Source organism: Puma concolor, chromosome D4, assembly GCF_028749965.1.
Source record: "Puma concolor isolate L17-30 chromosome D4, mPumCon1.1.hap2, whole genome shotgun sequence".
In the NCBI taxonomy this organism is placed as follows: Eukaryota; Metazoa; Chordata; class Mammalia; order Carnivora; family Felidae; genus Puma; species Puma concolor.
Genome location: NC_141679.1, coordinates 78,971,299 through 79,043,387, shown reverse-complemented (window position 1 = coordinate 79,043,387; position 72,089 = coordinate 78,971,299).

Sequence of the window (72,089 nt, the reverse complement as noted above, 5' to 3'; positions counted from 1 at the left end):
ATATTATAAAGTGATAACTCTAGAAATCAGATACCCTTTCCTTGAGTTTTCTGTTTTTCTTTTTCTTTCTTTTTTTTTTAACTGTGAAAGGTTATAACAATCCATTATTTAGTAACTTTTCCAAACTATTTTTACAAAGACTGTATTCCTTTTCATGTGTTGTCACATGACAGAGGTCTCCGTTCCTTCAGCTCATGTTCAGTGAATAATTTGACAGATTTCCTTGAAAGCCAAGAATTTAAAATAAAAAACAAAAGAAGCGCAACAAATAAATAAGTAAACAAACAAACAAACAAACAAGATCAAATACCTCTTCCAGTCCTTGCTGATTAACTCTGCTGGGCATTCTAACACTTAGCCAGTGGCTTCCGCTTAGCCTAGGAATCAGTCTGAGTTGACATCTTAGGGTTTGCTCAGGTCTTTGAGTGTACATGTTTCCCTTAGTATGCATGTGGCTTCCTAAATTCCTCCATATAGATAGGCATTATTGAATGTACCAATTTTCCAAAGAATCTCTTCTAGCTTTCCTTTCTGGGCCTTAGGCAGTCAATCATATGTTTCTACTATAATATTTTGCCCCAGACACCTGTGGATTGTTAGTTCACCTTACAGCGTTCCTCAGTTGCAAGTTAGACAAAATACGGATGAACATCTTAGTGTTGGTCCTTCAGTTGCCCCCAGATATTTTATTTTAACCCAGTTCCTATTTCTATTAATGGTCAGATCTTTTTGAATGTTGTACTGTATGTTACACAAATGTTTCACCAGAGCATGGATTGGGGAATGAGATAACTCTGTTATTAAACTGAAGGCAGTATTGAGTTTGTCACTTGGTCATATAATAGTTTTGTAGGCTGAGCTCATCACTTGCAGTACAAGAAAATTCTAGAAGTCGGTATTTACAAAAAGTATCCTTGGGAAATTATTTCCTCTCATAACATGACCAACTAATGTTGAGAGCAATGCATACCTTTATCCCATATTGAAAACTTGTACATTCTGAGAATTCCTACAGTAGATATGTAATTACATGTAGCATTTGATAAATGCATTTACTTACCAAATTTTACCACTTCCTTCCCACACCTCAGGGAATATTCATTTAGAATTTCTTGCAATAAAACATGGCTAATTCAGTAATGATGCAATCCCAAAAATCTTATACAGAGGTCAAAAGGAAAGAACTAAGATGATGGTCTTCTAGCTCCTACTCAGCAAAAAGAAAAGTTTAATAACTCACATGCACTATTTCCCATTGCTTGTCTAGGTCTTTCTCAAAGCTGGGTTTTATGGTTTGACCAAGAAGGAAGTTTTATTATAGCTACTGAGCACAAATACTGACATCTGGTGGTTTCATACTCTAAGTAGCAAGCTTGACCCAACTAAGCTCCAGATAAGATATGTTGGTCATGAAGCTATGCTTGTGATAAAATGGGGTTACCTAGAGCCTGGGATTATCACATGCATTCTCCTCATCCTTTTCACATGCAGGCTGTGGATGCAATAGCAGAAGAGCCATTATTTACATTCTCTATCCTCACCTGGTGGCTCACTCTGTGATCTCATCCTTGTCACCCATGGGATAAATTATCCAGACTAACTAATTTCACAGCCAGTAAATTACAGACATAGCCAACGAATCTCCGTCTCATTAGGGAAGGCTAATTTAAGTAGACGACAAAAGAGAGGACACAAAATTTGGCTTGAATAGAAGATTTCTCTACATATACAGTACACAATGAGTTCACAACCACAACATCTGCCATTGCCAGAGAAAACGGTCAGTAGTAGTAGTAGGGAAGAGGAAGAGGAAGAGTAGGAGTAGGAGGAAGTACAAGAAGGAGGAGGAAGGGAAGAGGGAAGGAAATAGAAGAAGGAAGAAGAGGAGAAAAGGAAATTGACTCATTGCAATTTCCCCTGATGAATGGTGAATTTACAATTAATTTTAATTACTCAAGCCACTCTCTCTCAGCTATCTTCAAGATAACAATAAAACTAAACAGCAAGTTTTCATACTGGTTCTGAGAAGGAAACATGGTCCCTGATTTTGAAGGAGTCACTCAAGTTTGGTCTATCTCCCTCCTCATAAACTACCTTAGCAAGTGTTCAGTGAAAGCTTTCATCATTATATTAACTTGCTGATAGCACTAATTTGCATACATGTTCCAGGAAACACAATCTTCCCTCTTCCTTACCATATGCTATTGGGCAACACTTTACAAACATTTGAGACTACAGCTAATCATATAATATAATAAAAAAAGTAGGTATTGTGGATTGAATGTTTTCTGGTCAACTTCCATGGAGGGACCCAAAACATCTTTAGTTTTTTTCTGTATTTCAGAGCATTGATTCTTCAATATGTAAAAACATTCAAATGTATTTTATTTCTTCTTACTGCCTTTACATGTCAGAAATTTTTTTAAAAAACAGATGATGTTCTGGGGTGCCTGGGTGGTTCAGTCAGTTAGGCATCCAACATCAGCTCAGGTCATGATCTCACAGTCTGTGAGTTCAAGCCCCACGTCAGGCTCTGTGCTGACAGTTCAGAGCCTGAAGCCTGCTTCAGATTCTGTGTCTCCCTCTCTCTCTGCCCCTCTCCTGCTCATGCTCAGTCTCTCTCTGTCTCAAAAATAAATAAAAACATTTAAAAAATGTTTAAACGAAGGTAGGGGCATGTCAGTGGCTCAGTCAGTTAAGCATCCAACTTTGGCTCAAGTCATGATCTCATGGTTGGTGAGTTCAAGGCCCACACCCAGCTCCGTGCTGACAGCTCAGAGCCTGAAGCCTGCTTAGGATTCTGTGTCTCCCTCTCTCTGCCCCTCCCCCACTTATGCCTCTGTCTCTCTCTTTCTCTGAAAAGTAAACAAACATTAAAAAAAATTTTAAAGATGTTATACTCATTCTCTGAAGACTTTTTTAAACAAGGTCCATGCACATTCATAGGACTAACTGTAGTTCTGTACAACTGGATCCCACCCACTTGTTCACCTCTATAAAGCATTCAGTGTGAGACTGTATGGAGAAAAGGAAGTATCCAAATCACTGGACTGTAAAACATCACTATATTCTGTGCTGGTCATATCACAAATGAAGACTTGTGTTCAGTTCATTATTTCATTTGAGTTAACAGGGGGAAGGTATCCAGGTTTATAAAGGTTTAGAAATTCTGACTCCTGAGGAAGAAAGATTTCAGAATGTTTAGCTTGGACAAGGGGAAAGGATTGAGAAGGGGAAAAGCAGGGATAATAGTTGAGTTTAATAATACAGGCATATATTTTAGCATGGGAAAAATACAGAGAGGAGAAGTTTGGCTTAAATCCCATACTATTAGAACTACCAAGTCTGGATGACAATATACAGAAAAATCTGCATGATTTTTAGCCAGGGAAGTCATATAGAGTATTTCAACACTGGACAGGAGGTTGGAGTAGAGTGTCCCTGACATTTTTTTCCTCTCTAAAATATTGTGATTTCTAATTACAGTGCAATTAAAAATGATGATGCAAATCTATATTTATTGACATGGAAAGATGCCCATGACATATTGCTGAGTGAAAAATAAAACAGGTTTTAGAACAGTATGTTCGATATTATTCCATTTATATAAAAACTTGTGCCTATTTCCATATATATCCATAGAGAAATGTCTAATGAAATGCTCACCCAAACATTAACTGGTTATATCTGGATGGTGGATTTCAAATGATGTTAATTTCTTTTTCTTTATATTTAAGTGGTTTGACAACTTATAATAACCATATATTACTTATTTAAAACAATAAAGTTATTTAAAAAATTAAGAAACATGGTGCATAGGTGGCTCAGTCGGTTAAGCATCTGACTCTTGATTTCAGCTGAGATCATGATCTCACAGTTTGTGAGATTGAGACTCACATTGGGCTCTGTACTGACAGTGTGGAGCCTGCTTGGGATTCTCTCTCTCCTCTCTCTCTGCCTCTCCCCATGCTGACGCTCTCCCTCTCTCAAAACAAATACATATACGTTTTTTAAAATTAAAAAAAAAAAAAAACATGTATTAGACAATTTCAAGTTCTTGACAACATTTCAAGATAGAACAAGCTGTCAGTGACAGAAATTGACCTGGAATCAGGATAATCTGTTTGCCCAGCCTTTTACCCACTGTGTGGCTTTTAGAGAATAATTTCACCTAAGTTTCGGTCTTTCCCTCCATAAAATGAAGATTAAACACTACCACATAGCATTATTGTGAAGACTGATTAAAGTAAGATATAAAGTGACCTCATTAGTCTGAGTGCAAACAAGTTCTTAACAAATGTGAGGTGCCTAGTAATTGATAAATGCTCAATTGCTTTATAAATGTTAGCTATCATCTTTGTCGTTAATAATGATATTATTTTCTAATTCATTCAAAACTATTTACTAAGCATCTGAGAGGGCTTGGTGTTTGCAGTAATGAAAAACCTGTTTTGGGTTCTATGGGAGAGTTTTTGTTTTCAGTTGCTAGGAGTCTCCTTTTAACATATCCCTGCAAACTAAGTGTTTGGTTCATCAGACCACTGATGGTTTTGGTTTTCTTTCCTCAAAGCCCCAAACTAAAATACCCCATTTTGCATCTCCTACATGCAAATTTTCAACAGGTACATAGAGGCAGAGTCTGAGGCATAATTACTTCCCTTGCATTTCCTTCTAAGCCTCAGACTAGGGCCTCTGTCACCTGCAGGTTTGTGTGTGCAAGTGACAAACAAAACATTAACCATGATGAAGCGACATCCTGAAGGCATAAACTGCAACTGGAGAAATATGGGGCCTGCCAAGTCTTTGCATCAAATCTCAGGAGTAGTCTCCCATCTCTCATTGTCCTGAACTTGGTGTCCTTTCTTCTACTCTACTCTTAAATTCGATCATCACTTCTGCTCATGGTAAGAATTTGGTAGGATTTATCAATAGCTAGCAAGGGGAAACCTTTACTTCTACTGTCCTAACAGGGCTGGGGCATAGTAGGTTTTATTACACCATAAATTAGAGCAGGAAAAGCTAATGTACTCTATACATTTGTCAAAAACAAAAACAAAAACAAAACAAAAAACGCTAACAGCTCTTTACAGTGAAGTTCCCTATAGCAAATCTGTCACCTCAGTGACTGGGTTTTGAAATACCAGAAGTATTTACTGTCAGATGCAACCCTGGGAAAGAACAGGCAAGTGCAGTGCCCCTTGGACTCTCTCAGCACAGACTATTCTCAAAGCAGAGAGCACTAGACTTCTCATAACGCCACCCTATGGTGCAGAAGGGAAATTTCCAAAAGTTCTGAAGTGGGGTGGAGAGGAGGATCAGAGTCAATTTACCTTACAGTGTTTTAATGTTTCCTAATTCCTGGGAGAGAGCAATGTCCCTCCCCTCCAAGGAAGATCTTGAAGTCTAGACTCAACAATTTCGGGGGGACTCTACTTGCAGACCAGACAACATTAGGACACAGGTTATTTTTCATGCCCAGGCTTAGGGTTCAAGGTAAACTTCCCTGATTTAGATAGATATAGATAGATATAGATATAGATATATATACAGATATGTAGATATAGATATAGATACAGATATATAGACATAGATAGATCACGTGAATTTTGAGTTCTTCCATTTATATAGCAATATGCCCTTCCTGAGAATCTGTGTTCTTAAAAGTGACTCAGGCCTGTTAATTCAGATACAAAGAGACGAAATCCCTGCCCTCAGCAAACTCACATCCTTGTGGAGGATACAGGTCCTCCACCATAGTGCAATATATCGATCCTAGTGCCAGTCTTGGGTAGAATGAAATAGGAGACTAGGTATATGCAATCTTAACTCCATTTACGGAAACTGAAGAAACAAGCTTACAGAAAAATAAATTCCTTAAGCTGAAATTTGAAGGAGGTACAGAAATTTTCCTGATGTATAAAGAGAGGGCATTCCATAGAGAAGAAACAGTAAATGCAAAGGACCAGAGATGGCATAAGATTTGGAAAGCCACATAGTTGGTTCAGCATCATTATGACACAAAAACTAAAGTAACCCAGATGGAAATGTAGAGCAAAAGTGTCTCCTCACACCAATCAATCTGTGTTTCTTAAAATGGGCTCTGAGAGATAAATAGATTTGAATGAAGATTCAGTTTCACAAAGACAGGTGGTGGAATAAAGCACTACTTTGTTTAAATCATAGGTCCGCTTTTCTGTGACAATGGATGAGCCATGTAACCTCTTTAAATCTCGGTTTCCTACTATGAAGTAGGGATAATAATACCAACTTCAAAGAGATTTTTGTGAGGATTAATGTGATAACATGTCGACATATCTAGCACAATTCCAGACTCAAGCAGCCACTCAGCATACATCTGCTAAATCTATATCTTGAACACAAGCTCTGTCCTTAACTTTAGCTCTCAGCAAACTCTACCTTCTCGGCTCTCTGTCCCTTTTTTGACAAAGGGCATAAAAATAAATCAAGACCAAAGAAGAACCTTTTAAAATTCCCTACACAGTAAAAAATGCCAACAAATAATACACACATCCTGAGGGTTTTAGAATAAGGGGAGAAAGATAAATCAAGCCCTTTACCTACCTCTTCTCATTGACTCTTTGTAACCCTGTGCAATAGGTGCTACTAATTTCATTCTTCGAGTTGTTCAGACCAAAAACATGGCAGTTATCCTTGACTCTTCTCTTTTTCTCTAATTCACAACAAATTGATCAGCAAATCCTTTTGAGGTAGTCTTCAGGATTACCCAGAATCCACCTGCTTCTCACCACCTGCACTCTAGCCAACCTGGCCCAAGTCACCACCACCTCTTTAAGAAACTAAACGGTGTCTCTGTTCCACACTTGCCTTTATTCAGTCTATTTTCAGTAAAATGGCTGGCATGATCCTGTGAAAATATAAATCAGTCTTGTCACTTCTGTGCTCATCTCACTCAGAGTAAAAATCAGAATGTTTACCATAACCTCCAAGACTACAAGAGCATACTTCCCCCCCCCCCTTCCTTTCTGATTTCATGTTCTTCTGTCTTTCTCTTCACTTGGTTCTAACCACAATGGCTCTCTTGCTGTCCTCAAAGAGAGTGGGAAAGTTCCTGCCTCAGACCCTTTGCCTGATTCCTCATATGGGAGTGTTTGATTGCTCACAGACATACACATGCATTGTTTCTTTACATCTTTGTATTTTTTACTCAAACTATACTCTGAAGAATTGATTCTGTCCCTAGTCACCTAATGAAAATTGTTGTTCTTGTCCCCAAAATTCCTATTCCTTTTCATTGATTATTTTCTTTTGACATTTCATGCTATATAACATACATGTTTTATTTTGTTAGTATGTTTATTGCTTTCTTGTTCTAACTCCCACGAGAATTTTGGGTTTTTTTGCTCCTGGGTTTTGGCACCAAAAATTAAAATGAACGAAAACAAAACAAATAGAATTTTAGTTTCATGAGGACAAGGATTTTTGCCTGTCTTAATTATTGTTTATCTTTATCACCTACAACAGTATCTGGCACCCAAAAGGAAATTTACAACTGATTATTAATGGAAAAAATTTTCCAATGAAGAAAACAAGTCTTCAAGAACAGAAGTATAGTTTCTTGAGGTTATAAAGCTAGTGTCAGAAGTGGTATAGAAATCCAGGTTTGCTATTTCCAAAACCCATTGTCATTCAATTATATTCAGGATGACAATATAACTTAATGTCTAAACTGTGAAACTTTTGAAAAACAAAGAAGAATTAAAATAATTAAAATTATTTGAAGTTCTCAACAAAATACAGCCAAATAAAATGCAATAGTATGTAAGAATTATACACCATGATTAGCTGGATTTTTCCAGGTATGCAAGGGTACTTCAGCATTCAATGAACAATGGAATATATCACATCAACAGACTAAAGAAAAAAATTGCATGATCATATCAATTGATGCAGAAAAAGCAATTAACATAACCTAACACTCATGCATGATTTAAAACTCTCAGAAAACTATGAACAGAAGGGTGCTTCCTCATCATGATATAGAACATGACAAAAAAAAACCTTACTACTGACATCATACTTCATGGTGAGACACTTGAAACTTTCCCACAACAAACAGAAACAAGGTACTCTCACTCCTTTTATCACTGTTTTTCATCAGCACACTGGAAGTCCTAGATATTGCAACAGGACAAGAAAGAGGAATAAAAGGTATACACATTAAAAAGGAATAATTAAATGTGTCCTCTTTCCCAGATAACATGGTTGTCCATGTAGAAAATCCAAAAGACATGATCAAAAAACTCTTGGAACTAATAAGAAATTATAGCAAGGTTAAAGAATACTAGGTTAATATATAAAAGTCAATCCTTTTGCTATAGACTAGCAATGAGTGGAATTTAAAATTAAAAACACATTATCATTCCCATTTAAATTGCACCAAAAAGAGTAAATTAGAAATAAACTTAACCAAGGTGGTGAAAGACTTGTATTCTGAAAACTACAAAACACTGATGAAAGAAATTGAAGATGAAACAAACAAATGAAAAAATTTTCCACGCTCATGGATTGGAAGAACCAATATTGTTGAAATGTCCCTACTACCCAAAGCAATCTAGAGATTTAATGCAATCCCTATCAAAATATTAACACTTTTCACAGAACTAGAACAAATAATCCTAAAATTTGTATGGAACCACAAAACATCCCCAATAAAGCCCAATCTTGAAAAAGGAGAGGCACCTGAGTGGCTCAGTTGGTTAAATATCTGACTCTTGGTTTCAGCTCAGGTCATAATTTCACAGTTCATGGGTCTGAACACTGCGTCAAGCTCTGTGCTAATGGCACAGAGCCTGCTTGGGATCCTCTCTCACTCTCTCTCTCTCTCTGCCCCTCCCCGCCCTCACCCTTCTCTCTCTCTCTCAAAATAAATAAATAAAATTTAAAAATAAGAAAATAAATGGAGACAAAGCTAGAGGTATCACAATTCCAGATTTCAAGATCTACTCTTCAATAAAAGGTGTGGGAATATCTGGATGGCTACATGTAAAAGAATGAAACTGGACCACTTTTTTACACTATACGCAAAAATAAACTCAAAATGGATTAAAGATCTAAATGTGAGACCTGAAACTATAGGCAGTAATTTCTTTAATATTGGCCATAGAAACATTTTTCTGGATATGTCTCCTCTCTAACAAGGAAAACAAAAACAAAAAATAAAATTGGGACCACACCAAAATAAAGATTTGCACAGTGAAGGAAACCATCAGAAAAACAAAAAGGCAACCTACTGAATGGGAGAAGATATTTTCAAATGATATATCCTATAAGTGGTTAATATCCAAAATATATAAAGAACTTATACAACTCAAAATAAAACAAAACAAAATCAGATAATCCAAATTAAAAATGGGCAGTGGACCCAAATACATATTTTTCCAAAGAAGACATACAGATGGCTAGCTGATATACAAAAAGATGCTCAATATTACTAATCATCAGGAAAATACAAATTACAATCACAATGAGATATCACTTTACACTTGCCAGGTAGACTAAAATTAGAACACAAGAAATAACAAGCGTTGGTGAGGATGTGGAGAAAAAGGAACACTCCTGTCCTGTTGATGGGAATGTAAATATGGTCAGCCACTATGAAAAACAGTATGGAGTTTCACAAAAAAATTAAAACTAGAAATACCATATGACTCGGTAATTCCACTACTGGGTATTTATCTAAAGAAAACAAAAACACTAATTTGAAGAGACATATGTACCCCTATGTTTATTGAAGCATTATTTATAATAGCCAAGATATGGAAGCATCCCAAGTATCTATCCATGGATAGATAAAGATGTAGTCTGTATTTATACATATAAATATATATTTATATATAAATAAATATATACGTATACATGTGTATATATATACACATATGTATATATACACATGTATATATATGTGTGTATGTATGTATATACACATGTGTATATATATAATGGTATATTATATATGTATATGTGTATATATATGTGTATATGTATATATATATATATGTATATATATGTATATATATACACGTATATATATAATGGTATATTACTCAGCCATAAAAAGAAATCTTTCCATTTGCAACATGAATGGACCTAGAGGGTATAATGCTAATTGAAATAAGTCAGTCAGACAAAGACAAATAATATATTATTTCACTCATATGTGGAATTTAAGAAACAAAACAACTAAACGAAGGGGAAAAAAAAAGAGAGAAACCAAAAAATAGACTCTTAACTATAGAAAATAAACTGATGTTTGTCAGAGGGGAGGTGGGTAGGGGGGATGAATGAATAGGTAAAGAGGATTAAGATGAGCACTGAGAAATGTATAGAATTGTTGAATCATGATATTATAAACCTGAAACAAATATAACACTGTATGCTAATTATACTTGAATTAAAAAAAATAGGGTAGATCTCATGTTAAGTGTTTTTACTACAGTAAAATAAACTAAAACTCAAGGGAAAAAAACACATGGACATTTATATTAAATGTAAAATTAAATCAAAATTAAATACTTAGGTATAAATCTAGCAAAATATGTACAAGATCTGTATGAGGAAAACTACAAACATCTTTTTAAAGTTATCAAAGAGCAACTGTATAAATAAAGAGATATTGTCAGTTCATGCATATAAAGACTCAATATTGTCAAGATATAAAATCTTCCCAACTTGATCTATAGATTTAACACAATCTCAATCAAAATCCCAGCAAATTATTTTGTGGATATTAACAAACCTATTCTAAAATTTATATGAAGAGGTAAAAGACCCAGAATAACCAATTCAGGGTTAAAGGAGAAGAACAAGGTTGTATGAATGACCCTACCTAATATTAAGACTTACTATACAGCTAGGGCACCTGGGTGGCTCAGTCAGCTAAGTATCCAACCCTTGATTTCAGCTTAGGTCGTGGTCCCAGGATTGAGCCCCAAGTCATGTTCCATGCTTAGGATTCTCTTTCTCTCTCTCTATGCCTCTGTCTTCTCTCCCCTGCTCACACACTTTCTCTTTCTCTAAAAAAAAAAAAAATGCATTGCCTGGGCAGCTCAGCCCGTTGAGCGTCCAACTTTGGCTCAGGTCATGATTTCACAGTTCATGAGTTCAAGCCCCGCATTGGGCTCTGTGCTGACAGCTCAGAGCTGGAGCCTGCTTCAAATTCTGTCTTCCTCTCTTTCTGTCCCTCCCCTGGTTATGCTCTGTTTATCTGTCTCTCTCTCTCTCAAAAATAAATAAACATTAAAAAAATTTTTAATACTATAAAGCTACAGTAATCAAGACAGTGTGATATTTATGAAAAAATACACAAATCAATGGAATAAAGAGTCCAGAAATAGATATACATATAGTCAAGGGATCTCTGACAAAGGAAGACATTTGACAATGAAACACAGTCTTTTCCACAAATGATAAGAGAACTGTATATCCACATGCAAAAAAATGAATCTAGACACAAACCTTACACCCTTCACAAAATTAATTCAAAATTGGTCATAGATTGAAAACAACTATAAAAACTCTTAACAAATAACATAGGAGAAAGCATGGATGCCTTTGGGTATAGATACAACACCAGAGGCACAACTGATGGAAGAAAAACATGATAAGCTAGACATCATCAAAACTAAAAATTCTGCAAAAGACAACGCCAAGAGAATGAGAAGATAAGCTGCAGACTGGGAACAAATATGTGCAAACAACATACTTTATAAAGAACTGTTATCTGACAAACACAACGAGCTCTTAAAACTCAATAATTAGAGGGGCGCCTGGGTGGCTCAGTCGGTTGAGCATCCGACTTCGGCTCAGGTCATGATCTCCCAGACTGTGGGTTCGAGCCCCGCGTCGGGCTCTGTGCTGACAACTCAGAGCCTGGAGCCTGTTTCGGATTCTGTGTGTCCCTCTTTCTCTGACCCTCCCCTGTTCATGCTCTCTCGCTCTCTGTCTCAAAAATAAATAAATGTTAAAAAAAAAAAAAAAACTCAATAATTAGAAAATGAACAACTTACATAAAAAAATATGCATAAGACCTGGGGTACCAGTGGCTCAGTCTGTTAAGCGTTCCACTCTTGGTTTTGGGTCAGGTCATGATCTCAAGGTTCCTGAATTTGAGCTTTACATTGGGTTCTGCACTGATAGCATGGAGCATGCTTAGGATTCTCTCTCTCTCTCTCTCTCTCTCTCTCTCTCTCTCTCTCTCTCTCCTCTGTCTGACCCTCTCCTACTCACTTGCATGTGCACTCTCTCTCTCTCTCTCTCTCAAAATAAATAAATATGTACAAGACCTAAACAAATACCTTATCAAAAAATGTAAAGTTAGCAAGTAAACATATAAAATTTTTTTCCAGGGGCGCCTGGGTGGCTCAGTTAGTTCAGCATTCAACTTCAGCTCAGCTCATGATCTCATGGTTTGTGGGTTTGAGCCCCGCATCAGGCTCTGTACTGACAGCTCAGAGCCTGGGGCCTGCTTCAGATTCTGTGTCTCCCTCTGTCTCTGTCTCTCCCTTGCTTGTTCGTTCTCTCTCTCTCTCTCTCTCAATAAATAAATAAATAAATAAATAAACAAACAAACATTAAGAAAATTTTAATTTTTTTCCTCATCTTAAGTCATCAGGGAAATAAAAATTTAAACAACAATGAGATGCCACTACATACCTATTAAAATGGACAAAATCCAAAACACTGACAATCCTGAATGCTGATGAGTATGTTGAGCAAAAAGAACTCTCACTCATTACTGGCAGGAAGGCAACATGATATAACCCCACTTTGGAAGACAATTTGGCCGTTTCCTACAAAACTAAACATAATCTTTCATGTAATCCAGCAACCTTGGTCATATATATGTATACATATATATATATATATATACAGATATGTGTGTGTATATATATATATATATATATATATATATATATATGTGAATGAACTGAAAACTAATGTCCACACAATAACATGCATACACATTTATAACAACTTTATTCATAATTGCCAAATGCTAGAAGCAACCAAGATGCCCTTCAATATGCGAGTAGACTAACTGTACATAGACGATGGAATATTAGTGCTAAAAAGAAATGAGCTATCAAGCCATAGAAAGTGGAGGACACTCAAGTGCATATTACCAAAATAAGCAATATGTGGAAACAGCCTATCTGAAAACGCTACATACCATATGATTCCAACTACCTGACATTACAGAAAAGGCAGCACTGTGAAGACAGTGAAAGGATCAATGGCTACTAGGGTTGTAGGGATGGGGAAAGAGTAGCAGAACACAGAGGATTTTTAGGACAGTGAAATTATTCTGTATACTGCAGTTATGGACATGTTAGTATACATTCATCCAAACCCATAAAATGTATGTCGCAAAGAGTGCACTCTCACGTAGACTATGGAGTTGAGGTGATGATGTGTCAATGTAGACCTTCATTTATAACAAATTTACCACTCTGGTGTGGGATGCTGATGGTTAGGGAGCTCCCTGTGTGCAGACAGGGTTGGTGATGAGAACTCTCTGTACTTTCCACTCAATTTTGCTATGAACTTACTCTAAAAAATAGTTTATTAATTTAAAAAATCAAATGGAGTTTAAAAACTAATGTGTTTATTGCCTGATCAGTTTTATTATATTAGTGTACACATAATTTAATTCTATTTAAAACTATTTCAAAATCACAGCATAGTTTATAAATAAAATATCATATATCCATATATATTAAAGCAAAATATTAAAAACTATTTTTATATTTGATTATCTGAACATTAAAACTGAATAAGCAGAATAATTATTCTTGGCACTTATGTACTTCAGATCAGTTTCTAGCTAAGAAACTGCATCTCTTTCTAATACTGTGTTGCTGTTCTTTGAGGTTTGCCCACCCACCTGCTGAAGAATGTACTCTTTTCATCACAGTCTTAGTAATTTTTCATCAAATTATTTGCAATCTTTTTCAAGTTTCATGTTATGCTTAACATATTTCAAGTTTTTGACATCATCTATGGACTCTGATCTGTATACTTTATGATTTTAGCTGAGAAAATATTTTCCCTGTGGATGGGAGATAACTCTAAGCTAAGGGCAAATTCTGCTAAATGGAGTATATTCTTATATTTTGTGTATTAAAATGAATAAATATTTCAGACCAAATGTTTTCGCAGCTACGGTCTCTTTCCTTCCGTTAAGAGAATCTTACTGTGATAAGTACTTTCACAAGACAAAACTTGTCAAAGATATTGCTCCAGGCATGATTCGTTTTAATTTTCACTAAATCAAGTTGCTGCAAAATCAAGGGCCTTCTCCATGTCACTGCATTTCTGTACAGAATATATATGCAATTTTTTAAAATCTGTAGATTTTTTGGCACTCATATCATTGAATACATTGTTACAGATTTTGAACAACATGCAGCCAAAATTTAGAGGACTTATTTGAAAAATGAAAATTTGGGGCGCCTGGGTGGCGCAGTCGGTTGAGCGTCCGGCTTCAGCCAGGTCACGATCTCGCGGTCCGTGAGTTCGAGCCCCGCGTCGGGCTCTGGGCTGATGGCTCAGAGCCTGGAGCCTGTTTCCGATTCTGTGTCTCCCTCTCTCTCTGCCCCTCCCCCGTTCATGCTCTGTCTCTCTCTGTCCCAAAAATAAATAAACGTTGAAAAAACAAATTTTTAAAAAAAAAAAGAAAAATGAAAATTTGAAATCATTCACTATCGTTTTAAAAACCTCAGATTGATTTACAAAACAGTTCTTCCAAAGCTCAAATATTTCTAGAATATGATTTGCTAAGGGCAGCAAGAAGACAGTGAGCATTGCTATCCTAATGAATGTCTTAAACTGCTTGGCTGGACATAATAATTGATTAGAAAGGGCACCCACAACAATTCTATGCACATTCTCCTCTATGGGTTTAGTGAAAACACAGGTTACCATGATGTGCTCTACCAAAATCTGCATTCGTATTATCACTACAAAAACAACTAATTTTACTTTCTTTGATTTTTGTAACATTATTTATTTTTGAGAGAGAGAGAGAGAGAGAGTGAGTGAGTGTGAGTTGGGGAGGGGCAGAGAAAGAGGGAGACAGCATCAGAAGCAGGCTCCAGGCTCTGAGCTGTCAGCACAGAGCCTGAAGCAGGGCTTGAACCCATGAACTGTAAGATCATGACCTGAGCTGAAATCAGATGCTTAACCGACTGAGCCACCCAGGCACCTCCAACTAATTTCATTTTCAACGTCATACGTTCACCTGAATTTATAATACCATTCCCCAAAATGTCAGATGTTTCATATTTGACTAAATGAACTTCCAAAAGCTTTACTGTTATCTTAAGAAGTTTTTTTTAAATCAAATAATTATTAAAATTAATTAATTTTCTATTTATAGCATCTGGTTATACCAATACAGAACTTGCTTAATTTACCTGTCTGTGCAGTTTTCTTATATTAATGGAACCAACATGTTAATAGCTATCACTTCACTTTTTCTATTTTCAGGGTAAAACTTCAAATGAAAATGAGAAAAAAACAGAACAAGCATTTGATCTACATAAATGAAAAGTCATGTTTTGCAGACAGATAGGGAAATATCTTCTGCTGTAGTCTCCTGGGCTAATTAGTTGTTTGGGGGAATGATCTTCATAAATTAACTGCTAACTTGAGGCAAATCTGATTACTCCGGAGCTTTCTGTTTCTGCTTAGTCAGTGATATTTCCACAGTCTTCGTGCTGGGTGGTAAATGTTGACAAATATGTTTTGGGGATAACTTTCATCATCAACTTTCTTTAGCAATTGGAATTCAGTACTAATTTTTACTTAAGTATACACTTCTTAAAGTTCATGGCATCCAAAAGGATTTATTTTAAAAGAAACAAACAGATCACCAGCTATTAACCCATAAATACTTGAAAATAATCACCGTAGTGATTGTGGTCAGGCAAATAGTTGCTTAGTCAGTATTTCCTGACCATCTTTCATGTCGTTCCAAGCTGTCCTTTCCCAGATTGCTCTCTGACCCTGGCGTCAGAGCCTGGGGCACTTTCAGGGACCTTGCTGTGGTGATACCCTGCGGCGTGTGGCACAAGCGGTTAATACACCGAATGGCCAGTAGGGGCAGCAGTGACTACTTCTACCATGCCTAACACTAAAACCTAAGTCCATTTGCTTCAAGTTCTTGAAAAGAGGTTTGTAGTCTAACACCTGGAAATGATCCGACAAAGGGGGTAGGACATGCTTGGCATTCTCCAAGTATAGACATTTGTTAATGTGAAAATGCAGTCCATTGTACATGCATCTCAAATGCTAACAGATGAGACGGTGACAGAAAGTGTAAGGACAAATTAGATGCTCCCCAAACCCACACTGGTTTGTTTTAATGCAAAAATGAGTAATATTTTGTTATAAATTAAAGGGAAATCCAGAAAAAAATTCTAAATCTGATGGGAAAAAAAGGCAACAGGCATAAACTAGAACTATCCCATGTAAAGAGGAAGATTTTTTAACCACACTCCAGTGGATAGTAGGGGATATAGAAAATGAAAGCTGTTGTGTGGCATAAAAGAGAATAAAAAAAATATTTTACAGAAGAAACGTCTGGGTGGATCAGTTGGTTGAGCGTCCAACTCTTGGCTTCAGCTCAGGTCACAATCCCAGTGATCAAGCCCTGCATCAGGCTGAGTGTGGAGCCTGCTTAAGATTCTCTCTCTCTCTCCCTCTGCCCCTTCCCCTGCTAGCTCTATCTCTTTCTCTCTCTCTCTCTCTCTGTCTCATAAATAAATAAATAAATAAATAAATTTAAATTTAAATTTGAATTTAAATTTAAATTTAAAAAATATATTTCATGGGAGATCCCTCTACAGAGATCAGTCCTCAAAAGATAAAGAGTGCTGTGGGGTGCCTGGGTGGCTCAGTCTGTTAAGCGTCCAACTTCAGCTCAGGTCATGATCTCATGGTTCGTGGGTTCAAGCCCCGCATCAGGCTCTGTGCTAACAGCTCAGAGCCTGGAGACTGTTCTCTCTGCCCCTCCCACACTCATTGTGTGTGTGTGTGTGTGTGTGTGTGTGTGTGTGTGTGTGTGTAAAAATAAATAAAACATTAAAAAATATATAAAAAAATAATGAGTTCCTGTTTTAGGATACTTTCAATGTGAAAGAACAGAAATGGATAAAATAACAATGAAAATAAGTTTGGCAATATACTGATTGGTTGCAAAAATGCCTACAAATTGTTATTTTATATCTGTGCCCTTTGTTAGGACTCGTCCTCAGACCCTGTGACTTGCTTTGGGCAATATGACATTGACCTATGTGTCACAAGCAAAGACTTATACAGTGCTTTCATCTTGGAGCCTGCCTTCTGGTTGCTCTTGGGAGCCCTGTGACTACTAAGATGCTTACCTAAGCCAGCTTGATAAATGATGAATGACATGTGGTCAATTGATCGCCATCACATCAGTGACTCCAAGCCAACTACTAGACACATGAGTGAGGTTTCCCCTGAGCCAACATTGACTGAGCCAGCCCAAGCTGAGCCAGTCCAGATCAAAAAAGCCACCCAGTAAGTGCACAAAATCAGGAAAAGACTGAATGTTTCTTGTTTTAAATGGTTTAGTTTGGTGGTGGTTTGTTACCCAGCAGTAGGTAAATGGATACATAACATGCTTTTTGTAAAGGGTGAAACAATACAGTACAAAGATGTATAAAGACCAATACTGACTCCCTCCTACCCAGCTCTACTCTTCAGCACCATCAACCTCACCTTTGCCACCCTCAGGAAGTGTGATATCTGTCTTTATAGACCTTTCTTCTTTAAATACACGCATTTAAAATATATACGAAACTTTGTTCACACATAGAATGTGATTATGTGTGTTAGTCGACAATTTTATTTTTTTCCACTTGATTATCCATTACAAATGTACAAATCAGTCGATGTAAATTTGTACTTTCTGTGTCTTATTTTTCTTTTTGGTAATGACCTTAAATCTTTTTTTTTTTTAATGTTTATTTTTGAAAGAGAAAGAGAGACAGAGTGTGAGTGGGGGAGGAGGAGGAGAGGGAGAGAGGGAGAGAGAGAGAGAGAGAGAGAGAGAGAGAGAGAGAGAGAGAGAGAATCTGAACCAGGCTCCAGGCTCTGAGCTGTCAGCACAGAGCCTGACATGGGGCTTGAACTCTCAAACTGAGAGATCATGACCAGAGCTGAAGTCAGAGGCTTAACCGACTGAGCCACCCAGTTGCCCCCCTTTTTTTTATTTATTTGTTTATTTGTTTTTGAGAGAGAGAGAGAGAGAGAGAGAGACAGAGCATGAGTGGGGGAGGAGCAGAGAGCAAGAGAGAGAGAGAATCTGAAGCATGTAATGACTTTATGTATACACACATAGATATTATTTTACTTACATTGGAGTATATCAGGCATTTTTGTGCAGTCTTTTTCTTTGTCTATCTTGACTTGTCCCTAACCCCATTTCCTCTCACAAAATAGCATACCCAACAACATGGCAGGTATCTTTCTATACTTTGTCTATGCTTAAGTACCAAGTACTATATTAATACACATAAACTAATATACATCTGTGTGTCTGCATATATGCAAAACTAGATGGAGATTTTTGCCAAATTTGCTTTCTAAAATGGGACCTTATCCTACACAATATTTTGCTTATTACACATACTTCCTAAGTTTTCTAACCAATAATACCTTATGAGATTCTCCTTATCAGGTAGCATATTTTTGATCCATTATTTTTGATGGCTGTAAAATAGTCTTGGTATAAATGTGCTATAATTTATTTTACCATTTCCCCTATTTGTTTGTCACTTTGTTACTACTTTCTGCCTCTATGAATAATGTGGCAATAAACACCTGTATTCATAGATCTCTATATCCTGAGTCTTTATTTCTGTGGGAAAGACCCCAGATAAGGAATGCTGGCACAAAGGTTAAGTATATCTTTAATTTTAATAGTTGTTTCTATATTGATTTCAGAAAAGACCGTGACCATTTATCCTAATAGCTGTAAGGCACCTAATGAGCATGAAATGATATCACATTGTTGCATATTAATTTGTATCAGTCTGACTTCCAGTGTGTGTGTGCATCTTTTTGTGTGCTTTTAACTATATTTGCTTTAGTTTTATGGGAAAACTTGTGTATATGCCATTTTTCTCTTGGCTCCTTTGAACTTTTTTTCTCAGTTTAAAAGAAATCTTTCTACTGAATAAATATTAGCCACCTGACATTTCTGTTGCATTTCTTTTTCAATTCAATTGCTTGCCTTCAACTTCAATTATGGCATTTGATCACTGAATTCATTATCATTAAGAAGATATTCACTGACCCCAGGAAACACATACAATCTAGTCATGATTCTAAGGTGTAACTTTTTTTACATTTTATTCTTTAATTACATAAAATTAATTTTATGTGGTGTGAGCTAATAATTAAACTTTTCCCCCTACTTTATATGGATAACCAGTTGTGCTAGTACAGTTTATTAAATAACCCATCATTTTATCGATGAATTAAACTGCCACATTTATCCAATATTAAGTTCACATAAAACATGTACATTCTGGTCTACTGAACTATTCATTCATATATTGATTTGTTAACACTGACTTTATGGTATTTTCTCCTATTGAGTAAGGCACATCACTCTGATCTATTCTTTTTTGATACATTTTTTGACTCTCCTGGGCCATTTTTTCTTTAAACATTTACTTAATCTGTATCATGAAATATATTTTATATACAAAACTGTGCAAAAATATATATGCAGTGTAACAAATGTAATAAATTAGTCCTTGTACACACAACAGTTTATTTTTTATTATTTTTTAATGTTTTTACTTATTTTTGAGACAGAGAGAGACAGAGCATGAGCAGGGAGGGGCAGAGAGAGAGAGGGAGACACAGAATCCAAAGCAGGCTCCAGGCTCCGAGCTGTCAGCACAGAGCCCGACACGGGGCTCGAACTCACGGACCGTGAGATCATGACCTGAGCCGATGTCGGACACTTAACCGACTGAGCCACCCAGGTGCCCCAACATGTAAGCAGTCCATCAATACCAAACATTAGAAAGGACAGAAAACCAAAATTTTCACTCACCACTAGTGGGTGTATGAATTCGCCTTTCAGTTTTGGAAAACAGGTTGGCTCTGCCTGGTAAAACCAAACATACGCATACCCTAAAACCTAGTAATTTTACTAAAACTGAAAAAAAAATCAAGTGGCCAATTAACAAGAAATTTAGTAGTTATTTCTGCTGGGGCTACCACAGAAATTGTGTACACACAATAGTTTAAGAAATAGAATATTACCATTGGTTTTGAAGCCTTCTAGGTTCCTTCTCCAGCTGAGATTTCTCTGTATCAGGAATAGGGTGCATGTATAGGGTCTCAAATGAGAAGGGTGCATGAGAAGGTCTCAAATGCCATGAGCCAGCTACATTTTCTTTGTAGTGAAAAGCAGGATCATGCCTTTTCCCTTTTTAAAGTTGTGGTTTGTCTTTTTCTTATTGATTTGTGAGAGATATTTATACAACCTGCAAGATGAGCCATTGTCATTTATGTGGCTGCAAATGTCTTCTCCTATATTGTGACTGGTCTTTTCAATCTCTTTATGGGGTCTTTCAATGAATAGGTGTCTCTAATATTAAGGAAATCGTATTTATGCTTTCCTGATGCTATGTTCTTTTGGGTTTTAAGAAAACTTTTCTCCCACTGAAAGGATGAAAATATTATCTTTTTTTTTTTTGAAGTTTTGATTTAGTTATCACTAAATTATCTGGAAATAGTTTTTGTTTATGATGTAGGATGAGCATACCTTTTCATCTTTTCCCATGTGGAGAATCACTTTTCACAGCAACACTGCTTGTTAAACAGACTATAATTTTCCTACTAATCTGTTTTGCCAGCTTTTTTATGTAGTAGGTTTTCTTATCTGTATAGGTCTCTTTCTATTCTATTTCTCTGGCAGATTTTCTTAAGCTCTCCTTTATCCAGTTAAGGAAGTTCCCTTTATTCACAGTTCAGTAAGAGTTTCCATTAAGAGTGACTGCCAAGTTTTATTGCAAGCTTTTATTGCATCCATTGAAATTTATTTTTCTTATTTGGTCAGTTAAAATGATATAATAAATTTATAGATTTTCTAATATTAATCATTCCTAGAACAATCTTATATTAGACATGACATATTTTTAAACTCATTATTGAATAGAATTTGCTAATATTTCATGGAGAAGTTTTATATGTTCATGAGTGGTCGTGGTCTTACTGTATACTTCTGTATACTCTTAGTTATGGTCCTACTGTATACTTTCTGCATGTTTGGATGTAAGATTACACTATTTTCAAAAAAAGAAGCTTGGGAAGTGACCTTTCCCCCTTATTTTATCCTCTGAAAGACATTCTGTAAGACTGGAACTATTGCCTTCTTAGATATTTAATAGAATTTACTTGTGAAATTAATTGGGCCAATTGTTTGTGAGGATAGATTAAAACATTGTTACAATATCATTAATGTTTATAAAGATTATTCAAATTTTGTACCTATTTTCTACTGTTTATTCATTCAAGTTCATTAAACTATATTTTTGAGTTTTTCATTTCTGTGAATGCTTCCCCATTTATATGAATGTTTATTTTGCATATTGCCTGTTACTTCTGTTACCCATTATTGAAACTATACTTTTGTCTCCTTTCCTTTCTTTGCATCATCTATGCCCTTTTTTCTCTCTCCCACCACTTATTTCTGTCTCTGTCACGCACACACACATACATCTTTGTCTTGATTGTTTCTCTTTTTAGAATTTTCCCTGCTCTTATTTTATTATTAAATTAATTTTTATCATCTTCGCTTTTTTTAATGGTTATTTATTTTTGACAGAGAGAGCACAAATGAGGGAGGGGCAGAAAGAGGGGGACAGAGGATCTGAAGCAGGCTCCTTGCTGACAGTAGAAAGCCCGATGGGGGACTTGAACTCATGAATCGTGAGACCATGACCTGAGCCGAAGTTGGATGCTTAACCGACTGAGCCACGAGGCACCCCAATCCTTTTTGCTTTTGAATATAAGGATTTTGGAACTATAGGTCTTTTAGCTATCACTTTACCTACAAAACAACTTTTCCATTGTTGTATAGATATAAATATTTCCTAATGCTCGTTATAATTTACTTGACTCATGAGTAATTTAGAATGTTTATTTAAATTTTGAAAGACATGTATAAATGCGACTTTTTTTTCCTACTGTGTATGTGCATGAACACACATCTATGCATATTCAGTTGTTTATATTTACTTTTGTTGCCTTTTTTATATTGACATCTAATAATTTCAATTTGGCTGGAAATTTAGTGACATGATATTAACTTTGTGAAACTTATTGAAAAATTTTTTAGACATGGAAAATGATCAATTGTTTAAAATTGTCCAGAAAATAACTGTTAGGGGGCAATATTCCACTAATCAACCAGGTTATTTATGTTGTTTGGGTCACCTGTATTCTCTATCAATTACTGAGGCATGTTTCTCGATGTCTTGCCATGCTGGACATTTGTCATTTCTGTCCTTGCAGATCCATAATTTTTTAGCTTACATAATTAGAAGTGTACTATTGGGTGATTACAAGTTAAAATTATACTGTTTTCTTAATAAATGGAGTCTGTTTTCTCTACAGAACAGCCCTCTACCTCTTCTAAAGATTTTCGAGCCTTGCCTTCCAAGTTATCTGAACTTTGAATAGCCATGCCAGCTCTAAGCCTGTGTTCTCCTGTTATATTTTTCCCTAGTGGTTTTGCAATCTTTTGGTACATTTGTGAGTTTTTTCCCACTGGTAAATAATCTATAGGTGAATTTTATTTTTAAAATACATTTTAATTTCTCAAATGCAGAGAGAAAACTATATTAACTACGATTATGGATATAACTGGATTTGTACCTTTTCTACTGTGTGCTATTTATTACAATTTTCTATATTTTACTTTTATTTCCTTTTTTTCCCTTTATTTTGGAATGAGTTCATGTTTCTTCTTTGCTGATTTGGAAGTTATACACTTTACTGTTCTTCTAGTGGTTACCTAAGAAATTATAATATACCTATTTAAGTTAATAAAATATACAGTTAATATATTCACTCTGTTTAAAAAAGAAAAAGAAAGAAAAAAATCAAAATCCCTGAAGTGTATTTATAAACCTTAATTTTGATCATATTCTTCCTGATTAATGAGCAGGGTTCAGACATCAGTATAGGTCTTATGTGTTTGAACCTCACCAAGATCTCTATGGGCACCATTTCTCCTAATTCACCCAGTGATAGTGGGGTCTTGGTTTAATGCAGATTACCTACCTAACTTCACATTATAGGCCCCAGTCTTCTTTCCTTTGGTTCAAAAGTTTCCTTCAAACTCTGGTTTTAGGTCTCACTAACTGACAGACACCAGCCGCAGAACATTGTCTAGAATGTTCTCATTTACCCTTTGTGTTCACACTTTCATACAGTCTCCGACTCCCGATTTTATTTCTCTGTGTTTTTTGTTTTTGTTTTTGTTTTTTTAGGGGCATTAAATTTTTTTTAAAGTTTCCATTTATTTATTTTTATTCATAGTATTAAGTTTTGTGTACTAATTGAGGCTTCATGGCCATCTAGTCTGCCATACTGCCAAAAATACATGTCTTTGGCCTTTTACACTTCCGTGAGAAGTGTAAGATCATTGACTCCAATTCTAAAATTAAACAATATAATTAAACAAAGTGAAATGCATTAAACATTGGGATTCTAATCAATGGTCAATAAACACATCACTACGTCTGGATTGAAGTGACAAATTCATAATATTGTTTCCCCAGTTTTCTGGCCCCATGTCCAGAATTGAGAGGAGTTGACAACTGATTTAAAATTAAGTTACTAGGATGGATATATTAATAATCACCTTAATGAATTCATCTACATTAAATCCCTGAACTCTGAGGATCTTTCCTTGCTGGGAAATATAGAAGCCTTCGTAAACAAGCACAAGCAAATGAAATTAGTCTTTCAATCATTGGGCAGATAATTAAGTATTAGAATCCTTGGATTTTCTCTTCATGTTTATTAGATGTTCTTCATTACTCAGACATGGAACTGAAAGTTTCCATCACTGCCAGTGGGTGTGACTCCCTAGGTAGACTTAGAAGCCTTTGCTTCTGGTGTAAACAATTTCAGTGGGGAGATGTAAACCTTGGAAGTTTCTTGTTTGGGTTCCCTTGATAGAAGCCACGCCATGCACTATTCTCTAGGTACTCTTTCTGTGTAGTCCTGGTTTTAGTCAAACTTGAGTTTCAGTCGCAGTCCGGCCATTTTGAACAATGTGATCGGGGATAATTCTCCTCCCCTCTATGTGTCTGTTCTTCCTTCTCTTTAAGGTGAGAGATTGAAAGTTCAGTCCTTCCCAGCTTAGGAGTCTGAAAGGCTTGAATGATTGTGGTCACTATATTGATATGCACTTCGTTTTGTCTTCTATCCAGTAGTGAGAGTTAGGACAGCCATGAGTCAGCAAAGGAAAGTTATGTGATTCATACATAAACATGATTATCCTCATCTGTCTGCTTGGTGGATGAGCATCACGGAGCAGTGAGATAAGAAGGTCCAGCTTCACATGTATGTCCTGAGGACCTCCCTACTCAGATTCTTTGCAGGGCTTACCTGGTCATAATATCTCTCATGAGCCTGGGAAGGAAAATCACATGCATAATGTGTCTGCCGTATTCTACCAGATAAAACATCTAATAACATTCTTGCTCAAATCCTGTGAGATGGATAGGCATTCTCATCTTCATTTTACAGATGGGAAACACCAGGGCTCAAAGAAGCTAACCAGCCTAGATTTTGTAAATGATTAGCACATAAAACTGGAGGGACGGGATGATACAACTAAGCTCTACAGTCACGTCCTGTCTGATACCTTGCACTGCTCAAACACTTGAGTTTTGGGGCCCAATCTATGTGTGGCAAGGTAATGAATATGGGAAGGGCCACAATCCCCTCTTGTCCTCAATTCTTCCAAAAATCGAAGATGAGTAAGATGGTATTTTCTCCATCATTGTTTTTATGATGACTAAATTAAATAACAAAATAACAACAGACTCTCTGAAAAGGCTTAAATACATAATAATCAAGCTTTGTCTTTGGGAGATATGTCCTAAGACCACAGCACTACCATGAGGTAAAGATTAAGGACCAAAACTCTGCAGCTAGACCACCTCAGTGAGAATCCTGGCTTGCTCATTTATTCCCCCTGCAAAACGAGGACAATAAGGGCAAGTGCAGGACCGGTTGTGTTGGGGCTTCAAAGAGTGAATACATGTAAAACACCCAGAGTTATGCCAGGCACATGTACATGATCAGTAATGTTAGCTGTTAGGAGTCCCACTCTGTGTCTGGTTATGGGGAGTATTTTTTTTTAATGTTTATCTATTTTTGAGAGAGACAGAGACAGAATGCGAGTGGGATGGGGCAGAGAGAGAGGGAGGCACAGAATCCGAAGCAGGCTCTAGGCTCCGAGCAGGCTCTAGGCACAGAGCCGGACACAGGGCTCGAACTCACGATCCGTGAGATCATGACCTGAGCCGAAGTAAGACACTCAACTGACTGAGCCACCCAGGCACCCCTATAACAGAGAGTATTTTAATAGTGCTCCAGGACTGTGCCTTGATGTGTTAAACTACACATGGTTGTAAGGCCTTGACTCCTAAGCACTCAGCACATCCCTGGCAAAGCTATATGGCCCATAAATCTGTCCAGCTTCCTTCTTCATTTCTTAAGAGAAAGAGAGAGACAGGGTGCCAGCAGGGAGGAGCAGAGAGAGAGGGGGACACAGAATCCAAAGCAGGCTCCAGGCTCTGAGCTGTCAGCACTGAACCTGACACGGGGCTCAAACCTACCAACCATGAGATCATGACCTGGGCTGAAGCTGGACACTCAACCTACTGAGCCACCCAGGAGCCCCACTTGCTTCCTTCTCTAATGCACTTATTTACTGCATCTTTCAACAGACACTTTCATGCGCCTGCCTACTGTGTGCAGGAATCTCAGGTGGTAAGCTAGGCAAGTGTCAGGGAGGAGGGGTCAGGGATGGGACGGTGGAGAAGAACAGGTCCCCAAGGAGGAGACGGGAGTCTTTCCACACAACAGGTTCCTTAGGGTGGGGTTGAGGTAGTAGGTGGCAAAGGATTTTGTCGGGGCAGAAGCAAAGCCCTCAGGGGATTCCACCAAAGCTTCTCTTTTTCTTTCATTGGAGTTTTGTGCTAGAGCTATAAACCCTCCAAAATGAGTTGAGATCATTAGGGAAGCTCCACTGATCACTGGTGAAAAAATATAACAATTAAAACCAAAAGCCTCAGAGTGGGAAGCTTGGGGAGGTGGACAGGGGAGGAGATGGGAACAGGGATGGCTCTTAATACTTAATAACAAATACTAATAATGGCAGAGAGTCAGAGACTAATTAAAAGTTTCTAAAAAGAGAGACTGAAAGACAGAGAGAGAGGAATTCATCTGTAATATTTTGCCTGAGTGGAATCAGGAAGCACTGTGGCCTAGAGAAGGAAATGAAGGACAAGGAAGCTGGCATTTGGGGATAAGGTCCAGTCTTGGGTGACTTGAGCCACGTTGGCAAGCATTTTCATCTTGATGAACCTTTCTCATGTGCAAAGTGGTGCCCTGCTTTCTATCTCAGTGGGGTTAGTAAGTAACAAATGTGCATAGAATCACGCTATATAACATGAGCAAACTGCTTGCTTTCCTCCAAGGAGAAGCATTGCCTAAGAGTTGTTATAAATGACCTCCAAGTCCTTTGCAACTTGACAATTTTATGTTTCCACTAAATAAATAAATAAATAAATAAATAAATAAATAAATAAATAAGATTTCTGAACTGGTATTTCAAGTAGATAGAAAAGGTAATGGAACTTGGAAATTAAATGAATTTCTTGAAGGACTTTTGCCCCAAATATAGTGTGTGAATTTTTTCCCATTAGACATTCATTTCTTCAGTGTAATCCTGCATGACTGCATCTTTCTCTAATGACAGCGTAAGAAGATGATAAGTCATCTTATCATTACTTCACATTAACAGGCTAATACTTTCCTAAGCAAATGGTTTTACGGTCTGCAGAAAAGGAAATACTTGACAAACTGGACATTTGTAATAGCTAGTGTAATGCAGGCATGAGTAGGGAGAGAGTTGCCAAATTAATCCACCTCAAAATATAACTTGTGAAGCATATGGGCAGACAGAGAAAATAAATAAATAAGAGACTGTTGAATACCTACTGTGTGTCAACTGCCTCAGATGTGTAGCTCACTTAATGTGCATTAAAAATCAAAGAGGCAAATATCTTACAGGGGGAATTTTAAATGCAGAATGAATTCATAACACACCAGAAGTCAAAGGACAAACAAGACAGGTAAGAATGGACTCCAGAGCCATGTTCCTTGTCCCCTACTATCCTGACCACTTTCCTGCTTCCCGTGCTCCAGGCCCCAAGAGACTTGCAGAATCACTAGTCAACCACAGCCCTGCAAATGACTCTAGAAACAGACGATTTATAGAATGACCTGATTTTCCAATCTGTATTTTTGAAGCTGTTTCATTCTTTTGTTACTCCACACTCAATACATTCCCATCTTCTTTCTCCTTTTAAATTCCCTAATTGGTTGGTGGGTGCCTCTTCCTCACAAGAAGTTTTTCTAGACAGCACGTGGCACTCAGTTTTGTGACTCAAAAATCAGCTGATCAGTTGTTAAAAGTGAAGATCCTGAAGCCCCACCTTAGGAGCCCTTCCTGGAGCACAGAATAGCCTGAGGCAGGTGTTAGATGAATCTGAGTTCAAATCCACATCCTGCCATTCACTAGTTCTGTGAATTTAACACATTTTCTCAAACTGCCTGAGACCCAGTTACATCACCTATAAAACTATTGTAAGAATATCTGCCTCATGGCATAGCCCTTGAGAACAAAATGAGGCAATATATTAACTCCGGGCTAAGAGTAAATGGTTTGTAGCAGTGGAGTAGAGAAGCAGCAATGTGCAGATGTTCAGTATAGAAACACTGGAGCCAGACTGCCTGGGTGCCAATCCCAACTTGACACATTTGCTACCTCTTCAAAGTCACATGGAAAAAATAAATAAGAAATAAATAAAAATTAAAAAAAATAAAGTTAAATGAATGCCTTAACCTTGCTCTGCCTCGGTTTCCTCATCTGAGAAATGGGAATATCATGAAGCAAAATGCAAATATCAAAGTACAAAGTCAAAATACAGTGTTACCTGCCTCATTAGGTCACTATAAATATTAAATATGGTGATACCTATGAAGAGATTAGGACCCTTACAGACACTGGCTTCTATTATTGATATCTCACAGATAATAGTTTTCTAAGGATCGGAAACCCATCTGGTTCTCTGTGGCATGAAGTCCAGCACTGTGGGCAAAGGAGTTACTCCCAAACACTGTTAAATAAAAAAGGAGCCAGTGTTGGGAGCACAGGGTATCTGAGCCCAGAGTCAGACTCTTAGATGATGTTCAAGGTTCCAGAAATTAAGCACATGCCTGGCAGAGCCTTCCTCTACCAACTTTTGCCCTCTTCTAAAACCAAAGCACATTCCAAGGGGGGATTTAATCCAAATGCTTCTTATTTACTCATTTACTCTTAAACCATCCAGATATTATTGGATAAAACTGGATAAAACTATTATTGGATAAAACTCTTTGGTGCCTAAAGAGAAACATGAAAGAATCACAACATGACTTCTTGAAAAGCTTTTTCTGCCAGACAAGAAACCACATGTTGGTAAACAAACTTGTCAACCAAAGTGAAATGAGGGATATTATCATCCTGATTTCTTTCCACATTGCTTTCACTCTGTTTCTCTTTTCCCTTCCTTTGGTCTACGTGTTTCATTGTCTCACCCCTATTTCAACTACACCTTGAGGGTGGGTAGATTTTGTTCTCTAATTGTGCAGCAAAGAAAAATAGGTCTGACACTTTTTCTACATATATTTGTATAGGAAGAAAAAAAATGCCAGGAGGCATTCTCATGTTCATAGGCAGATAACTGCATATTTAAAAGATCTCTATAACCAATCTAATCTCGTGATTTTCATTAGGAAGTTTTAGCAGAAGTGTGGCACACAAGGGAAACCCTTGGACTGATGCATTCACCTGCACATGTAAAAGTCCAGTCTGCAGTATTTTGAATTGACAGTAAGACAGACTGGCAACTAACCCTGTAATTTAAGGCAGAAAATGGTAAGGGCTTAAGAAAGGGACGATTGTTCTTCATAGACGCAGAAGAGGAAGGGATTCATTTTGGTAAGTTTGTTCACTAAATATTTTAAGCAAAAGCCAAATATGGAAGGTTTGATAAAGAAGGAGTAGGATTTTACACAAATTTGGATGAGCTATGGATTGGCAGAATACTGAAACTAAGACCAAGATGCTCAAAATGGCAGACAATATGCAGGAAAAAACCTGTCATGACACTGAATCAGAACAAACGCTGTGAAACAAACCTCTGAATAAAGATCAACTTTTTAATATAAAAGTCACCCAGGCCAAACAGCATATGTGGACTGAGTCCTGTTTATACTGGCGTCAGCCTAATGGTCCTCCAAATTCCAAATTTGGCTTGATTGCTACCAGTAATAGGAAACTCAGTGTCTGTCCCAATAGTCCTTGGCATGTTTGGAAACCTATGATTATTACATGGAATAAATCTTCACCTGCAGCTAAATTTTTTTCAACGTTTATTTATTTTTGAGTGAGAGAGAGCGTGCAAGTGGGGAAGGGACAGAGAGAGAGGGAGATACAGAATCCAAAGCAGGCTCCAAGCTGTCAGCACAAAGCCCAACACGGGGCTCAAACCCATGGATTGTGAGATCATGACCTGAGCCAAAGTCATGATCTATAAAAGTAACAGTTTTCTGGGGAAATAGTTTGGATCTAGTCACCACATATTAAAAAGTATGATGTTGAAGGATAAACTCAAAGGAGACCAGGTAGGGTAATACTGGGCTTAAAATGGAGGAGCTGAGACCTCCCGAGTCTGAAAGAGCTATATGACTCACCTAAAAGAGTGAGTTCTCTTTTAACTTGGACCAAGAATGGTAGACAGAGGTCAGCAGACGATTTTATTCCTGTGTCAGCTATACCTTTCAGTGTTGGTGAAATGAAAACTTCTGATGCCTGTTCAGTCAACAGAAGAGCCATGAGTGGTTTCCCACCCTGGACATCCCAGTTGGCTAAGGGGAGGCCGTTTCCCCTAGGCAGACTGGAAAAATGGGGAAAACCAGCATTTTGCCTTTTAAACCCCTTTTGCACATACTTTTTTAGCCATAAAATTTCCCTTATGACAAAATGAAACTTTATCACACGTGTAAAAATTAAGAAAAAAAAATCATAAGAACCATCTTTGCTAAATAGTAGATACATAACAGAAACAGGAGCCAGTGGGCACTTTCACAGTGATCACCGAGTCTCCCAGGCACCCCAAACTATAGCTAATGCTTTTGCTAATCCACTGAATTACAGAGAATAAACATAAATGGTCTTTCCTTATAAGACTAAAGATATTTAAAGGAAATATTTATCTATCTATTCATTCATTCATTCATTCATTCATTCATTCATCATCTCATTGAGTCCATGCTCCAGATTCTGAACTAATCATGGGATGGCTGATGGTGATCAAACAGATCCAAACTCTGCCCTTATATAACCTTTGGCCTCATGAAGGATACACACAAACAATGACAACACACTGTCCTGGGTGCATGAGGAGAGAGTTTCAGGTACTAAGGAATTACATCAGAGAGGCATACAATCCTGATTAATGAAAGGGGCATAATCCTGGTCTCTAAAATTATCTTGTTTTTCTACAGACTAAATCTCAATTTCTTCAATTCCTTTCCTCATTATCTTGTTTGCTTTTCTGTGATTACGTCCTAATGTGTCTCTTCTTCTTAAAGATTATAAGTGGTACTGTGAACCCCATCTGAATAGGGAGTATTAATTATTTAACTATTTCTGCATGTTAGATTTCTAATTATGAAGGTTTGATTGGTAGCCAACATTCATATTGGGTGACCATCTTTCATCATTATTTAGATTATACCTGCAACAAAACCCCAAAAAAGTTATACAGGCACACACATGTACACACAACATACACAAACGTATGCTTACATACAAATTTTAGTAATTATAAATGTTTGCAATTGCTTCTACCTCTTGGACTTTCTTTCTGTATTATTACATCCCCCATTTTAGATACAGTTCATTTCTCTAGACTGTTCGGGTCACTCTGAATTCTAATTCTGTCATCCAACATATGCTTACTGTCCTGTCATTTGTATATTTGATGATCATGAGCATTTACTCTTCATCCAAGACACTGACAAAAATGTTGAATAAGGCAGGACAAAGGACAGAGCCTGCAGGCTGTCACCAGTCCCTGTCCTCAAGGTTGGCATTGATCCATTAATTAGTGCTCCTGGGGACCATCTTTCAACCAGTTACAAATCCAGTCTATCATACCTCCATCAAGCCCCCATTCCTCACTCCTTTCTACAAAGACATCAGGGAAGACTTTGTGAAATGGCTCATGGAAAGCTAGATATGCTGTATCGACTTCCTTTCCCTGATCTACCAACCTAGACTATAAATACTCTTGTGTGAAATGAGGTCAGTCTGATTTGACTTACTCTTGGAGAGCTCACGCCATGACCAAAGTGAAAGCAGTACTCTTTCTGTATGATTAGAACTTCAGAATTTGGGAGCTGTAAAGGATTGTAGAGATTATCTCATCCAGGCTCATCATTCCACAAGTGAGTCTCAAGCTTGAAATAACTTTGCCCATGGTCACACAGCTAGTCAGAGCTTGAAATGTAGTTATAACTTATATTCCCCTTTTCACAGTTAGGAGGAGTGGAATTGACTTTAGAAAAGCATTTCTCAAAATATATTCCATGCAATATTACTTCCAGGCTGAAAAAAAAAAGTCCCCACGTTCAAATGCATTTGAAAGACCCTGTGCATTGCTGTGTTAGTGATTCACAGTTTTTTTCAATCATTAAATAAATATTTGGGGATTGTCCCCTATGCATCAGAGCCTATCCTATCTCTGTGCTAGGCACAGGGATAGGACAGTGAATAAGATCTCTTACAGATTTCCTTCAAGGGGGAAAGGCAAACATCAAAAAACGAAATGGAAAGACTACTATTATAAATTCCTCTGAAATAAATTTATAGGGTGTTCTGAGAGACGGGAGGGGTGCAAGAAACAGCTGGAGAAATTGACATTAAATACATGAGAAAGCCCAGATAAGAACTATCTTGGCATGGCCAACACAATGAAGGAATGGGGGAGGTTGTCAGCTATGACCTGAGAAGAACATATGAGAGCTAAAGAAAAAGTTGGTTGAAGATGTCAGAGGAAAAAATGAACACATGAACATAAAGTACACCGATGCATTTTGAGCAGGATAATGATCCAACTTCATTAGCATTTTGAAAATATTACACTGGCCACAGGATTGTGTGAGGGGATGAACACAGGAAGCTGTCAGAGAAATCCCACAAAAAGTTCTGGAGTACGGAAATTGGCCTCTTGAATATTGACCTATTGAAAGAAAAAACCCCTGCTAATCTCTTTACCATTCCCCCCCCCCCCCCCGCCAACATTTTCCAAATTAATTTGACTACCGTATCATTATTTCAGTTATACCCTGTTTTACTCCATGAAATTCTGAGTAAGAACTCATTTTAAGAAATGCTGCTTTGGGATACCTCAGGCTCAAGTCACATTCCAGGCCCTTTGAAAATAGTAACAGAACTTGCTTCTTGCTTGATTTGGAGAATTCTATTTGTTTCTTATCTTTCCAGCAGATGATGTGTTTGTTTATGAGGGTCAGCCTAGTGCTAGCTGGATTACTTTCATTCAAGTTGCCAGGTGTCAGGCTTGGAAAAATACAAGCCCTCGAAGTAATTCTAATATATAACCGTGTTTACTTATGTAGGCTTTTGTTTCTCACCTCTCTCAACTCACCCTCAACTCACAATGCCGACTGTTTCCAGCATAGCATTCTAATTGCTCATTCATTAATATTTAGCAAAACTAACTCCTACGTTAAAAGAAAAAATTACCTTCCAGACTAATTAACCAGCAATGAATTTCACATTTGGATACATTTCCATAGGCTGATTTCATCTTATTTTTAAATAAGGAATGAGGAATGAGAGGACCAGAAGGAGGCACCAAGGTGTCAACATGAAATGATAATCAAATTCAACATGCGTAGTGAGATTCCTGTACATCGGCTATTTTAATCTCTGAGGAAGGGCTTCTGATCCTTGGATGTGCACATGGATTGCCTGAGGGCCTGGGTGAATGCAGATCCAGATTCAGTGGGTCTGAGTGGGGTCTGAAATTCTGCTCCCCAGTGAAGCTTGTAGACCTGGAACCACACTCTGAATAGCAGGGATGTTAAGGACCATGTCAGTTTTGCATTTCAGGGAATCTTCCCAGCAGGCGTCTCAGTAACAGAAAACCCAAGCCCCACAGCATTAGCAATGACGTCATTTGTTATATCTCACACAATACATCCAGCAGTAGGGCGGCTCCAGCCGTGACATGTCAGCATCTCTGTAATGTCATCAAGGATGGGGGTTGCTCCCAGCTCCCCACTCAGCTCTTCCCAGCAGTGCCTTCATCCTCAGGCCACTTCTCCTAGTCAGGATGTGGATATAGCAATTTCACTGTCCCATTCAGATGTGACGACATCCAGTGGAGAATATTTCTCTTCTACAGTTTTCTCCTTAAGAACAAAGCAACCTTGGTGAGAGTCCCCTAGCAGATATCCTTCACATCTCATTGGCCAGATCTACACCAAGTGCTCATCATTAATGCACAGGGCAGGTACTCCACCTTATACCCTCTGCCTATGCCCAGATCACCTGCTATTTATTGGGCAAATCCTATCTATGCCCGGATTCTTTCTCAGGAAACCACATCTCTGAGCCTGACGGTTGTCTCTGGAGTACACACAGGCTGGAAGTGCCTAAGAGTTGAAGTCCTGAGAAACAACCTGAAACAAGCGAGGGATGGGAACTAAAATCTGGCCTCCTCATCCCCTAGGGGGTAAATTCTGAGTCCTACAGAAGGTCTGCAGCAGTGATAACTTCCTGTAGCACACGGAGGAGGCTGGCCGCTGATTCACCCTACATGGCTTCTCACAGAATGACTCCTTCACAGTGATTCCCAGGATCATGTCCCACCCAATACACTACTTGAACCTACACCACATCCTGTGTTCTGTTCTTGGAAGAACAACTTTAAACAAGTTAAAATAACACAACCTGACCACTGGGGGAATGGGAATTCCCCAAACAGCTTAGATGGGTGGTTTGAAAAACATGAGCCCCCAGACCAGCAGCATCAACCTTACCAGGAATCTTGTTAGAAACACAAATTCCAGGGTCCCTGCAGGATCTCTGGAGATGGAGTTCAACAATCTGTGTCTTAACAAGACTTCCAGGTGACTTTGATGCATGACAGGTTTAAAAACCCCTGGTTTAAACAGAATATATCCCTGGTTCTGAGGGAAGAGTCTCCAGCCATGAATCATCTGGTCATGAAGACAATGGACAGAAACATGAATAAAATCCTCGTTCTATTAAGGAGCGTTAGGCATGTGGGATGGAACAACAGATACTTCAAAACAACCATATCTGCTTCCCTGCAGTGGAGAGAATAGAAGCAAGTTGCCCCAAACATCAGAACTGCAACACCGGACAGGTGGGTTTTGAACTCTGGCTTATGACAACAGACACAAGGCTTCTTCCCCACTTTCCACAGCCCTGTGGTCACTGAGGGATCTTGGGCAAGGCCAGAGAGGGAAGGCCACCAGGAACAAGATTCTCCTTGCCAGAAGCCGTAGCATGTGTTCCTTCAGTGGCAATAAATCCCATGAAAATGCAGATAGATAAAGTGTTCTGACATTTATATCCAGCATGAAATACACGAAAATAATAAGAGGAGAGGATAATAGTGCAACATGAAGCTTTTATTAATGTTAGACTAACTCTGTAGGGGAAATGGCTCATTTTATTGCTTTAATGTCAGGCTTTCTCCTTTCCTCCAATGGGCATAAAACTGGGCTGCCTCTTATTTTCAATCAGTAAATGGGAAAGCAGTTATTGAATGCCTCGGTGTGTCTAGAAGGACTGTATAAGCCATGGGGATATACAGAAATGCAGGAGACATGGCTCCTCCCAGGAGCTTATGATTCAGTTGGGAAAAGCACACAAATAGACATTCAGATTTAACATTTACTGAATGAATGAAATGTTCTGGAAATTATGTTGACTGATTTTATACCTATTATTTTATTTAAAAATATATACAAATTAATAAATAAAGAATACCACATTAAGACAGAGTATAACCAAGTGCTAACTTGTATTCAATATGGATTCTATGGAGAGAAAGACTATCAGAAGTGTAGCTCTACCATTAATTTGCAACATGATTGTAGCTAACTCATTTCCCTCGTAAGATGTTTCCTATCTAAAATGAGGGCATTGAACCAGATGAATGCATCCCAAAATTACATTCTGTGGAAAATTCCTGTTTAGGATATTAATAGGTATGCAACATGAAAAAAAAGGTTGAGGGTTGGAGACAGTGGTGGAAGACACAAACATTTAGAAACACTTTAGACACATGTTCAACAAAATTGAGCAGGCTTGTTTCCCAAAAGACCTCTCAGAACCTTGAAGATGCTTCTGTGTTTTGGGAATCTACAAGAGGAAAATCTTATTTGTAGCATATTATAAAAATGTTTTATTATAAAACCCACTACTATATGGTAGTGAATAACATCCTTTAATATGCTCCAGAACCAGAGTGGAAAATGCTGGAAATCCAGCAACATGGTCCTGAGGGATGGCGGCTCAGGTCAGCTCACTAGGACGATCTTTAAAGAACAACTCAAGTTCAATTCAGGGAACAAAAAGGACATTCACAGTGAGGATAACAGCATTAAAAAACAAACAAACAAACAAACAAACAAACACAACTTGGGATGATGTATTCCTTCACTAAGACTATAGACAGTAACATAGCTTACATTTGTCCAATAAGTTCACAATGCATTTTCAGATACATTCACTAATTTAAAAACCCTGGCAACCCAGATTTATCTTTTTGTTCTCCACTTTTGTTTTTCTCAGTGACAAAACTGATGCTTGTAATGGCAGCATCTGACTTTCTCAATGTCACCTTCTGTGTTGCCTCTCCCCTGACCCCTTCACTTTTTGTAGATCTTCTTTGCTTATTAAGGTTTCTGCATTTCAGAGTATGCTGGGTTTCTGGCTTTGTTTTTGTTTTTCCACAGCGTCCTGCTATGTACTCTACGGCCCAGCCCTGGTCATCAAGGACCCGGCACCTTTAACATCATCTATTGACAATAAAGCCAATCCCACAGGCAGGAAGGCTGTTCAGATGGAAACCTGACTGGGTTGTGCTGGTCTTAGCATATACCGCGTGGGTCTGGCCCTGGTGATACCACCAGCTGTCAGTCTGCTGTCTGTAAATACCCCCGATACTGCATGAGTTAATTGCTGCATGTTTATAAAGCTCTTTGAGAAATCAAAGTTCTGCCTTGTAGGGAGGGTGCTCTGAAGGCAGATGTCTAATGGGAGAAGCAGGAAGTTTGGGGCTGGGAAACCAGCTGGCTGGGCTCCGTCCCAGGTTCTGCACCCTCTTCCTGGACGATGTCGGGCAAGTCACGCCTCTTCTTCTAGCCTTTTTGTCTCTTTGTACTTTTTTTTTTAAAGGAGCTTTCTAAGGCTCCTTTCAGATCTCACGTACATTTATTTTTTAATGCGAATTGACCAAGTCAAACTCAGCAATCAATGAGGTGACCGATGTCACATCGGATAGCCCTTGTGGCCATTATTTGAATGGGGGCACTTGAAACCCTCCCCACCCCCTTCTCCTGCCAGAGAAGATGAAAGCGTCATTTCTGACCTCCGCACTGGCCTTTGCCTTGAACTTGGCAGTGCCTTTCACAGGACCATTTCCAGCTGGTTCTTTGCCCCCCGGCAAGACCAGACTTTTCTGAAAGAGTGTAAACTTCTCTGAATGATATTTGAAAATAAAATATAATTGATTTCACAGCTCCTTGAACCTCTCCTATCAGGAATTGATTTTTCCCCCCTCTTCTGTTTTACACTCTTGGAAGTGATTTGAGTGATGGCAAGTAGAAACTCCAATACATAAATGTTCCTCATCCTTTCTCCCTTTCTCTTTAAATCCATTCCTGATAAAAGAGTGTTTGTGGGTGTGTGTGCAAGTGCGTGCATTTGTACAAACGTCCTTTCACATATATTCCTATCTATATTGCCTGTGTCTATGAGTTCATCGATCTGCATGTACCGTATATGTACTTTTATATAACAATGTCTGTGTTTTGGGGTGTGGCCACATATGCAGCAAATACATTTTATGTATGCATGTGTGTTTTCCATATGTGTGACTCTGAATGCAAGTCTGCATGTGTGTTTATGAGCATGCAATTAGCATACAAGTCTTTGCAGACGTATATATCTGTTTGCATGCTTGTGGTTTGTGCGTAAATGAGCCTATATATGAACAGATAGTTTTGTGTCTAGGAACCCGTATCCAAGTCTGTTATATCCACATGAATAGGTGTACGTAAGTGCCAATGTAGTCAGATTCCCATTTCAGAGCACACCTAGCCTTGCCATTCGCCCTCCTCCCTAAAGAAAGAATAAACAAAACTCAACTTTTCTTGGATGCACCAGACAGCTCCTGCCGATTTGGACGGTCATTATGAACTACTGAGTGCTCTCCTCTGCCAGCCCAGTATTAGCTGTCACTTCCTTGGGTAGGACAAAGTCACCCAACTGGACTGTATCCTAATTATCTGGCAAGGGAAGGAGGTGTGGCAGATGCTGCCGAGGGACCTGGTAACCCCCTTTCTCTGCAGCAGCCGAGGGACCCAGTTGGCTCCCCAGAAGCCACCCCTTGAGCCGGTGCTAGACTATTTTTGAGTGACACAAAGGCTAGTTTAACATGGTGCTGATTGAAATGTTGGTGTGGCAGAAGCTGTCGGTGCCAGACAGGCCCAGCACACCTATTTTCTATCCCTGGCCTGCCTAGATTTGTGTGAGCGGCAGATCTGTGCTTCCTGTCAGTCAACCTGCCCGCTAGTACGAGGCAGCACTGCCAGAGCGGTCAGTCTATGACAGTGACGGCTGGTCGGGGAGAAATGGGACTCGTGTTCACATAGGCCTTTGGCTTCCTTTAGCAGTGAGAAGGAGCTTCCACATAGGGACCTGCATCATGGCCCAGGAAAAAAAAATTGTAGACACTTTTACCAGTTGGAAGTAGAGTAAGACACAGAGACTCACCACAGACACTGAGGATAGGCGGGCTTTCATGATCCGGGGAGTGGAGGTGGGGAGCTGGAACTCAGGTTTCCATTCGTCCACTAGTGGCTGCAGGACGTTGTACAAGTCACTTTAGACCGATCTCAGGACAAGATTGGGTTTATTCTCAAAATAATGACAAGACAGAGTGGGGTCTGGCCATACTCTTGTATGATGGGAAGAGTCCCGGCATCAATGTTTGGAGGCTATCTAGTCTAATTAGCACAATATGCAGAATGTTGTTCTGCCAACCATGGAAGTTATAGCAAGATCAAGAAGACCCTGAAAAGATCAAGGTCTGGCCTGTTCCTGCTTTCCAGGTTCCAGTTCTACTACTTACTGATTATGTGCATATGGATATTTCACATTCCAGATATCCAAGATCAAGTTCACTCTTCTCTTCCCCAAACTACTGTAGCAACTACATGCAAAATGTTACCCAACCCAAACCTGAGTCACCTTTCACTTCCTTGCCTTTGACCCATCTCTGACCACTCTACAGATCCTCCGGACTCTCCTCCTAAATATCACCTTGGTCCCTCTTCGCTACCACCACACGAGTCCAGCCTGACAGCATCTTCTTTTGCCCGGACTTTACAAGGACCTCCCAAAGGGTCTTCCTGCTTCCATGCCATCCCCTTCAAACCCATTCTCCACACCGAAGCCAGAGTGACTATTTAAAAACCACAACTTTGGGAGCACGTGGGTGGCTCAGTCGATTAAGTGTCTGACTCTTGATTTTGGCTCAAGTCATGATCTCACATTTCGTGAGTTCAAGCCCCGCATTGGGCTCTGCACTGACAGCTTGGAGCCTGCTTGGGATTCTCTCTCTCTCTGCCCCTCCCCCACTTGGGCTTCCTCTCACACGCTCTCTCAAAATAAATAAACCTAAATAAATAAATAAAATAAATAAATAAAAAACACAACTTTGATCATGTCCTGCTCTTGCTCAACACCCTTCAGGTTCTTTCTGTCATCCTTGGATAACACACAAATCCATTGGCATGGCCTGTGAAGACCTCCGTGATCAAATCTGTGTCCACTGCCTTGATGCTTCACATTCTGCTCTTCGTGGCACATTCTAGCCATTATGAATGTCTTTCACGCCCTACAGTAGGTGATGTTCCCTCTCACCCCCTCACTTGCTATCACATCTACCTGAAATAGTTTTCCATTCTGTCCATCTGACCAACTCCCACACATTTGTCCAGTTTAGGCTTTAACATATCTCCTTCCAGAGGACTATTCTGTATCTCATTGCAGATGAAACACCGTTGCCAAATCATCCTGTACCAAATTCTACGTCACTTGTATAAACTCATTACATAGAATCAGAACTGGTTGCTTAATTGATAGTCTTCCTTACTAAAATTCATGCTCTTTTAGGGCAGAGGACAGGTCTGAAATATCCACTTCTGTAACTCTCTTGCCTAGTACAGCACTAAGTACATGAAAAGTGTACCATAAATGTGTGCAAAGTAAATAAATGAATATCAATCAATGCTATTTTACATAATGAGATTTTTTGAGGTGACAATGGGGTTCGTGGGTCCAGAGCCAATGACCAAGAAAGAATTTTTAAAGACCTCTTTGGTGCAAAAAGGTGATTTTATTGAAGATGGGGACAGAATCCCTTGGGCAGGAAGAGCTGCCCCAGGACCATGGTGAGAGACTGGTTATATACTATGGAGTGGGGGAGGTAAAAGTCCAGGGGAAGTTTCCAGTGAGATTTTATATGCTAAAGAAGACTCTTAGGATACTGAAGGCCTAGCTATTGTCAAGCTAAGGTTGTTTTTCCCCCTAGCAAAGCATTAGCATTAAGACAGTAGGAAGTTCCTGGGGAAACATTTTTACATTGCCTGCCTCAAGTATTTCTCAATGGGCTGCAGGTTATAAGGAAATTTAATTTTATCTGCCATTTCCTTCTGCCTTTGTTTCCCACATCACATAAGATTATGTTAAATTACTATATGGGAAGGACTTCGTAAATACAATAGAGAGTCTGAATGCAAGTTCCTGAGAGTAGGGACTTGTTTTATACATCAGTGTAACTCTCTACACCAGGATAAAAGGGTCCAGTACAGGTTATCCATTAATATTTAATAAATTAAGGAACTTCTAAAAACATGATTATCTCATATCATGCTATCCACATATTTGGAATATATCAAGTTTATCAACTTTTTCTTCCTAAATACTTGTAACATCAAGGAAGAGTATATATGTCCTCACAGAACATCTGGAGATATGTCAATATGGTGCACTCTAAGGAAGAAATCTCTTTCAAGTCTTAAGTTATAGCCCCCAAATCATGCAATTTCTCCATCATATACACAGTGTGTCTGTGTTTATTTTTGTATGTTTACCTTACTTGTCATGAGCAAAGCTAGTAATTGAGAAATATATGCTGTACATATTGTCTGGCTTTATGCACTTTCTGGCATATGGCCACATACCATTGCCAATAAGCTTATTTTACTTGGTGATTGAGTGAAACCCCAATGGCTAACTCAGGAGCCGTGTTGTGGCCGGAGATAAGATGTGGACTCTGTGGCTTGCCAAATATCAAAAACTCATTTGGGGATGAGGTTTTGGAAGTTTCTCTCTAGAATTATACACACACGGGAGGTCTCCTCTAAATGAATCCAGGAGCTGGCCGGGACAGGAGTGATTGTTCACTAATATCTCACAGCTATTAGAGTCCATACTCCTCCTGCAAATGTCCTCTCACTGTTATCCAGCCGCTCTCTCTTCCAGGAGCCTCCCTTCTGCCTTTTTTCTGTCTGCCAGTGGTAATTGCACACAATGACTCATGCCCTTCCATTTTCTCATGCATAGAACACAAAGCTTTTGAGGCCTCTTACATTATCCCCTTATCCTCACATACCCTCACTACTGAATACCATCTGCAAATTTAATTAGCCAGCAATTTATTCCCTTTGCCTAATCATTAATGAATTTGAATAACTTGATGAAAATGGGAAAGAAGAAACTTTCTCAAATGCTGTGTACAGAATGGAAAACTTTAGCTTTTTTTTCTTTTTTTTTTTTTTTACCCTCTCCTGCTTACTGTTAAGGAGGGTCCAGATGATGGAAGCCCAAGCCAATCAGAAGTCAGATATAAAAATACAATGAGGTTCAATGGGAGCTTTTAAAGTAGTTCTAAATAAAGAATACCAAGGAGCTTATCTAGAATAATACAGTTGTTTGTGACCTAAAGCTGTTGCATTCAGTTTTTTTTTAATATGAAATTTATTGTCAAATTGGTTTCCACACAATACCCAGTGCTCATCCCAAAAGGTACCCTCCTCAATACCCATCACCCACCCTCCCCCCCACACACCCCCCATCAACCCTCAGTTTGTTCTCAGTTTTTAAGAGTCTCTTATGCTTTGGCTCTCTCCCTCTCTAACCTCTTTTCTTTTCTTTCTTCCCCTCCCGCATGGACTTCTGTTAAGTTTCTCATGATCCACATAAGAGTGAAAGCATATGGTATCTCTCTTTCTCTGTATGACTTATTTCACTTAGCATAACACTCTCCAGTTCCATCCACATTGCTACAAAAGGCCATATTTCATTCTTTCTCATTGCCAAGTAGCACTCCATTGTGTATATAAACCACAATTTCTTTATCCATTCATTAGTTGATGGACATTTAGGCTCTTTCCATAATTTGGCTATTGTTGAGAGTGCTGCTGTAAACATTGGGGTACAAGTGCCCCTATGCATCAGCACTCCTGTATCCCTTGGGTAAATTCCTAGCAGTGCTATTGCTGGGTCATAGGGCAGGTCTATTTTTAATTTTTTTGAGGAACCTCCACACTGTTTTCCAGAGTGGCTGCACCAATTTGCATTCCCACCAACAGTGCAAGAGGGTTCCCGTTTCTCCACATCCTCTCCAGCATCTATAGTCTCTTGTTTTGTTCATTTTAGCCACTCTGACTGGCGTGAGGTGATATCTGAGTGTGGTTTTGGTTTCTATTTCCCTGATGAGGAGCGATGTTGAGCATCTTTTCATGTGCCTGTTGGCCATCTGGATGTCTTCTTTAGAGAAGTGTCTATTCATGTTTTCTGCCCATTTCTTCACTGGATTATTTGTTTTTCAGGTGTGGAGTTTGGTGAGCTCTTTATAGATTTTGGATACTAGCCCTTTGTCTGATATGTCATTTGCAAATATCTTTTCCCATTCCGTTGGTTGCCTTTTAGTTTTGTTGACTGTTTCCTTTGCAGTGCAGAAGCTTTTTATCTTCATGAGGTCCCAATAGTTCATTTTTGCTTTTAATTCCCTTGCCTTTGGGGATGTATCAAGTAAGAAATTGCTGTGGCTGAGGTCAGAGAGGTCTTTTTCCTGCTTTCTCCTCTAGGGTTTTGATGGTTTACTGTCTCACATTCAGGTCCTTTATCCATTTTGAGTTTGTTTTTGTGAATGGTGTAAGAAAGTGGTCTAGTTTCATCCTTCTTCATGTTGCTGTCCAGTTCTCCCAGCACCATTTGTTAAAGAGGCTATCTTTTTTCCATTGGATATTCTTTCCTGCTTTGTCAAAGATTAGTTGGCCATATTTTTGTGGGTCTAGTTTTGGGGTTTCTATTCTATTCCATTGGTCTATGTGTCTGTTTTTGTGCCAATACCATGCTGTCTTGATGATTACAGCTTTGTATTAGAGGCTAAAGTCTGGGATTGTGATACCTCCTGCTTTGGTCTTCTTTTTCAAAATTACTTTGGCTAGGGGCGCCTGCATGGCTCAGTCGGTTGAGCGTCCGACTTCAGCTCAGGTCACGATCTCACGGTTTGTGAGTTCGAGCCCTGCATCGGGCTCTGGGCTGATGGCTTAGAGCCTGGAGCCTGCTTCTGATTCTGTGTTTCCCTCTCTCTCTGCCCCTCCCCCATTCATGCTCTGTCTCTCTCTGTCTCAAAAATAAATAAACATTAAAAAAAATTAAAAAAAAAAACAAAAAAAACAAAATTACTTTGGCTATTCGGGGCCTTTTGTGGTTCCATACAAATTTTAGGATTGCTTGTTCTAGCTTCAAGAAGAATGCTGGTGCAATTTTGATTGGGATTGCATTGAATGTGTAGATAGCTTTGGGTAGTATTGGCATTTTAACAGTATTTATTCTTTGTTGCATTCAGTTTTAAATGTTGTTTTCTCCTCCAAATACTAGGTAAGCAATTTTCAAAGCTATTTGGCCATTTGGGGAACATCTGCTTTTGTAATACTATCATTCTTGGGGAGGCCCTCTTGAAGAATCTGGCTTCCTACTTTGATTGCCCTGGCCTCAAATCACTTCTCTTTCACTGATTTCAGGGGATTCTTTTCCCTTCTGAATCAGCAAAGCAATTAGGTAAGCTGGTCCTTTCCAGTAGCAATTCCCTGGGAAATTTCTTCTGACCTTTGGGGAAAATTCCAAACCCTGGCATGAGAGAGAAGGTTACTCTTGTCTCATTTTCAGGTATTGCTCTAGAAAGTTTGCAACAACAAGGATGACCACGTGGCACACTGGCCAGTGTTGGATGCTTCCCTAATCTGGTGTGTTGAGTTTCGGGCACTTAGAGAAAGAAGTGTCCATAAAGAAATCCAGTGCATTTTTGCATCAATGTTGTGTCTCCTACTACGAATCTTCCCCTTAACATGTTATTCCAAAGTATAAATGAATGTACATGAATTACTTGAATGTTATGTCACTAAAATATACAATGATATGAGGCAGTAGGAAGATAGCTGGCTATAAGGTTAGAACAAGTGATCTGTTCTACTTAATGCGCTGTGTGTTCTCTATTCAGCAATTACCCTGTCTGAGCCTTGTTTCCCTTCTTAAATGAAATAACATGATCTATATATTTCATTTAACTATACTTTGAGCTAGGTAAGGAAAAAGTCTGTAGTTTGCTGATTTTTATATACACAGAGCTTACCACAATACAAATAGTTGATGATAAATTAGGGCTTATTGAATAGAATTCAAGAATTGTTTTGAGGCTAGCTTGAGGTACAGAGTATAAATAATCATCAACACTGTTATTATTAATTGCTACAGTCATGGGATTGACTTTTAATGTTAACTGAGAGGAATATGGAATATCTAGAAAATTTAAACTCATTAACCATTTCTAAAATGTATACCAACTTTCTTGTTTTGTCAGCTTATTCTGACGGTACAAAATGGATCTTTATTTCTGATGGTAACCATGTGACAAAAACTCATAGTCATGGTTAAGAATGTTCATAGATTTTGTATAAGAATGCAAATGATAGTTGCTGAGTCAAAATCACAGCCCTACACAAACATTTCATTACTCAAAGAGAATTAGATGTGTGCCATCCCTGGGGGCAAAATAGCATATTGGAAAATGACATCAAGATTGAGGTCAGAAGATGTGAAGCATAGTAATTGCTCTACCAACAGTCACTGTGTTACCTTATTGGATAGGCAGAATTCTACGATGGACCTCAAGATTCCTACGGCATTGTACACACACCCTGTGTCATTCATTGTCTTCCTATATGTAGGTAGGGTTTGTAATTATGATGAGATATCACTCCCATGATAGGTTACATTATATGCCAAAGGTGAAAATTTTCAGGTGTAATCAATGCCCCTAAGAAGCTGGCTTTAAGTTAATAAAAAGGGAGACCATTCTGGGTGGGCCTGACCTAATCAGTTGGCTGCTCTAAAAGATGGTCTAGAAGTTAGAGGGATTCAAAGCAGCATAGATGCTCTCCTTCTGGCTTTGAAGTAGCAAAGTGCCTGTTGTGGAGAGGGTCTTGTGGTGGGAGATCATGGGCAGTCGCTAGGAGCTGAGGGCCTCAGTTCTATAACCTCAAGCATCTGCATTCTGGCAGTAGCCAGTAAACATGGAAGGAGAGCCTGACCTTCAGATGATATCACACTCCTGACCTGATTTTAGCCAGGTGGACTCTGAACACAGGACTCCTCACTGACCAAAGCTGTGAGATAAGTGTGTACTGTTATAAGCTACTGAGTTTGTGGTCATTTATTATGTGGCAATATAAAACTCTTACACCTTGGATAACTTATTACCCTTGTGACCTCAGCATTAACAGTCAAGATCATAACCTCTTCTAAAGTTTTGAAACGTGTAAGAACTAGCCCAATACAAGATATATTCATCATTTGTATTTCTCAAGATTTTGCTTAAATTCCATTTTCCCCCAAACTTGCCATGTACTAAATCAAACCTTTCAGCTGCTTCCTCCTTTCTACTAATTCCCAATTAGCTTTGCCACATATGGTTCATCTCTTGGCTGACAGCTCCACCAACTTCCCAGCACCTAAAGCTAAAAACCTCAGGACCTTACTCTTATCTCTTCCTCTCTTGATTCTCCCACATAGAATAAATTGTCATCTCATCCGAGAAGCTTCCTGCATCCCTGGCCTCTCTTGTGCTTCCCTACTATTCATCTGGACAACTGCTAGGGCCTTCTTGCAAGACTGTCAATGCCCATTTGATCCATTTTTTTCATTGCTGTAAGAAATATCTTTATTAAAAAGCTGCTTTTTTCACTCTCCTGATGAAACATGCCTAAGGGGTCCTGCACGTGGTATTTTGTGTTCTTCACTATCTGGCTCCAGTTCTCCCCTCTCATTTCTCCTCATGTTCCTGGTATGCCACACTTAACTTTCCATGAATATAATGGCTTCATTTATGTCCCCATCCAAAAGAAGATGCATTGATGTCCTAATCCCCAGTAGCTGTGAATGTGACTTTATTTGGAAATAGGGTCTTTATAGATGCAATCAAGTTAAGATGAGTCATTAGCATGGACCTAACCCAATGGGACTGGTGTCTTTATAAGAGGAACATTTGCACACAGACACACACACAGAAGAGAATGTTGTGCGAGGACAGATACATGGGGAGAAGACAGCTGTGAAGACAGAGGCAAAGACCGGAGGGATGTGGCCATGAGCCAAGGAGTACCTGAGGCCACCAGAAGCTAGAAGAGGCAAGGAACAATCCTCCCCAAGGGGTTTTGAAGGAACCATGGCCATGAAAACACCTGAATTTTGGAATTCGAGCCTCTAGAATTATGACACAATCCATTTCTATTTTAATCCAGCAGTTTGTGCTACTTCGTTATGGCAGCTCTAGGAAATTAATTAAACCATATCTTCAGATAATCATTCTAGGAGAGCCTCAGACCAAGTTTGTTCTCTTTTCTTGATTTTCTTAGAGCAGGCTTTCTGGTCTCTGTGACAGGACTTCTTACAGTGAATCGTTCAGTCATAATTATCTTGACAGTCTCTTGCACTAGATTGAAAAGGCTTTGAGGTCAGGGATTATGTCACACAGTTCTTCAACAGATGCTTGTTGAATTAAAAAAAAAAAAAGAATATAATTTTTGCCAGCCTCATATACGTAGTGGTACCTAACTTTAGAAATAAAATGTTGTTGTTGTTGTTGTTTTAATTAAGTTGTCCTTTACACATCTTGTATCATCGGGTTGTTATTCCCAATTTATAGATGAAGAAATTAAGACTCCCCAAATGTTGGTTTTACTTACCCTTTTGCTCCTAGTAGATTAACAAGCCTCCAATGCCTTCCAGGGTCTGGCTATCAGTCTCTCTCAGGTATCACTAAGCCACATCAATTTTGGGGGCTGAGTAGTTTTTTGATGATCATACGTGTGATCAGCGGATAGAAGTTATAATGGAAAGTTAAAAAAATTAATAAAAAAGGCTTGAGATGAAGTATGTCATATGATCCTTTTGAGTAAGTCCAACATTTATCACCATTTCATTGATATGGTGAGTGAATTATATATATGGCATTATAATGATGTAATATCTTACAGTCCTCAATGGCTTGTGGAGTTGAATGTTCCATCTGGGTGCAGTTTATGGAAGCAAGAGAGGGACAAGAATGAGAGCAGAGTCATTTGGTACACTGTTCAGGGCTTCTCCCAGCTACAATTCCTTCATATTATTGCCATTATTCAAATTCAAATTATAGGCAACATACATTTACTTGGACAATGGAGAAATACTTCATGGGAAATAAACTTATTTTTAAAAACACAAGTTTTGTGGGGTTTTTTTTCTTTTTTACTCTACTGACTCTTTGTCTCTCTGTGTCTGTCTGTATCTCTCTGACTTTAGTGTTTGGGCCTTTACAAATCACCCAATCCAATTGAGTCCAATTTCCCAACATGCGAATTGGGAAAACCAACATCAGTGTGTTGACATGAGAAAATATGGTCGTCTATGCTGTTCCTCCCTGAAGATAAATGGGGTTGATGGAGAGCTTTCTTTTCCTATATGAATGACTTCATGCCCTAAGGAGCTGAAGTAAACAAATAAACCTGAACATGGCTTGGCCAACATCAGTCTTCCAAGTAAAAGTCCAATATGCAGCAGGCAGCTAACAAATGTTGAGTGAGTTCAGGTTTTCTCTTTCATTTATGCGCTGGTATACAGAGAATGGTAGAAAATAAATTTTTGTGCTAAATAAAATTTTATTTTGACATTCAATGTCATCATGTCCATCTAGATATAATAATAAAAGCAACAGCAATAATGACATAATGGCAATAGAACAATAACTGCATCAAAAGTAACAGTTAACAATTACCAAACACTTATTTATGGATGCTTTTTTTTTTCTGCATAAAACGAACTTCCTAATTCCAAACATGAAATGAAAGCAGGTGCTTTCCTTCGAATCCAGTGGACTCTTACGCTGAACGCACAGACCGTATCCTTCCCACAGATATGTTAAACTAAAGCATGCCTTATCGCCATCTCCCACCATTTCACTGAGGAGAAGGAGGGCCCTATGTCTAGGATATGGGCAAATTCTTACCATTCTGCGTTTGCTGATGCCAATGAGGAAAGCAGATGAGGTTCGTCTTCCAGAGAGCTTGTGAGCTCCCAATGAGTGTGGAGCAGGTTCCGGGCAGTCACTAAGTACAGGTACAACAGCTGTGGCAGCCACAACAGAGACAGAGTAGTGGCTCGTGCTGTTTTATTAGTCAGATTAGGCGATAGGAGGCTGCGGTAACCATTGATCCTAAAAAAAAGTTCAGTGGTTTGAAACAATAAAGTTTATTCTTTACTCATGCCGTATGAACACATCTTTTTGGAGGATTTCTGCTCATATTGTACCATAGCTCATGAAGTTCCAACCTTACCGAACATTGCTGGCAGCAGTAGAAAGAAGCAAATGGACAATCACACACTGGATCTTCATGCTTCTGCTCAGAATTGATACAGCTCACTTCTGCTGACAATCCATTTGCCAGAGAAAGACAAGTGGCCATTCCTAACTTCAAGACAGAGAAGAGGTGGTCTTCTTGGGTGCTTGAGAGAAGATTTCCTCAGAATAACTGGTAAGTAGCACTGATGTCTACTATGCCTGAGAGATCAGGCTTTCAAGGAGCGGGGGCCAGCAGGAGCACTATGGTTGCGGTCTCCAGTGGATCTACCACTGTTTTCTGTTGTGCTCATTCTGACAGGGCTTTCACAACCAATTTCGGAAAAACGGCTTTTGTCAAGGGCACCATGTCTCTAAATCCAATGGCCAGTCTCAGTACTCATCTCGGTTGATCTACGAAAACTGTATGACATCTATTTCTCTAAAGCACTTTATTTTATTTTAATTCCAGGTGAGCACACTCCTGGTTTTTCTCTTATACTATGGGCTTTTTCTTCTTAGTTTCATTTGTGAGTTCTTCCTTGTCTCCCTGGCCTTTTAATCTTCCAGTATTCCAGGGCAATATCAGTGGCTTTCTTCTCTGCTCTAACTAAACTCTCTCATTTTGTGATCGCATCCAGTGTCTTGCTCCCTGTGGGCTGGATAATCTTAAATGCATACAGACAGCCTTTAGTTTCTTCCCAAAACCTAACTTTCTATGGTCACCTGTATATTCAATATCTCCAATTTGTCATGCCTAAACCAAAGTCCTAATCTTCCAGTCCAAACACGCGCTCCTATGTTACTCTTTTCGGCAAACTTTGTTGTCTTAACCTTCCAAATGTATCCAGACTGAATACATTCACTGCTACCAATCTGGTCGAAGTCGCCACATTTGCATTATTACATTGTCCTCCCAAGTGATCTCCCTACTTCCACCCTTGATTGAACCACCCCCTGAGTCTATTATCTCACATTAACCAGAGTTAAGTGCAGACTCCTGCAGTGGCTTCCCAGTTCAGTCTTTGTTGCCCCTAGAGTCACATATATTCTGGCCTCTCACTGTGTCCCTGACTTTATTTCTTATTTGCCTTCTTCTCTACTCAGCGGCAAACCCGGCAGTACCTGACTGATCCTTTAAACGCTCTAGAAGTGCTTCTGGAAGAACCACTGAGCTTGTTGTTCTCACTTCTTACTATGCCTTTTCCTGTTATTTATGCACAGCTCCCTCCTTTCCTTCTCAAGGAATGTGGCCTTGCCTGACCTCTCTTTAAAAATTTTAACCCCTTGGGGAGCCTGGGTGGCTCAGTCAGTTAAGTGTCTGACTCTTGATTTCAGCTCAGGTCATGATCTCACGGTTCCTGGGATTGAGTCCTGCATTGGGCTGTGAGATGACAACAGGGAGCCTGCTTGGGATTTTCTCTCTTCCTCTCTCTCTCTGCCCCTCCCCCACTCATGGATGTGTGCGCTCTCTCTCTCAAAATAAATAAATAAGCTCAAAATTTAAAAAAAAATAACCTCCTTTTTTTTTGCCTTGGTAATCCACATACCTTTTTCTTATTTTATTTTTCCTTCTCTGGAACTTATTGCTTTTAAAGTACTATCTCATTTACCTATTAGTTTTGTTTATTGCCAGCCTCTCCCACTAGATTTAAGATTCCTATCTGTTTTGTTGACATGTGTACTTCTAGTACTTAGGAAAATGCCTGAGCCCAGTCGACTGTCTATACATTTTTTTTAACTGAATGGATGGATGATCATCAAATGAATGAATGAATGAATGAATGAGGTTAATTTGTTGTAGTTTGAGCTTTTTGGAAGAACAACTTAAGACTAAAGGACTAGTCTTCCCATGTACAAGTAATCCATCAATCTTCGTTAGTAATACCACTAAAAATCAATTTCCCTCTTATTATTCAAGCATAGCATATGCAGTGAAATCTAAACTATGGCACTATAACAAAGTCACATCATATTATGTATAATATCTAGTGTCTGTGGGCTAAATATATTTTAGGGAATGGTCTCATGACCCCAGGGAGAAGAAAGCCTCATTTCAAGATATTATTTGATTAGATGCTCTGGACCACAAAGGGGAATTATCCTGAGGATCCCTATCAACACAGTCTGGCATTTTACTATTACTAATTTATTCCTCAAACGAACCTAGAGATAGGGTTCTGGCGTAACTTTAGTTAAATCCCTTTTATGTCTCCCCTAAAACAGCTCACTGATGATCTGTCATACAATTAGAGCTGATTTCCTCTCTTTGGAGGAGAAAGGCGGGGGGGGGGGGGGGGGGGGAGAGATGAGATGAGCAAAGTGTACTTACCAAGAAGAAAGCTTTGTGTCCTGTCCTTTTTGCATATATTAAAGAAAAAAAAGAATATGTAATGCTTACCATGTTCCTGTGAGAACTGTTGTCTTTCTAGAAAATATGCTTAGTGTATGTGGACAATGTGGCTATCAGAATGTATGTACACAGGGACTTGCTCAATGAGGCTGCTGCCACAGAAAGAATAAGCTGGAGTTTTCAGGGATCCCATAAGTAACATCCCATGATTTTCCTGAGTGTAGTTATATGGAGAAAGAGACAAAGGAATCAAACAGACATCAAAGTGTTAATGCTATTAGAAATAAAGTTGTATTAGTAAAGGTAATCTCATCTGCAACCACAATTGGGTTTTCTGAGAATTTACTTTCTAAAATGTATTACCAGCCCATTAGAAGTTCTGGGTCTATTCTATCACCCAGTTCAGACACAAACGAACGAGGAAGGCTCTGTCCTGACACTATACAAGAGAGACCCGCAAAGGTCCAGAGCTGGTTGTGCTGAACTCCTCTGAAATCTACCAACAAGGGACTTTACTTCCGTTTTGATAATGGGAGAAAAAAATGTCCAGAGAAATCAGAAACATTTCCAGATTTTGGAAATGAAAGGGAAATTTTTTTCTCATCTATGGGAATGTAAGGAAAGGGGATCTGTGTTCTTCCTCAGCAGAGAAAATTAAAATTCACCCTAATCAGAACTCACTGTTCATTATCTACAAAAGAGATACTAAAACAGGAGGAAAGCTTCTTGACTTTCAAGTCCTTATCCAATTGCAACAGAACCCTTTTGGATTCACCACTTTATACTTCCAAGAAATGTGTGTGCTATTCAGTGAGAATTTTTAACAATAAAAGAAATTTTAGTAGAGAGATGAAACCACCTGAATACATGGGCTGAATCTTGGGTGATACCTAGATGTTTTCTGATGGACTATAGTAGAGAATGAAGTGTGATTGCAAAATACTTTGTCAATCAATATCTGTCACTTGATGCCCTTAAAAGTATGTTTCTTTCTGTATTACTAAGAATCAAATTAAGCCAAGCCCAGGTACAATGTCCCTCCTTATTTTGGCAAAAAAAAAAAAAAAACAAAAAACCAAGGAGACTCAAGTGTTACCCCATTTAACATTTTAAGAGACTGAAACTGAGGTTCACTGATCTGTTAGAGGACTCACAATGGTCTAAAAATAGATCTACAAGCTAAAACCCAAATCTTTACCCTTACAACTGATACCAATCTTCTAACCATATCTTTCTTCTTCTTCTTCTTCTTTTTTGGCCTGGTAAAAAAGTCTTCCCTGCTGGTATCTTTGTGTACAGGTGAATAAATTTCTCTTCAGCATCACAGTAGAAAAAGACATGGTGAGTTCCAATTTCGTGTACATGGAACTAAAGGTGCTCACTAGTTTCATTCAGCTGAGTCACCGAGGTGAATGAACTACATAGTAAATTCCTTGAGCATATGGACTGAATCCATAGTGTCTGACACGCCATTGCTTAGATAATGGGTCCTTAACAAGTATTTTTGTCATGAATGAATAAAAGTTCTGTCTTGGATACAACTGTGGTTTGTGATGGATTGTGAGAGATTATTGTGTGAAGTTTTATGGGACAGTTGCCTTATTATCTTCATTTACTTCATCTCCTGGAAGAACCTCTCCCTTTGCTTAACTCTCATTTTTCTCTATGATAAAGGACTTGATTCAAACATGTGGACGAATTTTGAAAACTAATTATCACTTACTTTCTGCCACTGTAATTTGCCATTTATTTAAGTCTCCCATATTCAAACATCACTCTCATTTTGGAAAACATAGGAAGCTCCCTTGGTCCCTACTGGGTAAGTATTGCTGGGAACCAGGGTATAGATGCAGGCACTTGGCCTAGGATAGGCCAATCAGATGGCCCCATCCATGACTTTGACTCCAGAAGGTTTGATGCAGAGATGCAAAGATGGTAAAGGAATCGTTCGTGTTGGCGGTGGCACCAAGAATCCTGTAATAGCAGTGGCGGTGGGGTCCAGTGACAAATGGTAACATCCAGAGTCCTTCCGCTGGCTGCAGCACTGACTTTCTAGGGCACAGAGCCCCACAGAGGCATTTCCTGCTGCTTAGCCTCTCATGGTTTTTGCATGTTTTAGGAGCCTGATTGATGAGTCTACAGTTGATTTTGTAAGCTACCCAATATCCTTGCAATAAATTGCTTTTATCACCAAAGTATTCATTCTGCTGTTTGCAACCAAAACCCATGACTGATACAGAGATTAGTACCAGCGAGTGGGTTATAGGCAATGGTCCCCAAGAAGAAAGAAGGAATTTATGATAGATTACCTGACCAAGTTAGAGCTGAAGGCAGTAGTAATTGTGTTAGAATTCAGGGAAGGGAATTTGGATGCCCATGGCAGGAAACAGTGCTGCAGCTAATTAAAGTATCGTCTGTGTGTGCCTCAAATGAAGTACCCATTAACATCAAAGCTTTGGGAACTGCACCTTCACAACCATAAAGTAGTAAGAAGGACCGGAACAGCAGGGTGAGGTATCTACTCCTAATAGCACTTTAAAACCATAAAGAAAAATAATGAAGAGTACAAATCTCTAAGTTCTTAGCTCAAAACATAAACTAAAATCTAAGGACTTCCTATGAATTGAGAAATACAGAAAACAAAAGACAAACAAAACAAAACAAAGTAATTGGTCTCTTCAGTAGCCACAAAACTAAAGTCGATGACAGATGAGATGTCAAATTATAATGTCAGTAGAATTAAAATCTTTATAATTCTTTTTTTTTTTTTCAACATTTTTTTATTTATTTTTGGGATAGAGAGAGACAGAGCATGAACGGGGGAGGGGCAGAGAGAGAGGGAGACACAGAATCGGAAACAGGCTCCAGGCTCCGAGCCATCAGCCCAGAGCCTGACGCGGGGCTCGAACTCACGGACCGCGAGATCGTGACCTGGCTGAAGCCGGACGCTTAACCGACTGCGCCACCCAGGCGCCCCTCTTTATATTTCTTTTATATGAAAACTAGGCATTGATCTGTTTCAAATGGTCTCTGTTCTTACTTGTTCTCTTACCTTGGGGAAGTCAGATAGTGTAATGGTTAGTAATAAAGGCTTTGGGGTCAGAATACCTGGATTTATATCTCAATTCCACCGTGTGATGGTAGTGTGAATTTGAACAAGTAATTCAGGATCCTGTTGCCTCAATCTCCTCATCTATTAAGTGGGAATGGTAATAATATCTACCTCATACAGTTATCATGAAGTTTAAACTAGTTACTATATGGAAGTTTATCATAACACTGCCTGAAACATAGTAATCACTGAATAGACAGTAGCTAGAGCTACAGTGGCCATTGCTATCGTTATCACATTGGTGTCATTATGCTAAGATCTGCAGAGAAGGAAGTAGCAGGTACCACTCTGTCCTGACAAGAGACATGCATGTCAGAGGGTGCATAATAAGCTCGAAGAAACATGGACCTTGGTGTTGTTTCTAGAGTTCTATGGATATCTCCAACAGAGCAAAGATCTGGTTACAATTCCTTGTGCTTTATACCATTAAAAAAAAAAAAAAAAAAAAAGCAGGATGCTTCATTGACTTCTTAGAATTTTGAAGTAAAAAATAGACTGATTTTATCTATGCCTCTCTGACTCATTTACTAGTGGTGAATTAGGCTCACTTTATGTGGCCTCTGGAAGAAGAGAAGGATGATTTGGGCCATAACCAGAATAGCATCCTAATTGGCACTTATGACCTCGTAGAGCCAGTGTTGCCACAGTTAGCACTGTGCTTCCAAGTAGAATGATTTCTTGTTAGGGTCCTGAAGAACTTTCAGGAAACAAAGATAGAAAGCTACGTACAAGCAAAGGCTCATTCAACCATGCTACGGAATTCTGCCTTAGTGAAAAGGTAAAATGTTTTACCTCTAATGTTTTAATGATTTAAAATGAAACATAGTCTAATCATAAGAAAATAAATAGCTAAATACAATCTAATGCAAGGGAGAGGTGATTTTATAACTTTTAGATATTTTTTTTGTTTTTCATTATGCCACCCACATTTTCTCTAGTACCCAAATCATTTAGCAACCCAACACTGGCCAATAGCACTTTATTTTCTTGTGGAAAGACGGAAACTGTTAAGATCTCAGTTGGCTATTCTCTTTCTTCTTTTTGGAAAGTACAATGTAGTAACAGAAATATATTCGATACGAAAAAAAAAAACACTTATCTGAAAAAAGTGAGAAATGGGAGGTGATCGGCTACTTGGAAGAAAATAGCAAGTGACCTCAAATTTGAGTCCTCACCATGAACTTGGGAATTTTGAAGTCGGTGATGTTTTTCTTCTTAAGGGAGAGGATGTTTCAAAGTGTGTTTGAGGTACCAATGACTTCCTAACTCTGGAGATATAAAGGCGAATTGCTGAAAACTTGCCATTGAATGTTCTTCCTTTGGTACATCAGTTTAAAGAGAGCCGCTAACATTGGTGATGTAAGCTTTGTCTGACTTACTTTGGCCTTCCAGGGCATTTGTTCAGTAGATCATGGCAGTGGTGGGAAGAGTGAAATTCCGTAAGAAAAAGAAACACAGAGACTATTTTCAATCACTGTCTCAGCATCCTGGGCTAAATGATGTGCTTAATTTTCTGTAAAGCCTATTTTTTTCACTCTCTTAATGTAAATTGCAAGGCTGGAAGGTACTTCGAAAGTTATAAAATCCAAAATCCCCCAGAGAGTTCTCCAAACCATACAAGCTAATTATAAACCTTGATTTTGTATTTTTTTTTACAAGACTGTGCCTTTTAATCAATGGATGAAAGTACTGTCTCTGTTATATATTAACCACAATAGAAGAATAATGGTAACGCTAACAGAAATGTACTTTGGTATTGCTATGTCAAGCATGTGAGGCATTGAGCTAGCATTATACATCTGTGAGCACTTTACTTTATGATAGGTGTTTTTTGGCCCATTTCACAGATAAGGAATGGTTCTTCACCACCACCAAAAACTCCTGTCCTTCACAGAGCAGTACTTGAATCCCATGCTTGCTTCAGAGCTCAGCTCAAATTGCCACCCATCCCATCTACCTTCTGTAATGTACTCAGCAAATTTTTCAGTAAATATTTATTGGACACTTTTTTTTAATGTTTGTTTATTTTTGAGGGGGAGAGACAGAATTGAGCAGGGAAGGGCAGAGAGAGAGAAAGGGAGATACATAATTTGAAGCTGGCTCCAGGCTCTGAGTTGTTAGCACAGAGCCCGATGCAGGGCTTGAACTCACGAACTGTGAGATCATGACCTGAGCCGAAGTCAGACACTTAACTGACTGAGCCACCCAGGTGCCCCTTATTGAGAACTTTTTATAAGTCAAGCACTGTGCAAGGAAAACAGAATACTTGGGAGTGAAGAAAAAAAATTCTGTTTCTAAACATGCGGTACGTATAATCTAACGGAATAAACAAACAGTAAACAAGCAAATGAACATGTGATTAGAATGACAATATGTACATTTTCGGAATAACCTTCAGCCAGTGGTCAAAATAGGTGGCCAAGGAGGTGAACCTCCCCCTCCCTTAATATGCCTACTTGGGACTTTGGTGGAAATAGGAAAAATCCATCCTTTACTCAAGGTTCTGTATCGACCATCAAATTGGTATAATAAAGAAACAACTCAGTGATGGTCAGCAGTGGGAAGAGTACCCTAGGATTTGGAGGGTGGAACCTACAGAACTGTATCCTGAGGCTTTGAGATGACAAAGGAAACAAGTTGTCAAGGATGAAAATGTGTCTGCCACTCAGAGGAGGCAGAGGAAGAATATTCTGGATGAAAGAATAAGCCAGTATGAAGACTCTGAGATGGGGGAGAACATATGGCTTCGAGAAACTAAAAACAGGCCAGTGTTACTAAGGCACAACAAATCACAAAGAAATGGCACTGGGAAAACAGGAAAGTGCTCAATAAGAAGTGTGGCTTTACTTAAACTGAAAGGGTGCTTCACTGAGAGACTTTAAGCCAAGGGATGACAGACTCAGATTTGGGTTTTAACTTGGGTGGATAACTAGGAGCAAGCTGGGTGTGATATGAGCAAGGGCCATATTGCAACATCTGGTCAAGAGGAATCAGTGGTCTAGATTAAGTAGTGGCTTAATGTAATCGTTTCTACTTGGCATTTCCCGTACCAAGTGGTGATCTCTTAAGTTAGCAGGGACTATATTTTACCTACCACACATTTATCTGTTTTGGAACACTGGAGATGTGAAATAAGTGTTAGAATAGAGAAGGAAGAAACTCACTTCTCAACCTCTTTTGGGCCACAGGTTGGGCTCTTCTGAAGCAGGCATGGAGATGGGGCCTGACACACAAAGGGTTGATATTAGCAATCAACACTCATGAAAAGGAGGGGAGGAAAGCAGAACGGGGCAGAGGGAGAAGTTGTACAGCCATGCAAGCCCAACAAAACCCCAGCCCCCTCCTTGAGAAGCAGTGCCACCTAAACTGCCTGGAGAAATAGAATAAGTGAAGAGACAGAGAGAGTCACAAAGGACACTCCATGTTTGGGAAACAGTCCTGTCTCTGGACCTTACATAATGTGATCATATCTCTGAGTGCTTAGAAAAGTCATTGGCTCCTGAAAAGAACATAAGTCAAAAACCAGAATGTTTGGAATGGGACTTGGCAGTAGAAAAAGTGTGCTCTCACCAGAGACTGCATTAAACGAGTCATCTTCCCTCTAACTCAGTTTCCCCATATGCAAAATTAGAGACTTAAAACAGATGGCCTTAAATGACCCTCCCTATTCTGAAATTCTGTGATTTTGGGTAAGAAAACCCAGTTCAGGAAACCCATTACAGCCGTAGCTGTCCTTTTCCATTAGTCCAAATGCATCTAGACTCATCAAAATGGGTTTTGACTCGCAGGGACCAAATGTCTTCATTTAGAAGAGACGGGAAAGGCAGCCTTGCAAATTACACCATTTCTCCCACCTCCATTATGCTCCGAGCATTCTGCCAGTGCTGTTACAACCCAACAGCACGCAGCCAATTGGAGCAGAAAAGACAATAACCTTAATGGGAAGGAATTGGGAGCTGGGAGACGCCACAGATTGTATTAGGAGAAATGAAATAATATTTAATTTCCCTGGTCATAAATAATCTGTCTGCCCACATTATGAGCATATCAGAGTTGACAGGGAAAATAGTCACCAACATGGGGAAAAAGGTCATTATTTTTTCATTATTAGTGGGTAATAAGGGTGGGGGGCATATCAAATGTGGGGCTTTTTTTTTCCCCCTGACAGATGGAACTGCAGTCGCAGAGGAGCTCAGAGTAGCTGGTAATCCTCACAATTTGTTAGCAAGAGGCAATAACGATGATTGTGGCGATCCCTCACTCATACTGGTAAGGTTGTTTATAGGTTTCAGAGTTCTGCTACATTTGTTTCTTCAGGAGTACCTCACTATGTAAGAAGGGATAGTCATTTTCAAGGTTAGGATACTGAGGCTCAATGCTCGATTAACTATTTTGGCAGAGCAGTGACATAAAACTCCAGACTTAACCTTACTGCTTTCAAAATTTGGCTGTAACAGCAAACAACCTGTACCATTTATTTTTACCTTAATGTTTTTATTTAAATCAACTTGCTTTTTTACTCATATTTACTTTAAAGAATACTTTAGATGGCACCATCATAAATGGAAGATTCTAATCAATAGTCTAAACTAGAAGTCCAGTCAATTCTCATTATTCATGGTAGTCATGTTCTAGAAAGTCTCCACAAATACTGAACCACTGCACCTAAGGGAAATAGAGGGCTAGGTTCCTGCAAGCCTCTGGTCACAATATTTTCATCAACCAATCAATATGTAACCTTTTTTAATGTGTGTTTCTGTTTGTTTTTTTTTTTTTTTTTAATAAGATATTTATTTATTTTGAGAGAGAGAGAGAGAGAGAGAGAGAAGGAGAGGAAGAGAGAGAGAGAATGAATGATCAGGAGAAGGGCAGATAACAAGAGGGAGACACAGAATCTGATGCAGGCTCCAGGCTCCAAGCTGTTAACACAGAGCCTGATGCGGGGCTCAAACCCACAAACCACGATATCATGACCTGAGCCAAAGTCAGACACTTAACGGACTGAGCCACCCAGGTGCCCCTGTGTGTTTCTGTTTAAAGACACCTTATTTACTATGTATTGGTGATTGAACATGTATCATTGATTTAATATATATTGTTGATTCATTAACATTCAATTCACAGCAAGCAACACTGTAACTCATGCCTGAATGAACCTTATCCAACATGTGTTTTCTCTGCAATGCACATTCTTGTACTTGAGTATACTAAATAGCACTTCAGCAAATCTTGAGGGGGGCATTTTAAACCATAAAACCACTAACAAAGACCCCACAAAAATGTGAAAATATGGCACCAAACAGACCACGTAATGGATATGAGTACAGCATAAGACCTGAAACAAGAAGGCACAGTGTCACCTTATTTTCTCTCAGCTGGCAACATATGTGTGGGGTGACTCAACTTTTTTTTTTTACCACTCTGCAAAATCACTGCAAATATTGATTCTGGGATTACAAATAAATTTTTGTGAATAGGTGAATTCACAAATATGAATTCTGCATATAATGAGTACAGACTATAGCTTTAAAATTAAATACAAGGAAAACAACATTTGATTAAATCCTACCTAGATATTCTAGCTGGCCCTAATTTCTGAGTATGAAGCCTGTGTTTTTTTTCCCCTTTATTTAAAAAGGAAGGTGAAATTAGGTGTTGAAGACTCTTTTAGCCCCAGACTGAGAGTTTCCTCTTGACTTAATCTGAAGGATTGGAATAAAATTAAAATGAAAATAATTTTCTCATCATGTGATTCACTTTTTCTTAGTGCTGGGTTTATGTACCACCTATAATCATTTCGAGAACCTTTTCAATCATCACAAGTATGACATATAAACGTTTGGAAGAAGCCAAGGGAACAAACTCGCTTTTTGGGAAATGCTGTGTTAGAATATGAAAATCCCCCAGATACCCTGACCCTCTGGTTTCCTCACAGCATCATGGTAGGGAAGAGAGCCTCCCCAGAGGCTGGCCCAGAAGGGTGCAACTAACTCCCGATAATGACAGCTCATTGGACTGCTGAGCTCACTCTGCATTCTCTTCTCGTTCCTGAGAGAAACGCTTTTTACTTAAGAGATGTGCAAAAGGCTGAAGCAGACCATGAGAGTCAACTGGTTGACCCTGTCTCCCAGTTATCTAAGAAATCTTCCAATGCTTAAAAAATCCAGAGAGATCAATACTGCTCCCCTTTCAAAATGTACTTCAGAAATAATTTCATTCCCTTGTTTTCTCTTATTGAGTTAAAGAGCTGAAACTCAGCAGAAGACAGTCAACTTTGCCATCACTTTCTCTGTTGGTGGGGCAGGAACTTCTCTGGACCGGTTTCTCATATCTGAGCCCACACACATTTTCTCTTTTCTCTTAGGTAGATTTGCCCCAAACTGCTTTATGTGAGCAACTGGTGTAACATGCAGCAAATACTTACTACATTTGTGTAGATAGTAGGAATTAATGAGAAAATGGGATTTAAAGTGCTAGTCATAATAAACAGAGCCACACAACCTTAGTGACTTTTTATGATCAACACTGCTCCTGTAGAAAGAGAATTAACTGAGGTTGAAAAAAATAAATTCTATGTGCAGATTTGCCACATATTGAGGGTCCAAATAAATCACTTAGCTTTATCATCGTGGATGTGGCCAGTCCAATGTACCAACCCAGAGTGACTCACTGCAAAGACTCAGGAGTGTTAACATGTTAACTAACGCTGCTAGTTATTATGTGAGTGACCAAAGAGAAATGTATTCAACCTCTTTCCCTCTCAGTTGTGTATGCAAAACCGATGCAGCTACTTAAGGAGAGTGTTATGAGTAGTAAATGAGGTGTTTTAAGTGCAATAAGGGTACAGAGTACCTAGGAAACCATTAGTCCACAAGAAATTCTTTTAATCTAATCCTCAAATTTCTCAGCAGTAATAGGGAAGTTTTACCATTTGGAGGGAACTGGTACAACAGAATAGTTAGGAAAAAGGCTTTTATAGCAGATGGGCTCGGGTTCCAATTCCTCTTCTGCTGCCTACTATCCACTCTCCACTATCTCCTACTATCTACTAACTTGGGGAAACTACATAACCTCTGTGAATCTCAGGTACCTCCTCAGCTTTATAGAATGATTATAAGATAGACTTACCAAGAAGTTGTGAGGATTAAAGCATGTAAAGCACTTAGTACCTGGAACTATGTAAAGGGACCAGTAAATGGTGGTTATTTGGAAAATTTATTTATGTATTTATATGTTGGGGTATCGATACCAACCAATCCTAATTGTCAGGAGAAACATTCCATGCTTTGTGGAGTCTTAAGAGCATCGCCTGTTAAAACATGCTAGAACTTGGCAGTCAAAGAATCATAAACTCACAGTTGAAAAACTTCTTGGTGATTATACAGGCCACTCTGTATTATGTGTGAGTAACCATAAAGATATCTCAGGCAAATGTTTGCTTTGACTCTGTTTCAAAGCCTCTGATCATTCCAGGGGAACACTGGCTCTTTTGAGGCAGCCCATTCAATTGTCTTGAAACTGTTTGTTAGTTTGTTAATAAGTTCATAATTATATCAGATGAAGTCTGTCTTCATGTGATTTCCATCCACAGGACCTTGTTCCGCTGCTACATACAAACATGGCGCCTCTGAACGCTATGTAAGCACTTCAAGGCTACTGCCCTATCCTGTGGCGGTTATGAGTTAGGGGCTAGGCTTTTGGCCTAGGACACATGGGTTAAAACCAAGGCATGCTTTACTCTCTAACTGTGTGATGTTAAAAATAGTTATATAACTCGTTAAATCTCAGTGTCCTCAGTTTTACTATAGGTACACATACCCACCCTCTCCGCACACACCCTGCTTCCCCCAGACCAAGTGGTGAAAATTAATGAAACGGTGCATTCAAAATTCGTGGGACAGTGCTTAGCACCAAACAAGTTATTTGCTAAGTTGCAGCCATGCTTTAACCATTATAATAAAATAAATCTAATCTTCCCTGATTTCCTTTGCTCCAGATTACATATCTCCCTGATTTCTAATTTTCTCCTTCACTCTCCCAGATTCTTTTCCCTGAATATACCCTCTACAAGTGTGATTCAGAATTACTCTTTGTATTTCAGGCCCATGTGACCTGAATGCAGAGCAAAAGAGAACAGACATCTTCCTCCTGAAGTAGCCGAACATCAAGTTACTTTCATTAAAGTCACACCATGCCACGGATTAATACTAAGTTACAGTCAACTAATTCCCCAGGGTTTTCTTTTCTTTAATCTTCAACTTCTGTTCCAAAAACACATTTCATCAAATCCAATGCCATAAAGAAATAAAAGGCAAGAGAGATCCTGTTACTTGCCCAAGGTTATGTCAAGGTCAGGCCAAGGTTTGAGGCCCAGAAAGCAGGCTACCAACTCCCAGACCACTGTTGCTTTCAACCAGGTTTGCTATTTCTCACACTGTACTTCCCAGGGACTGCTTTAACAGCTTTAACTCTTTTACCTCACCCGTGGGACCCAAAGGTCATTCTCAGTGGGAGAAAAGGGGTGGATTCAGGGAGTGGGAATGAGGCCCAGCTCAGGACAAAGTGGCTTGTCTCTTCCCGGAGGCAAGTAGCTTTCACAGGGGTAACTCCAAGGACTGATGTCCACTGCCAACACGCTGTCACTGCCTCCAGACCCTTTGGCCTGGACAGCCCCACACAGCCCCTACTCCAGGTGAAGGCACCGGGCCGCGAGACGTCTGATGTCTCTTTCTTCTCTGATATCCCCCTTGACACCCTCCACCTGAGGCTTCTGGATGCACTGAAGAATGCCTCTGCTTTCTCACTCCTTCAGCTGCCCTCCCCAAAGTAAAGCATCGTTGGCTTCCCCTCCAGATTGTCTAACAGCTGCTCCTGATAAGTAACCAAGCAGATGAGTTTCTGAAGGAAATGAAGCACAGCCGGCTGCTGGCTATGGTTACTAGAGAAAGAAAGAGGAGCTCACAAAGTCCTCCAGTGGAAACTCAGGGGGACAATGTTCGTGGTTAGCAGGGAAGGGAGGGCAATAGCAATCGAGGAACAGAGGTCAGATTCAAGGAGCAGGATACCAGAGACCTAGAGCATAATTCCAAACATTCTGATCATCGGATCTGTGGATTTCAAAACAATGAAAATGACCATGAATAAAAGAGGGGTAGTATATAATGATAAAGAGGTCATTTCCCTAGGAAGAAACAACAATCCAAAACATGTATATACCTAACAATACAGCCAACTAGAAATAAGAGTCAAAATATAGGAGGCGAAACTGATAGAGCTGAAAAGAGTAAGCCACATATGCACTATTATAACTGAAAAATTCAATACTGCTTTTTTTTTTTTTAGGAGTTGGTAGATCAAGTAGGAAGAAAATCAGAAAGGAGAACGTTGACCTGGACAGCACTATAACCAACTTAACGGACATTTTTAGAGGATTCCATTAAAGCCAGCACAGTACTTACACTTTTCAAACTCAGGAGGAATATGCACCAAGACAGATCACATTCTGGCCATAAAACACATATTAAAAAATGTAACAAATGAATATCATACACGCTAACATACTACATACATGCTACTAAAACACTACAACAGAATTGAGCAAGAAATTAATAGCTAAAAGATAAATTAGGAGCTCCCAAATATTTTGAGATTAAACATATTTTTTAAAAAAAAAACTTAATGTTCATTTATTTTAAATGTTTGCTTTGGTTCTGTTTCAAAGCCTCTGATCATTCTGGGGGAACACTAGCTCTTTTGAGGCAGCCCATTCAATTGTCTTGAAAATTAATTTGTTAAGAAGTTCATAATTGTATCAGGTGAAGTCTGTCTTCTTGTGATTTCCATCCATGGGGAGGAGGGGCAGACAGAGAGGGAGACACAGAATCCAAAGCGGGCTCCAGGTTCTGAGCTGTCGGCACAGAACCTGAAGCAGTGCTCAAACCCACAGACTGCAAAATCATGACCTGAGCCAAAGCTAGATGCTTAACTGACTGAGCCACTCAGGTGCCCCAGCATTTTCTTTCTTTTCAGTTTATTTATTTTGAGAGAGACAGAGAGAGAGAATCCCAATCAGGCTCTGCAATGTCAGTGTGGGGGCTCCATGCAGGGCTGGAATTCATGAATCGTGAGATCACGACCTGAGCTGAAATCAAGAGTTGGATGCTTAACTGACTGAGCCACCCAGGCACCCCTAAGCAGCATCCTTTTATTTTTTTATTTATTTATTTTTTCCAATGTTTATTTATTTTTGGGACAGAGAGAGACAGAGCATGAACGGGGGAGGGGCAGAGAGAGAGGGAGAGACAGAATCGGAAACAGGCTCCAGGCTCTGGGCTGATGGCTGATGGCTCAGAGCCTGGAGCCTGCTTCCGATTCTGTCTCTCCCTCTCTCTCTGCCCCTCCTCCGTTCATGCTCTGTCTCTCTCTGTCCCAAAAATAAATAAACGTTGGAAAAAAAAAATTTAAAAAAAAAAATAACACAACAGTCAAAGATGATGTCATGAGAGAAATTTCAAAACACATTTTTAACTAAATAAAAATGGAAATATAACTGATTAAAATTTATTGGATGCAGCAAAAGCAGTGTTAAAAGTAAAATTTATAGCACCAAATATATATTTTAGAAAAAGAATTAAGATCTAAAATCAATAACATAAGATTCCACCTTACGAAAATAGAGAAGTAAAAGTAAATTAAGTTTAAAATAAGCAGAATAAGATAACTGGTAAAAATCAGAGCAAAAATCTCTGAATTTGAAAACAGGAAAACAATAGAGAAAATAAATGAAACCCAAAAGTATTTATTTGAATAAATCAATAAAATTGATAAACACTTAGCCAGACTAACCCTGAGGAAATAAAACCCCACAATTTTAAAATATTAGAAATGTAGGTGGGATCATCACCACTGATACCTTGAACATTAAAAGGATGATTAAAGTATGAAAAGTTATATGCCAAAAATCTGCCAAAAAACAAGAGTCCAGGGCCAGATGGCTTTCCTGGGGAATTCTACCAAATATTTAAGGAAGAGTTAACACCTATACTCTTGAAGCTGTTCCAAAAAATAGAAATGGAAGGAACACTTCCAAACTCATTCTATGAAGCCAGCATTACTTTGATTCCAAAACCAGATAGAGACGCCACTAAAAAGGAGCCCAATTTCCCTGATGAACATGGATGCAAAAATCCTCAACAAGATATTAGCCACGCATACATTAAAAAGATTATTCACCACAACCAAGTGGGATTTATACCTGGGATGCAGGGCTGGTTCAATATTTGCAAAACAATTAACATGACTCATCACATCAATAAAAGAAAGGACAAGAACCATATGATCTTCTCAATAGATGCAGAGAAAACATTCGACAAAATACAGCATCCTTTCTTGGTAAAAACCCTCAAGAAAGTAGGGATAGAAGGATCATACCTCAAGATCATAAAAGCCATATATGAAAGACCCAATGCTAATATCATCCTCAATGGGAAAACTGAGAGCTTTCCCCCTAAGGTCAGGAACAAGACAGGGATGTCCGCTCTCGCCACTGTTATTCAGCACAGTATTGGAAGTCTTAGACTCTGCAATCAGACAACACAAAGAAATAAAAGGCATCCAAATTGGCCAGGAGGAGGTCAAACTTTCACTCTTCGCAGATGACATGATATTCTATATGGAAAACCCAAAAATTCCACCAAAAAACTGCTAGAACTGATTCATGAATTCAGGAAAGTTGCAGGATATAAAATCAATGCACAGAAATTGGTTGCATTCCTATACACCAACAATGAAGCGACAGAAAGAGAAATCAAGGAATCGATCCCATTTACAGTTGCACCAAAAACCATAAGATACCTAGGAATAAATCTAACCAAAGAGGTGAAAAATCTATACACTGAAAACTATAGAAAGCTTATGAAAGAAATTGAAGAAGACACAAAGAAATGGAAAAAGATTCCATGCTCCTGGATAGGAAGAACAAATATTGTTAAAATGTCAATACCACCCAAAGCAATCTACATATTCAATGCAATCCTTATCAAAGTAACACCAGCATTCTTCACAGAGCTAGAACAAATAATCCTAAAATTTGTATGGAACCAGAGAAGACCCTGAATAGCCAAAGCAATCTTGAAAAAGAAAACCAAAGCAGGAGGCATCACAACCTCAGACTTCAAGCTATAGTACAAAGCTATAATCATCAAGACAGTATTGTACTGGCACAAGAACAGACACTCAGATCAATGGAACAGAATAGAGAACCCAGAAATGGACCCACAAATGTATGGCCAACTAATCTTTGACAAAGCAGGAAAGAATATCCAGTGGAACAAAGACAGTCTCTTCAGCAAGTCGTGCTGGGAAAACTGGACAGCAACATGCAGAAGAATGAACCTGAACCATTTTCTTACACCTTACACAAAAATAAACTCAAAATGGATGAAAGACCTCAATGACAGAAAGCCATCAAAATCCTCGAGGAGAAAGCAGGCAAAAACCTCTTTGATCTTGGACGCAGCAACTTCTTACTCAACATGTCTCCCTCCGGAGGCAAGGGAAACAAAAGCAAAAATGAACTACTGGGACCTCATCAAAATAAAAAGCTTCTGCACAGTGAAGGAAACAATCAGCAAAACTAACCGACAGAATGGGAGAAGATATTTGCAAATGACATATCAGATAAAGGGTTAGTATCCAAAATCTACAAAGAACTTATCAAACTCAACACCCAAAACCAAATAATCCAGTTAAGAAATGGGCAAAAGACATGAATAGACACTTCTCCAAAGAAGACATCCAGATGGCCAACCAACACATGAAAAAATGCTCAACATCACTCATCATCAGGGAAATACAAATCAAAACCACAATGAGATACGACCTTACACATGTCAGAATGGCTAACATTAACAACTCAGGCAACAACAGATGTGGGCGAGGATGCGGAGAAAGAGGATCTCTTTCTCATTGTCGGTGGCAATGCAAGCTGGTGCAGCCACTCTAGAAAACAGTATAGAGGCTCCTCAAAAAAACTAAAAATAGAACTACCCTACGACCCAGCAATTGCATTACTAGGCATTTATCCATGGGATATAGGTGTGCTGTTTCAAGGGACACATGCACCCCCATGTTTATAGCAGCACTATCAACAATAGCCAAAGTATGGAAAGAGCCCAAATGTCCATCGATCGATGAATGGATAAAGAAGAGGTGATATATATATATATATATATATATATATATATATATATACACACATACACACAATGGATAAGTACTTGACAATCAACAAGAATGAAATCTTGCCATTTGCAACTATGTGGATAGAACTGGAGGGTATTATGCTAAGTGAAATTAGTCTGTTAGAGAAAGACAAAAATCATATGACTTCACTCATATGAGGACTTTAAGAGACAAAACAGATGAACATAAGGGGAGGGAAACAAAAATAATATAAAAACGGGGAGGGGGACAAAACAGAAGAGACTCATAAATATAGAGAACAAACTGAGGGTTGCTGGAGGTTTTGTTGGGGGGGGGGATAGGCTAAATGGGTAAGGGGCATGAAGGAATCTACTCCTGAAATCATTGCTTCATTACATGCTAATTTGGATGTAAATTTTAAAAAATAAAAAATAAAGTTAACAAAAAAGAAAAGTTATATACCCACAATTTCGAGAGCATAAATAAAATTGGCAAAGCCCTTAAAAGACTCAAAGCACCAAAACCCACTAAAAGATAATCTGAATATCATGACATATATTTTAAAATGAATCAATAATTAATAAACTTCAAAAAAAATCATCAGTCCAAGCTGGTTTAAAGGTGAATTCTACTAAACACTTAACAAATCAATGATACCAAGTCTCCACAATTTCTTCCAGAAACCAGATGCAGAGGAAACATTTCTTAACTCATTTTATGAGGTTACCACTACCCTAATAAGAAAATCGGATAAAGACATTACAAGAAAACTACAGACCAATCTCTCTCATGAACATTGATGAAAAATTCCTCGATAAAATATTACCAAACCAGATCTAGCAATGTATTTAAAGAATTAAACAATACCACCAAATGGGATTTATTCCAGGTATGCAAGACTGGTCCCCAAACTAAGTAATGTAATCTATTAATTAGCAAGTCAAAAAAGAAAAAGCACATGATTATATCAATTGATGAGAAAAAGCATTTGACAAAATCTAACACCTCATCATGTTAAAAACTCTCAGAAAACTAAGAATGCAGGTGAAATTCTTAAACTTGATAAAGAATACCTCAATAAAAAATTGTTACAGTTCAAATCATACTAAAGATCAAAAACTGGGCACTTTCCCCTAAGATCAGAACAAGGCAAAGAAAGATGTCATATTTGTCATTGCAATATCCCAAAATAGGTTCATCTGTTAGCCCTCTCTGAAGTACCAATTTCTGAATGAAAATCTGTAATTTTGACATAAAATTCCATGCCCTTTTCCAAGACCTTATAGTTTATACATTTGGGGTCATATGTAATAAGACTGTGTCTGCCACAAACAATTCTCTAATTCTCATGATTTTTTAATATTGTGACCTACTGGCTATATAGTATCTTTTCTTTCATATAGAAGTCTTTGAGCCATCCTATATAAGACAGAAATTTAACATTATTTGTACCCATATAGTGATCCAGTTTCCCCAGCACCATCTATTAAATAATCTGTCCTTTCCCCCATTGGTCTGTAATACTATCTCCACCATATAGTAAGTTGCTACATACAAAAGGGTCAGGTTTTAAAGTCATTATACTCTTTATCAAGAATGTTTAAATTCTTTCCCTTCACTGCTCGGTTTGACCATTACTATTTAAATCCATCACTTTTTAAAAAATAAAAAATAAAAAAATAAAATAAATAAATCCATCACTTTTTAATACTATGATTTTGTCTTCATGTCTGGTAGGAAAAATCCTCTCCCTCCTTGTTCTTTTCCAAAATTCACTTAGGCCTTTGTGAAAATTTTATTTTTCTATGTACACTTTAGAAAAAATTTTCAAGTCTTCAAAAATGCTAAAGTAAGTGTTAAACTTTCCAGTTGTTTTGGGATTGTAGACAATTTTTCAAATGCCATTCAGAATCTCCTACATGCTTGGCAAAACGGAATAACACTTGCCATGGGCCACACACAGTGCAAAATGCTTTGCATTTGCAAATGCATACATTTCTCACAAGTACTTCATGATGATTACATGTTATTGGCCTTATTTTATAAAGGACATGAGGAAAAGTTAAGGGACTTTACCAAGGTCACTTTCTTAGAAAGCATCACACTTGGGATTCAACCTAGTCAGTCTGACTCAAGAGAATTCTTAGGTGTGTATTATTTTTCAGATAATTAAACATGAATTGGACTTTGAAACTTTTTAGAGTAGCTTCCATTTTCTCTAGGAAGCCAGTCAGCATACTTCCACACTCTTTGATCCCTAATAGAAGTCACAGGCTCCCCCTTGGAGCTCCCATGACTGTTTCTACTGCTGTATGGTAGAGTAAAAGTAGAAAATCTCTTTGGGGGCACGTGTCCACAGCATGAAGACTGGGAATATCTACTTGTATGACAGCTTTGGGATAAATAGGATAGATAACATTACACCCCTCCCTCCCTTTTGGGTTAGATATACTTGAATTTGATATGTAATTCAGTGGGAGGGATATTAACATTTAAACAGCATAGGTAGAAAGAGTGTAAGAAGGAAGAAGAAATGATTTCCCCAAGACAAGTAGTTTATTCATCTTTAGGGAACTGACCATTTCTAGTTATAGATATGCTTCTCTGTATCTTATCCCTAGCCATGGAGGACAACCTCTTTACCCTCCTAAATTCCATGACTGCCTGAATGCTTGACTTCAGAAGACAACATTGTGTCCAAATGGGAACCATACACTTGACTCACATTTCCTTTTCCTATTCTCTGTGGGACTACATTATAGACTTTGGGCTGGTAGCAATAATAGTTGTCATATTTATTCGATAAAAATAGGTCTTTAAGGGGCGCCTGGGTGGCGCAGTCGGTTAAGCGTCCGACTTCAGCCAGGTCGCGATCTCGCGGTCCGTGAGTTCGAGCCCCGCATCGGGCTCTGGGCAGATGGCTCGGAGCCTGGAGCCTGTTTCCGATTCTGTGTCTCCCTCTCTCTCTGCCCCTCCCCCGTTCATGCTCTGTCTCTCTCTGTCGCAAAAAAAAATAAATAAAAACGTTGGAAAAAAAAAATTAAAAAAAAAAAATAGGTCTTTCATTTCTATAATGTCCAATATCAACAAACAATTTTATTATGTTCATGAAGATCCCAAAGGAAAAATTTTAAAAAAATAAGTGGCTGAGGCTAGGGCACATAAAGTCTTTGGTGGCCTCATTTCAGAAGCCGACAAATTCGTAAGTTGACTCTTACATAATAGGACACATTTATTCGTCTCCAGTTCTTCTCTTTCCCCAGGCAGTGAACTGCAAGTTTGACTACTGAGGTCTGTCTCCACTTTGTACGTGATCAGTTAACTGTAATTCAGGCTATCTGACATCTCAAGGAGAATAAAAATGCAGTGAGGAAATTTTCATCAAATATAATAACACTGATGTCAATATAATATTAATTAACTAATTAATAGTGAGTGAATTGAGCAGGATGTAAAGCTGTAATTGCTACAGTATTCTAAGTTGATATAAATATGTATGTTTTACATAGAAAAGTTCAACTAGAAAAACTTCAAATTAGGCCAACTAGAAAAACTTCAAACATGAAATACTGGCTATCTCTGAATGGTGGAGTTACAGTGATTTCAACTCATTGTTTACACTTTATTTTACCAATTTTATACATCGAACATTGGGGTAGGAATGGCGGGCTGTTCACCAAAATATATGCTTTCCTTCCACAGTGTAGAGTTTGCTAAGAAAATGCTATTGGGCAGGAACTACATTTCCCAGGACCCGTGGGTCTGGGTAAGGCCATATGACTCCATGCTTGCCCGTGGAATGCAAGAGGATAGGATGCATGTCACATGAGGCCCAAGGTAGTTAAAGAAGCTGCTGGGCCTTTTCTATCTACTGTTTCCCTCAGAGAGGACTCTGAAGTCCTCAAAGATGTCAGAGCCTCACAAAGGAAAGAACCTACTTCTCTGAATTGCCACTTGGCACCTACTGCTAAACAGGAACATCTACATTGGCAGATCATGTAGGCACATAATAACAATAATAATGATGATGATAACAATAATAAGCTTCTGTTTTAATCAACTTTCTTGGGGCGCCTGGGTGGCGCAGTCGGTTAAGCGTCCGGCTTCAGCCAGGTCACGATCTCGCGGTCCGTGAGTTCGAGCCCCGCGTCAGGCTCTGGGCTGATGGCTCAGAGCCTGGAGCCTGTTTCCGATTCTATGTCTCCCTCTCTCTGCCCCTCCCCTGTTCATGCTCTGTCTCTCTCTGTCCCAAAAATAAATAAACGTTGAAAAAAAAAAATTAATCAACTTTCTTTTCCTGAGTTCTCCTAAGAAAAGAACACTGAAAAAAAATTTTTTTTAGGTAGGTAGTTTTTAGGGCATTGATCCAGAAGCAAGAGTGAGAGGTCAGTGAAGTGAATCAGAGAAGGAGGAACAGGGATTGCAAGGATGCATTGAGTTGACCAACACCGGAGACAGCAAGTGCTTGAATCCCCCTAGGACTCCCAAGGAGGCTTATACATTCATCTCAGAACTGCCTAGCTATAGCAGAGAAGGAGGAGATGTTTGTATATCTGCTCCCAACTCCTGCTGGTCAAGAGCTGATACCTCTTGAGGCACTGAGTCTCTGGCTTCCACATTGAATATGTTTACATACAGAATATTTCATGTAGGTGTCCCTTGATGTGTAGTAAGAGAAGCCCTGGGGCAAAAAGCTAGAGGTACCTGATGAATGTCTGAGGCAAGATACTGCTAGATGATATCTGAC